This window comes from Mustelus asterias, unplaced genomic scaffold (assembly GCF_964213995.1).
Source record: "Mustelus asterias unplaced genomic scaffold, sMusAst1.hap1.1 HAP1_SCAFFOLD_744, whole genome shotgun sequence".
In the NCBI taxonomy this organism is placed as follows: Eukaryota; Metazoa; Chordata; class Chondrichthyes; order Carcharhiniformes; family Triakidae; genus Mustelus; species Mustelus asterias.
Window position 1 is genome coordinate 1,703 of NW_027590693.1, and position 71,896 is coordinate 73,598.

Genomic DNA, 71,896 nt, shown 5'->3' on the forward strand with positions numbered 1-71,896 from the left:
CTCACTTTCATCCCCCACTCTCTCCCCCTCACTCCGTCCCCTCTATCTCTCCGCTTCACCCTTCTCCTCCCCCTGCGTCCCCCGCACTCCCCTCTCATTCTCTTATCCCTCATGCGCTATCTTCCCCTCACTCTCCCTCCCCCATTCTCTCCCTCACTTTTCACCTATTCTCCCCCTCATTCGATCTCCCATCGCGCTCTCCCCTCACACCATCTGCCCTCAACCTCACTCCCCCTCACTCGCTCTTCACCGACCCTCTCCCTCACTCTTTCTGCTCACTCACTCTCTCATTGAGTGTATTTAAGACAGAGATAGACATGTTCTTGATTGGTAAGGGGATCAAATGTTATGGGGGAACGGTGGGAGAATGGTGTTGGAAACTTATCAGCCGTGATTAAATGGTGGAGGAGACTCGATGATCAGAATAGCTGAATTCTGCTCCTGTATCTTATGGTCTTTTCAGTTTCACGCTCACTGTTAGCATTTACACTATTTACACTATTATTATTACACAATTATTAACACCAGTCCCCCGCTCTTTATTAGCTTGTGTATGTATTAGTTTCAGCATTCCAATGATTCACAATTAGCATTTAACTAATTAACCAATAAGCATTTAATTGTAAATAACTACAGTTATACATATTATAAAATCAGGAATATCCATTACAATTACAGAGCAGCAGCACTAACCCTTTCTGTTCCAAGACTCAATAACACAGATCATGTCACAAACTGAGCAGTATTCAGTTAAAACTAGCCCAGACCAGACAACACAAAGTTAATTTAAATTGAAATAATAGGTGATGCGAGGAGATTGTTCTGAAGAAATGATATTAATTTGAAAGTGATTAATTCATAGTCTTTGAAGAATTTCCCCGATCCAATGTGATGCTTTTAATGGTGTAGAATATCTACCCACTTTTCAGCACCGGCATCTGCAACTGTAGATGGATGAAAAGCAACAATCCGACAAACACCAGGTAATATCTGTCATGGCAAAATAAACAGTTTGATAAATAATGGTAATATCTGACATCATGCATCTGTCCTGAGATCTTTGGGATAATCCAAAATAAATCATACATTCAGAAATTAAATAAAGCTGAGGTGAGTGTGCAGGAACAGAGTGAAATTGTGAATTCTACCTTTCTATGCTCTCGCTCTGTATCTGCTCAGTGAGATATAAGGAACAAGGAAAGAGGAAACTGCATTTCCGAGGCTCTGATCCTGTGCAATGCTGCGCCAGTGTTCCTGTGTTGCTTTCGTTCGAGGGATGTCTGTTTCAGAGGAAATGTTATCACTTGTTGTCCAACTTAAATGTTATTTGGTTACAGAGCGCTGCGATTTCATTAACCGCTGCAATGCATGGGTTTGTTGCTTGATAGTGGTTTGTGATGTGCGTTTCTGTGGGTTTATGGCTGCGTGTTGCGAGTATTTAAGAGAGATTCTGTGTTTCTCTCTGTGTCAGTACGTGGATAAGAGTGTACAATTGTCTGTGTTTGTGAGTGCGTGGGTGTCAGTTTGTGTCTGTGTGTCTGGAAATAGGTGCAGGTGTGTTATCTTGGAAACAGGAATTACAGAGTGCAGCAGAGTTTACCCACTCCCATTCTGAATGGGATTAGTGTCTGATAACTGCACCAAATGTACACATTACAGTCTGAGATCATCCCCAACTACAATCTCCAGACAATATCTCCCATAGGGAATGAGGGAACAGAGTTCATGTACAGTGTCTGGTGATAAAAGGGTTAATTCACCAGCCGGGGATCCTGCTGCAAACTCCAATCCCTGTCAATATTGTTCAATATTCACGCTGCAGGAACCGGTTCCCAGATACAGACATGGGACTTACTGAACTTGTCTGAGGCTCACAGAGAGCAGCGCCTGCAGTAGCTGTGAGCCGCCAGCAGATGGTGGCATTGTGTCACTTTAATCACCAGATAGTGAAAGAGGTTTTGAGGAGAGGCTGGTGGAGCCTTTAATTCATTCACAGAGACAGAGAGGAAACTCTGACAAGATTGACCAATCTGCCCCCTGCTGGGTACTGTCAGAATCACACACACACTGTTCTCTCTCTGGAGAATGATCTCTGCTGCTCCATTTTGAAAGGAGGTTGAAGACTCTGTTGCTGAGAACACTGACAACACATTGCTGCTTAAACAATGGTTTGCAGCAATCTTTCCTTCAATGTGGAGACTAAAACTACAACAGTTTTCCAGCTGGGAAACCAGGTAAGCAGGGAAATCAGTGCCAGGCTGGAAGGGCTGATGGAATAGGGAGGGAGAGGGGCGGGAATGAAGGGTTTGGAAGGAGCTGTCGAAGATCTTCACAATTCAGGATTTCACTGTAACCGGTGGAGCAGCAATGTTTATAGATTGAAATGTTCACACTGTCACTTCCAGTCCCGGTCTGGATTCCCGCAGCGACTCCAGCTGTCTCTTTCCATTTCGACTGAACTGATTTTGCTGCAGCCTGAAACAGATTAAAGATGAAACAGGAAATAAACAGATTGAACAACAGAGTAAATAACAGGAGACTGGAGTTAATGGGACAAACCTTCTGGTCTCTGGATCGCCAGAGACCAGACACACATCCGAAGATGAGCATCGGGACCCTGTGGATGTCCTGACGCACTGATCTACCTGGGAATTGTCCCAGAGGTATTAACTACTATTGGGGAACTCCCCTGCTGCAGTTCGAGTCAGATACTTGGGACAGATCCACAAAGTTTACCTGGATAGTTACTCAGGTAATGTTAGACAGCTCACCACCTGGGCTAATACCTGAATAGCACACCCGAGTCCCCCAATCACTTCCCACTGATCCCCATACTCCACCTCCCACAATCTGACTAGACCCACTCATAGAGTCACAGAGGTTTACAGCATGGAAACAGGCCATTTGGCCCAACTTGTCCATGCCACCCTTTTTTTAAAAAAACCCGAAACTACAGTTCCACCCATATAGACTCAGTGGCTGAACCCTCGGATATATCCCCTCTCAGTACGGCCGTGATGCTTTCCCTAATCAAAAGTGCAACTCCCCCTCCTCTCTTACCTCCTGTTCTATCTTTCCGATAGCATCTGTACCTTGGAACATTGAGCTGCCAGTCCTGTCCCTCCCTTAGCCATGTTTCAGTAATTGCTATAATATCCCAGTCCCATGTACCCATCAATGCCCTGAGTTCATCTGCCTTGCCCGTCAGGCCTCTTGCATTGAAATAAATGCAGTTTAATCTGGACTTCCCTTGCTCTCTGTCTTGCTTCTGTCTGATGTGTCTGGTACTAGGATTACTGACACTGCCTTTACTAATTAATGTGCTCTCTTTAACTTCCGTGCTGTCCTCAAACTTCTCTTCTGTCTCCCTACTGCTTTGGATCCCACCCCCCTGCCAACCTCGTTTAAACGCTCCCGAGCTGCTCGAGCAAATCTCCCCGCCAGGATGTTAGTCCCCCTCCAGTTCAAATGTAACCCATCCCTCTTGAACAGATCAGCCCTTCCCCAGAAAAGATCCCAATGATCCAAAAATCTATATCCCTGCCCCCTGCAACAGCTCTCAAGCCAGGCATTCATCTGCCTAATCCTCCTATTCCTACTCTCACTAGCACGTGGTACCGATAGTAGCCCTGAAATTACTACCTTCGAGGTCCTACACGTTAGCCTTCTGCCTAACTCTCTGTATTCACATTTCAGGACCTCATCCCTTTTCCTACCTATGTCGTTGGTACCAATATGTACAACGACCTCTGGCTGCTCACCCTCCCCCTTAAGAATGTCCTGCAATCGCTCAGAGACGTCCTTGACCCTGGCACCAGGGAGGCAACACACCATCCTGGAGTCTCGATTGCAGCCACAGAAACGCCTGTCTGTGCCTCTAACTAGCGAGTCCCCTATTACTACTGCTCGCTTGCTCTTTGCCCGACCCTGTCCCACAGCAGAACCAGCTGTGGTGTCACAGGCCTGGCTACTGCTGGTATCTCCCCCTGACAGGCTATCACTCCCGTAAATCATCTCTCCCTCCCCTCCAGCCCGACTACCTCCCACTAGCCCTTGAACAAATCTGACTAAACCTCCCAACTTGGCCTCATCCGTCCCAACTTCTCCTGACCTGACATAGAAACATGGAAGATAGGAGCAGGAGGAGGCCATTTGGCCCTTTAAGCCGACTCCAACGTCCATCACAATCATGGCTGATCGTCCAACTCAAAAGCCTAATCCTGCTTTCTCCTCATAACCTTTGATCCTGTTCGCCCCAAGTGCTATATGCAGCCGCCTCTTGAATACATTCTTGACTATATCTCTGACTTAAACGGATTACTCAAGAACCAACCCCAACCCACTACTCTCTAAAGCTATTAACCAATCCCAACCCCCGACCACGCAACCAAATCTAACTAGACACCCAACAACATTACCAACTCCCAGCCACCATCCAAACTGCTGATTAACCCTCCAACCCAACACAATACAACTCGACCACCCTCCCGACACCCAGAACTAATCCTTGAACCTCTTCTCAGCTCCCTGACTAACCACTCATCCAGCGACACATCAACCCATTCACTCCCCCAATCAACTAACACTTATGGAGCTCCCCGGGGTCACTGTGCTGTAAATAAGGTGTGCTCGCTCTACCACGACTCCACTCTGCTCTGATGGAGATCGCCTGGGTCACTGTGCTGTAAATAGGGTGTGTGTTCTCTCTTCCTCAACTCTGCTCTGCTCTGGTGGAGCTCCCCGGGGTTACTGTGCTGTAAATAGGGTGTGTGTTCTCTCTTCCCCGACTCTTGTCTGCTGTGATGGAGCTCCCCGGGGTCACTGTGCTGTAAATAGGGTGTGTGCTGTCTCTTCCCCGACTCTTGTCTGCTCTGATGGAGCTCCCCGGGGTCACTGCTGTAAATAGGGTGTGTGTTCTCTCTTCCCCGACTCTACTCTGCTCTGGTGGAGCTCCCCGGGGTCACTGTGCTGTAAATAGGGTGTGCGCTCTCTCTTCCCCGACTCTTGTCTGCTCTGATGGAGCTCCCAGGGTCGCAGTGCTGAAGATCCTGGGAGAAATATGCAGCAGTTTCAGGTTGGGAGAATTTTTAAACATACCGGCAATCTGCTTACCATTGCTGCTGCTTGGAAGATTCAGGCACATTTATATTTTAAATCCATTTATATTTTAATTGTTACACTAAAAATTAACACAAACACTCACGAGATCACCTCCAGACTCCTGCAGGTCAGTATGAGGCGGCGGAGAGCAGGGACAGATTGATCTGTGAAGGAGTTTGATCCCAGGGACAGAATCCTCAGTGTCTGTTTTGTACAGAGAGCGGAGGCGAGATCCTCAGCACAAGAATCTGTCAGAGCGTTCTCATACAGACTGGAGACCAGAGAGAGGAATAACAGGAATCAGGCTCAATCCCCAGTGTTTTAAATAATACTGTTAATAACAATAATAATGTATTGTATCAGACATTCCAAACACACAACCTGCATTTCTGTAGAATGAGGAAATACTCAATGCTGAAAATGAAATATAAATAAACTGGAAATGCTCAGCAGGTTCGCTAAATACATGTGAAGAGAGAAACGGGGGTAAAGTTTGAGCTTCCATTGGAACTGGGAACGGGCAGTGAATTGACAGGTTTGAAGTGACAGCGGTGGGTGGCTGGGGAAGAAACAAAGAAAGGACAAACTGGAATTACAGGAGTGATTAAATGATAAAAGTGATGATGGGACAGGACCATAATCACAGGATCCCCGTGTCCTTACTCGGAGTGGCTCGGGAGGGACATGGGATGGTCAGTGGTTTGGGAATGCAGTTTGTGGTGAGGTTGAAGATAATGGCTGTGATTTTACCAGAAGCTCTGAGGTCCCAGCACGGGGATTGGAAATGGGTGGTGTGTCCGTGTGGGCAGGATAGGCAGAGTTATGAAGGTGATATTGTCAGAGGTGGACAATTAACGGCTGGCAGGCAGGGGGAGCTGCCCACTGAGGCAGCCCGGGCACGGGGCAGTCCCGGTTCAGGCAATGCTGGCACCATCTCCAAAGGCAGCAGGACTTTCAAACACAGCAGCTCTGGAGGGAGCAGCGAGGGAGCTCTGCTTATTCAATGAGGGGTTGAAATGTCAGAAAGCAGAGCAAGGGTTGCCCCCCAATCACTAATTCCTCCCTGGAGGGGCTCCTCCCGGCTGCTCAGGCTCAGAGGGAGGTCCTGTTCCCTCAGGATGGGAGGAGATTATCCCATCGGTACAAGCCAGTCTGCATGGAGATTGCTGGGAGGTGAGCAGGTTTCAGACACGTGGTTACAGAGTGGAAAAGGATCAATGTCCTGATGTGTTCTGCCACGGTGAGTGCAGCACAGCCTGATATGTGAATAAGGATGAGAGGGAAATTGTGGAAAGAACATCTCCACCCAGACACTGGCAATGCAAAGGACTTGCAGAATCTCACTGGCTGTCCTGTCTGGAGACAATACACATCTCTGTAACCTGTGCTTAATGCTGCCTTCTCTCACATTATCTGTCTCTTTAAGACCTGGTTGGCTGTCGGGATTCGCATTCTAATCAGTATTCTGGAACTTGATTTTGTGTCTCTGTGTCCTGTTTGAGAGCAGATTTCCACTCCATCTGACGAAGGAGCAGCGCTCCGAAAGCTAATGGTATTTGCTACCAAATAAACCTGTTGGACTTTAACCTGGTGTTGTTAAAACTCTTACAATGCAAAGGCAGCAGCATTGACTGTCAGAGACATGTCCGTTAGGCTGCCACCAGCATAGGCTCGAGCAGGGCTGACCAACATATTCACTGGGCAAACACACGTCAATGTTTTTCTCACTCAAGCGGCCGATGAGTAAATTTCAGAATGATAAAGTTTGGCACAGCAGAAATTTCAATTAAAAACTAAACTGAGATATGAAAAGAAACAACTTGCTGAGCACAATAATGAGTAATAAATAAAGATGATTATTAGAGTTTAATCTTCATCAATCACAAATTGTTTCTCTCCCACATTTGCTGCAGATTGGCTCAAAATCCTATCAGCAGCAAACATGGGAAAGAAACGGGATGTGATTGGAGGAGCAGCTCCATGCAGATTCTTCCATTCAAACTGAACTGTGTGACTGAGATTCTGGAAACTCGCTCCGGGGGCCGCATTGAGGGGCTTCGAGGTCACATTCGCCCCTTGGTCCACACGTTGGACAACCCTGGGCTACTGCATGTGTTTGATGGGTGAGTAACAGTTTATGTGTTTGGAAAGAGAGCAAACATCATCAGGGAATGAGTGAAGAAGAGTGGAGACATCCAGGTCTTGCCATCCTTACGCCAATGGAAGATGAAGTGCTGGATCAGGAAGGCCTGGGGGCAGAGTGGGTAATTACTGCTGGTGAGATGGGTTGAGTGGGTGGCCTAATGAATGGGCACAGGAGAGCGTCTGGTGAGGACAAAACATAGAGCTTGTTTATCCATCACTGGTCAGAGAGAGCAGTCTGAAGGACGTATTGGGATAAGAGCAGAAGGTCATTCAGCCCCTCGAGCATACTCCATCACGGCTGATCTAATTATAGTCTCAACTCTTTTCCCCGTAACCCTTGATTCGCTTCTCAATCCAAAATCATTTTGAATTCAGCCTTGAATATATTCAATGACTCTGCCGCCACTAGTCTCCAGGGAAGAGAATTCCACTGACCAGCCACCATCTAAAAAATAAACTTCTCCTCATCTCAGTCTTAAGGGACTGACAATTACATTTTAAAATCTGTCCCCTTGTTCTGGTCTCTCTTACAAGAAGAAACAGCCTCTCAGCAACCACCCTGTCTCATCCCCTCAATGCGATCACCTTTTAACCTTCTGAACTTTCATAGATATTGCTCCAATCTGCTCAAATTTCCCTCGTAAAATAAACCTCTCCATCCCAGGAATCAGCCGAGTGAACTTTCTCTGAACTGGTTCCAATACAATTCTATCCTTTTTTAAGTAAAGAGCTCAACACTGTACACATTGCTCCAGTTGTGGAGCCTCCCTGAGCCTCTCCACATCCCCTTGAAACATCTTTGCATCCTCCTCACAATTCAGATTTTCACCTCGTTTTCCATTATTCGCAAATTTGGAAATATTATATTTGATCCCCACATCCATATCATTCATGTAGATTCTGAATAGCTGAGACCCAAACACTGATCCCTGCCGTACTCCACTAGTTAGAGGCTGTCAACCCAAAAGTAACCCATTTATTCCAACTCCTTGTTTCTGTCCATTAATCAGTTCTCAATCCATGCTGGTATATTCCTCCCAATCCCACGTGCTCCAATTTTATTTAATAACCTCTTGTGTGTGAATCATGCAACTATAGAATCCCTAGTGTAGGAATCGTCATTCGGCCCATCGAGACACACTGACAGAGTAACTTACCAAGGTCCGCTCCCCATAAACTCACTAATTTACTCGGGCTAATCCACCTAACCTACATATCTTGGGACATTAAGGGCAATTTTACCATGGCCAATCCATCTACCATGCATATCTTTGGAGTGTGGGAGGAAACCGGAGCACCCAGAGGAAACACAGGCAGACACGGGGAGAATGTGGAAACTGCACACAGTCACCCAAGGCTGGAATTGAACCCGGGCCCCTGGCTGTGATGCAACAATGTTAACCACTGTGTCACCGTGCCAGCCTTTCATAAATCCATGTTGGCCCTGTCTAATCCTGCCATTAATTTCAAAGTGTTCTGTTATCACTTCCTTTATTATAGATTATTATAGGATTTCCATACCATCAATGTCAGACTAATAGATCTGCAGTTGCCCGGGTTCCCGTAACCCCACATATTTACGCCACTAATCCCCCTAACCTACACATCTTGGACACTAACGGGCAATTTAGCATGGCCAATCCACCCAACCTACACAGTTTATTTGGACTATGGGAGGAAACAGGAGCAGCCGGAGGAAACCCACACAGACACGGGGAGAACGTGAAAACTCCACAGACAGTCGCTCAAGGCTGGAATGAATCCGGGTCCCTGACGCTGTGAGGCAGCAGTGCCAACCCCGGTGCCACATCTTCACTTAATCTAATACACTCCTTGAATTAGCAACGGCTGGAACACTTCTGCTGCTGTTTTTCAAATGAAAGGAATCTATTTTTGTTGGAAACGCCACATATTTGCACATCACCATGTCTAAAACAGCTTGTTGTGTGTTTGTCACTGGAATGTGCTTCTCCAGGAAATTGCTTGAATAGATTCTGTGAACTAATCTTCTATTCAACTTTTGACAATTTGATTCTTGCAAAAGACCTAATTCAGAAGCGAATTATACAGTAAATGGAAGAACATCAGAACATTGACCTACAGAGGGATCTGTGTGTACAAGTGCACAGATCCCTGAAAGTGCCAACACAGGTGGATGAGGTGGTCAAGAAGGCAGACAGCACGCTTGTCTTCATCGACCGCAGCATCGAGTATAAAAGTTACAAAGAACAAAACAGCACAGGAACAGGCCCTTCGGCCCTCCAAGCCCGTGCCGCTCCCTGGTCCAAACTAGACCATTCTTTTGTATCCCTCCATTCCCACTTCGCTCATGTGGCTATCTAGACAAGTCTTAAACGTTCCCAGTGTGTCCGCCTCCACCACCTTGCCTGGCAGCGCATTCCAGGCCCCCACCGCCCTCTGTGTAAAATATGTCCTTCTGATATCTGTGTTAAACCTCCCCCACCTCACCTTGAACCTATGACCCCTCGTGAATGTCACCACCGACCTGGGAAAAAGCTTCCCACCGTTCACCCTATCTATGCCTTTCATAATTTTATACACCTCTATTGGGTCATCCCTCATCCTCCATCTTTCCAGTGAGGACAACCCCAGTTTACCCAATCTCTCCTCATAACTAAGCCCCTCCATACCAGGCAGCATCCTGGTAAACCTCCTCTGCACTCTCTCTAAAGCCTCCACGTCCTTCTGGTAGTGTGGCGACCAGAACTGGGCGCAGTATTCCAAATGCGGCCGAACCAACGTTCTATACAACTGCAACATCAGACCCCAACTTTTATACTCTATGCCCCGTCCTATAAAGGCAAGCATGCCATATGCCTTCTTCACTACCTTCTCCACCTGAGACGTCACCTTCAAGGAGCTGTGGACTTGCACACCCAGGTCCCTCTGCGTATCTACACCCTTTATGGTTCTGCCATTTATCGTATAGCTCCCTCCTACGTTAGTTCTACCAAAATGCATCACTTCGCATTCATCAGGATTGAACTCCATCTGCCATTTCTTTGCCCAAATTTCCAGCCTATCTATATCCTTCTGTAGCCTCTGACAATGTTCCTCACTATCTGCAAGTCCAGCCATTTTCGTGTCGTCCGCAAACTTACTGATCAACCTCTCCATCCCAGGAATCAGCCGAGTGAACTTTCTCTGAACTGGTTCTAATACAATTCTATCCTTTTTTAAGTAAAGAGCTCAACATTATACACATTACTCCAGTTGTGATCTAATGAAGGTCGTGTAAAGCTTCAGCAAAACCTTCTTACTCTTACCTTCCATTCCTATTGCAGTAAGAATGTTAAGAAACAGGAGCAGGAGTCATCCATTCTGTCCTTCAAATCCACTCCATCATTCAATGTGACCATGGCTGATCCTCTGCTTCAACACCATTTCCAGAATTATCCCTGCATTCCTTGATTCACCAGCATTCTAATGGAAAACAAATACCCCTCATCTCAGCCTAAATAACTGCCCCTTATTCTCAGACTGTGTCCCAGGTTTCAGACCCTCCAGCAAGGGGAAACATCCTTTCTGCATGGCTCTTTGTTCTTCTTTGTACATGAATGTTAAAATCACCCGTGATTATTGCAGAATGTTTTTACAAGACCCCATTAATATTCCTGTGTCGGAGATTCTGAATATTGTTCGGGGCCTATAAAAGATTCCTACAAGTCATCTTTTAACTTTGTTAATTCTTATCTCTACCCAAACTGATTCTGCATCTTGATCATTGGAACTAAGTTCAGCTCTCGCTGCTGTACTGACATCTGTTACTAACAGTGAGACTCCACCACCATGTCCTGTCCTCCATTTACTGTCATCCACTCACTCTCCCCCTTTTCACTAATCAATGGATGTTGTGCCCGGGGAGAGCTGTGCACATCTGAGGAGGAGGAGAGGACCTCAGAGGGTGAACCATAACATTATTCCCCCACTCCCTCAACATAAGGATCTGTGGGACTGACATCACATTGCTCAGGGATCAGAGAGAGAAGCAACAGGAGTCAGAGGAAAAGCAGTTTTCCTTATTCATAACTGACGCCAATAGTAATGGGCAGTGTTTTTTATACAAATACCAGTGGTGAAATTATATTGTTGAATATTCAGTTATTATAAACACAATCTCACACAGTCTGCTACTTACTCCAGTTTCTGTATTTTACATTCCGGATTCCTCAGAGCCACAGACAGCAGTTTCACTCCTGAATCTCCCAGTTTATTGGAACGCAGATTCAGATCTATCAGTGAGCGGTTTGTACTGAGAGCAGAGGCCAGGTCCTTGGCACAAGAATCTGTGAGATCATGACCATAGAGACTGGAGATCAGAGAGAGAAAAATAACAGGAATCAGGGTAAATCCACACTGTTTTTAAGAATAAGGTCATTAACAATAATAATGTACAGCGCGGGACATTCAAGAAACACAACTTCAGTTGATACAGGAGGCAAAATTCTATTGATGCTGTAAATCTGAAATATGAATAAAATATGTTGGAAAATCTCAGCAGGACAGGCAACATCTGTGAAGAGAGAAACATATTTAGTTTCGGTTCAATTCGCGAAACTTAGCAATGAATTAAATTGTTTTAAGTGACAGGGAGCTGGGGATGGGCGGGTGACAAGGAAAGAACAAAATGGAAGTGCCGCAGTGATTAAACGACAAAAAGGATGATGGTGAAAGGGAAAAGCACAGGATTCCCATGTCCTTACCCTCAGCTTGACTCCTGGACTTGCACAATTTCACAAGCTGTACTGTCTGGAGACAATACACATCTCTTTAACCTGTGTTGAATGCTCCCTCCACCCACATTGTCTGTGCATTTAAGACCTGGCTGGCTGTAGAGATTTGCATTCTAATCAGTATTCTGTAATTTGATTTCTGTGTCTGTGCCCTGTTTGAGAACAGAGACCACTCCATCTGACGAAGGAGCATTGCTCCGAAAGCTTATGGTATTTGCTACCAAATAAACCTGTTGGACTTTAACCTGGTGTTGTGAGACTTCTTACTGTGCTTACCCTGAGTCACAGGGAGGGACATGGGATGGTCAGTGGCTCAGGAATGGAGTGTGTGGTGGGGTTGAAGATGATGAGAGAGAAACCTTTTTCACACTGCCAGTGGTTCGGGTCTGGAATTCACAGCCGGGAAGTGTGGTGGAGGTCAGCTGCATCGAAGCAGTCAAAAAGGAATTAGATGATTATTTGAATATAAAGAATGAGCGAGGATACGAGAAAAACGCTGGAGAATGACTCAAATTCCTAATGCTAATTTGGTGAGCTGGTACAGACACGATGGGCCAAATGGCCTCATTGTGCACCGTAAGAATTCTGCTAAAATAATGGTTGGAAATGTATCGATATTTCAACTGGAAGTTGGTGATGTTGCCGTGTGGACAGTGTTAGTAGCCATAGTCCTCAATAAAATGTTAATACTGATAGGCAAAGGGATCTGGGTGTACAGGTCCACAGATCACTGAAAGTGGCAATGCAGGTGGAGAAGGTAGTCAAGAAAGCATTCGGCATGCTTGCCTTCATCGGCCAGGGCATTGAGTTTATAAATTGGCAAGTCATGTTGCAGCTTTATAGAATCTTCGTTCGGCCGCACTTAGAATATAGTGTTCGATTCTGGTCGCCGCTCTACCAGAAGGGTGTGGAGGCTTTGGAGAGGGGACAGAAAAGATTGACCAGGATGTTGCCTGGTCTGGAGGGCATTAGCTATGAGGAGAGGTTGGAGAAACTTGGTTTGTTCTCACTGGAGCGACGGAGGTTGAGGGGCGACCTGATAGAAGTCTACAAGATTATGAGAGGCACGGACAGAGTGGATAATCAGAAGCTTTTTCCCAGGGTGGAAGAGTCAATTACTAGGGGGCACAGGTTTAAGGTGCGAGGGGCAAGGTTTAAAGGAGATGTACGAGGCAGATTTTTTACACAGAGTAGTGGGCGCCTGGAACTCGTTGCTGGGGGAGGTAGTAGAAGCAGATATGGTGGTGACGTTTAAGGGGCGTCTTGACAAGTACATGAATAGGATGGGAATAGAGGGATATGGTCCCCGGAAGGGTAGGGGGTATTAGTTAAGTCAGGCAGCATGGTGGGTGCAGTCTTGGAGGGCCGAAGGGCCTGTTCCTGTGCTGTAATTTTCTTTGTTCTTTGTGTTTCTCTCCAATAGAGAGAGAGACAATTTGTTACATGTAGCTTCAGGGATACAATTTAATAAACGTGCGGCAATGGGAGGAGATGGGATTCCATGAACCCCACAGCCGGTAAGAGGACCAAACCCTCAGATTTAGCATCATTCTACATCACACTCTAAACACCAAACCAAATGAACTAACCAACTCCACATATAACCAAACAGGCACATTAATATCTGACAGGTTCGGGAAATCCGTGCACTCAGGCAGCACAGGCAGAATCACAGTATTGTGACTGAGCAGGACGAGGCCATTCGGCCCATTGTGTCTGCACTGACTCTCCGAATGAGCAACTCACTAAGTGTCGTCCCCCCACCTTCCCCCAAAACACTGTGCATTCCAGAGCTTAACCACTGGCTGCAGGGGAAGGCCCCATTCTGGCAGAGCTGGCACCAGATTAAAAGGCAGCCAGCGGCACTTTTAAAGGCTCTGAAGGGAGCAGTGAGGGAGCCCTGGTTAATGAACAAAGGGCTGAAATGGCAGAAGGCAGATTAAACCCAATTCACTGACACTACCCTGGAAATTCTCAAGGATATATCGGTTTGGAGGGAGGTTCTGTTCCCTCAGGAGTGGAGGAGGAGACCTGTCACATCAACCCAAGCAAGTCTGGATAGAAACTGCCGAGGGCCTGAGCAGGCAGCACGTGGCTGCAGTGAGGCAAAAGGATCAATAACCTGATATGTTCTGACAAGGTGAGCGTTAAACTTACAGGCTGATATGTGAATAAGGATGAAAGAGGAATGGTGGAAAGAACATCTCCACCCAGACACTGGCAATGTCCAGAGAGCAGCATCAATCTTCAGGAACATGTCAGCCTCTCTGTGAAGGGTTCCGGTCAGTCAGAGATGACTGCTGCACTGCCGACACTGAGTGACCATCCTGGTGGTCCCATGATAAGAAGTTTAACAACACCAGGTTAAAGTCCAACAGGTTTATTTGGTAGCAAAAGCCACACAAGCTTTCGAGGCTCTGAGCCCCTTCTTCAGGTGAGGAAGGGGCTCAGAGCCTCGAAAGCTTGTGTGGCTTTTGCTACCAAATAAACCTGTTGGACTTTAACCTGGTGTTGTTAAACTTCTTACTGTGTTTACCCCAGTCCAACGCCGGCATCACCACATCATGGTCCCATGGTGGTCAGTCTGGCAGCACCATAGGCTTGTGTGTGTCTTTGATGGGTGAGTAACAATGGAAATTTATGTGCTTGTAGAAGAGGGCACAGAGCGTCAGAGAAGGAGCCAAGAGTGACAGTGTCTGGATTGTGTCATCCTTATGCCAATGGAAGATGCAGTGCTGGAGCTGGGAGACCTGGAGGCTGGGTGGGCAATCGCTGATGGTGAGATGGGTTGTGGACCCAGAGAGAGTGAGTGAGTGAATGGATGGGCACAGGAGAGGCTCTGCTGCTGAGTCCATAACTTGGAGCTTGTGTGTTCATCATTGGTCACATGGAGCTCTGGGTTAGGAACAGTCAGAAGTTTAACAACACCAGGTTAAAGTCCAACAGGTTTATTTGGTAGCAAATGCCACTCGCTTTCGGAGCGCTGCCCCTTCGTCAGGTGGAGTGTAGAAATGCTCACAAACAGGGCATACAGAGACACAAACTCAATTTACAGAATAATGACTGGAATGTAGTCTCTACAGATAATCAAGTCTCAAAGGTACAAACAGTGTGAGTGGAGGGAGCATTAAGCACAGGTTAAAGAGATGTGTATTGTCTCCAGACAGGACAGCCAGTGAGAATCTGCAAGTCCAGACAAGCTGTGGACCATTCGGCCCATCAATCCTTCACTAACAACAATCCCGCCCAGGCCCTATAACAGTAACCCTACATATTAACTCTGCAAATCCCCCTGACATGAAGTGTCAATTTACCATCGCCGCTCAAACTAGCGTGCACATCTTTGGCATGTGGGAGGAAACTGGAGTAACTGAAGGAAACCTGCGCAGACACGGAGAGTACATGCAAACTCCACACAATCTGTCACCCAAGGCCGGAATTGACACGGGTCTCTGGCGCTCTGAGTCAGCAGTGCTAACAGCTCTACCACCCTGCCGACCATGATCAGCCGTGGTTCGTCCCAATTGCAGTGAGTATAGGACGAATAATTTCTATATTTTTTCATAAGATAAGCCTGGCATGCCATGAAAGACTCAAGCCAACATTTTCTCAAATGTTTATAAAATACGTTCATAAGGTGACCAAAACTATATACGTTACTTCAGCTGTGCTGTGACCACAAACCTATCAGATTTGTGACTGGCGACCTTTGCTCCCAGGCGAATTGTCCCTCATTGCCTTTTCTGTTGATTTGTCAAAGCTGTCGGCTCTTATAATATGAAGTCATGTGATTGGATCAGGTTGGGGATTCTGAGAGTCAGCACACCCGAAGGTAGAAATTCAATACAGTTTGCAGTTGCCAATGACTGGACCTCAGAGGGTGAACCATAACATTATTCCCCCACTCCCTCAACATAAGGATCTGTGGGACTGACATCCCATTGCTCAGGGATCAGAGAGAGAAGCAACAGGAGTCAGAGGAAAAGCAGTTTTCCTTATTCATAACTGACGCCAATAGTAATGGGCAGTGTTTTTTATACAAATACCAGTGGTGAAATTATATTGTTGAATATTCAGTTATTATAAACACAATCTCACACAGTCTGCTACTTACTGCAGTTTCTGTATTTTACAGTCCGGATTCCTCAGAGTCACAGACAGCAGTTTCACTCCGGAATCATAGAGTCCAAGAGCAAGGAGGCTGTGCTGAACCTGCAAAAGACATCAGTTAGATCTCAGTTCAGTGCGTCATACTTTAGGAAGGCTTAGAACACATTGGAGAGAGCGCTGAACATGTTTAAAAGATTGGCTACAGGGATGTGAAACTTCAGACACGAGGGTCGATAGGAGAGGTTGTTCACCTTGGAAGGAAGAAAGCTGAGAGGACATTTGATAGAAATGTTCAAAATAGTGATGGTGCTGGAGAGAACAGGGAGCAAATCAAAATGTTGCTGCTCGGACAAGGATCAACAACAAGATTTAAAGTGATTTGCAAAAGATGCAAATACAGTGTGAATAAAGCTATTTTTTTTAAACACAGCGAGTGATTCAGGTTTTATGAGGCTGCAATCAGAACCATGGAACAGAAACAGCGTGGGCTGCTGTAAGCTAAGGGAGGTTTCTTTTCATAACTGCACACTGTGAGGTTTAATACAAGACTGAACCTCCACTGCGACCCTGACTGATGTTACCAGTTATCACATGACTTATAAAAGGACACTGTCCCGATAAAACACACACCAACTATAATACATAACAGAGGCAGCGTGCAGGAAAATAATCCTGACAATAATTAGCCACAAACTGTAAGCTGTACCGAACACAAGAGAAACAAATTTCCTTCCAGCATCATACATAATCAGATGGTTTCTGTTGGGAGAGTGAAATATCCTTTTTTAAAATTTTATAACGAGGCCTTTACACCTCTAATTATTTAAAATTTATCCCAATAATGCTTTTATTCACTCAAGGAACGTGATCATCGCTGGTTTTGCCAACATTTATTGCCGGTGCCTATTTGCCCACGAGAATCTGCCTTCTTGAACCGCTGTAGTTTTATCAGAGAATTCAAAATTTATTACAGGTTCAGAAGGAGGCCAATCGGCCCATCATATCTGCAGCTGTTCTCAAATGAGCTTTATGACTTTGTGCCATTCTCCCGCGCTTTCTCTGTGACCATTGGACATTGTTTCCCTCTTGACTTCCTCAACTGAACATGTCTCTGTTTTATTTGGAACAAAGGAAATGGCTTCTCAACAATGAAAATATCCGCTCTGAGACCAAACAGTTACCTCAATTCCTGACATTTGTGCAGAACGGGTCCCAGCCGCTGGAGCCCTTCACACTGAATGTTGCATTCCTCTAGATCGAGGTGTTTTATTGTATCACAGAGTCCAATGACATGAGACAGGACCGCACAGTCAATCGGGGTCAGTCGCAATCCGCGAAATGAAAGTTTTTCCATAGATCCCACTGTGTTCCGAGCCAGTGTTTTATTCTGAGACTCAAACAGGTAGTGGAATGTGTTCAGGAGCTTCCTCTTCCCAGTTTCAGTCTGTGAGTCTCCAATCTGCCCTTCAACCTTCTCCTTCACCCAGTCAATCACTCGGCAGGTTGTTTGATGAAGAAACGGACCCAGAAACTCCACCAGGGGTCGAGCTGACTGTGGGGAGGACAGACCAGCAACAAAACGGAGAAATATCTCAAATCGCCCATCTTTCTCGCTGTGGGCTTCACAGAGGAGTTTCCCGATCTCCCCGGGATCTGGAGTCAGGAATTGTGTGAGTGCAGCTACAAACTCTTGGATGGTGAGGTGTGGGAATGTGTAAACCACACTCTGGGCAGATTCATCTTTCTCCAAAAGTTCCACCAGGAATCCAGACAGGAACTGGGAAGGTTCCAGCTTGTACTTGGTCAAATCTCCATCTCTAAACACAATCTTCTTCTTGGAGATTCCTGTGAAGGCCATCTCACCAAGCTTCAGTAACACATCACGGAGGTTTTCAATCTCTCGGCCATGGTTTTTCAGAATGTTGTAAATATAGTAGGAATATAGTTGGGTGATGGTCTTGGGAACTTGCTGCTGTTTCCTGTCTCTTTGTGTAAAGAAGGGACCCAGTGACAGACCGAGGATCCAGCAGTAGGAAGGGTTGTAACACATGGTGTACAGGATCTCGTTCTCCTCCACGTGTTTGAAAACGGCTGCTGCCACCGTCTGATCTTCAAAAAACTTGTTGAAATATCCCTTCCGTTCATCACCAACAAATCCCAGGATTTCAGCCCAGACGCTGATGTCAGCCTTTTCCAATAAATGTAATGCAGTGGGGCGGCTGGTCACTAACACTGAACATCCTGGGAGCAGCTTGTGCTGTATTAAACTGTACACAATGTCAGACACTTCACACTGGAATTCGGGATCTGTGCACATGTACTGAGGTTCTGTATTTCTCCGATTGTCGGCAAAATCAATACTGTCCTTGAATTCATCCAAACCATCGAATATAAACAGCAATGCCTCTGGGTTCTTCCAGAGCTCTCCCAGAATATTCCCAAAGTAAGGATACTGATCCAATATCAGATTCCTCAGATTTATTCTACTGTTAATAGTGTTCAAATCCCGGAATTTAAAATTGAAAACAAATTGAAAGTGTGGGTATATTTTCCCAGTGGCCCAGTCATAAACAATCTTTTGTACCATTGTTGTTTTTCCAATTCCCGGCACTCCGCTCACTGCTGCTGAATTCCCAGATTTGAATTTTCTCTGGGAAAAGCTGCTCTGGAACAATTGATCAGTTCGGATTTTTTCCAGTTCTTTCCGGAGATCTTTCTCTCTCCACTCTTCATGGTCTCGGCCTCTTGCCAGCAGTTCATGTTCGACAAGTGTCCGATCTCGAACAGCGGAAATAATCGTGAGCTCAGCGTATCGACCAACCAGCTGGAAAATCTTAACCTTCTCCTTTATGAGGATAGTGTTCACTCTCAGTGTTTCAGTTTGTACCCGGAGTGTCTCCTTGTGTTTCTGTTGGAGATCTTCAATAAGAATGGAGAGAAAGTTAGTTCTATTGGCATTTTACAAACATCCCGGTAAAATTGACCAATCCATTAAATATTGCAGGCATTAGTTCAGTTCCAACATAGATTTTTGTACAACTGGCTTTGACAACTAATGGCCCATGGGCCAAATTCAGCCACTGAACTGTTTGTATTCAGCCTAATAAATATGGCTGGACAGCTCAGCTCTGCAGAAGTCAAATCTGATCCAAACACCGGTCTCCCTTTCTGCCTCTGCAGATCTGCAGAGTTTCTCCACAATTTTCTCTTTTAAAGTCATTTGTCCTGCAACAGAATTAGACCACAAATAAAGAAAATATGGGGAGAAAGGAGGCTGTGATTGGACAAGCAGCAAAGTGTTGAAAACTCCACTTTTCTATTTCAATTTGAATCTTACAGAGCTCGTATCACGACAGCGAATAGCAGAGTTCAGGTCAGGGCAGAGAAAGGGCGAGAATCCTGAGGAACAATTATTGCACGTGAGTGGGGTGTTTGTGTGTGCAAATATATGTGTGAGTGAGTGCACAGAGAGAGAGAGAGAGATGGAGAAAGACAGAAGCAGAGTGTGTGCGAGAGAGTGTGTGTGAGATTATGTGAGAGTGACAGAGAAGGAGAACAACTGACAGAGAGCGTGTGGGAGGGAACATGAGAGTGAAAAATTCCCTGAGACTGTGGGTGTTAAACAGAATGCGATAATAACGGAGGAAAGGTTGAGGGATAAAGGTTGTGAGACTGTGTTAGGGAGAATGACAGAGGAAGCGATGAAGAGGGAGATAGTGTGCGTGAGGAAAGGCGAGAGGATAATATTGTGAGACTGAGTAGGTGAGAGTGAGAATGTCGATATAAGATAAAGAGAGAAAATGTGAGAGCAAAACAGAGTTATCGATGTGTGTTTGAGAAACACACAGCGTGCATGGAAGAGAGTGCGTGTGAGAGGAAGAATGAGGGTGTTGTGGGTGTACATAAGAAAGAGATTGTGAGAGTATGTGAGAAATATGTGAGAGGAAGACCATGCGAGAGATTATGTGACAGAGAATCTGTGTGTGACTGAGTGACGATGAGTCTGAGAATGTGTGTATGAGTGCGTGTGTGTGAGTCTCTGTGAGGGATAGAGTGAGAGAGTGTGTGCGCGAGTGACAGTGAGTATGAGAATGCGTATGTGAGAACATGTGTACAACTGTGTATGTGGGACAGCGTGTATGTGTGTGAGAGAGAGTGTATTGTGACAGAAATTGTGCAAGAGAGTTTGTGCGAGAGGGTCCATTGGAGAGGTTTTTTTAAATCATTTACTGGATCCAGATGTCACTGGCTAGGGTAGCATATATTGCCCGTCGCCGATTGCCTTTGCGATTGTGGCGATGAGCTGCCTTCTTGAAGTCAAGGAACCGAACAGCACGTCTTTCGGGCTATGGGAGAGAAACGGAGCACCCGGAGGAAAACCATGCAGGCGCAGGGAGAACGTGCAGACTCCACATAGACAGTAACCCAAACCAGGAAAAGAACCCGTGTCCCTCGCCTGTGAGGCAGCATAGAGGGAGCAGCTGGAAAATGCAAGGTTAAAACAGAAGTTTAGCGAAGCAAAACTTGAAATTGTCATGTGGCCTTAGAAGTTGAACAATATAATGATATGCAAGTGTCACGGGTGAGTCACTTTCATACACACTGTGAGAAGGACGATAATGAGATAGAGAGCTGTGATAGAGAGGGATGCAGCTAACAAGAATTTGGGGAGATAGTGCAGAAATATAGTAAATTCGAGGCAACTGTGAAGTGAAACATAGAACACAATCAAAAACTGTCTAACGACACAACATGTCAGAAGGAGAGAGAGGCTGACATAGAGAGTGATAAATTGACGTCTCTATTCTCAGCTCAAATGGTATGATGTGCAGTTTTAAGAACCATGGGCTGGATGGAATCAGTGATAAATTGAATTATTGAATTTGCTACTGTCGCCTATGGTGGGTTGTTTTACACAGTTGGGAACATAGAGCTGGATGAAGACAGCGACAGGGACGGAGATATGGTGTGCATTTGGTGAAACCATCAGGTCCACTTGCAACATCTGGGCATTTGGTGAAACCATCAGGTCCACTTGCAACATCTGGGCATCAGTGCGAGCTGATTGGAGGGTTAGCAGCTGGAAAGAACCTTGCACCACATGGCATGTTATTTGCTGATATTATTTTCCAAGTGGCTGAGATTTATTTTTTATATGCACTTTGCTTTATTCAGTGATGTTCAGAACGTTTTAGCCAGTTCACATAACGGGTGGGGATATGAACACTTTGATGGGCGGGGTGGAGCAGTCTCAGCTGACCGTATCCATGGACACGGCTGTGCTTGTTTAGACGGGAGAGTTAACTCATGTGGCTTATCACCAATGGAGCTGTAGGCCTCAGAGTCGGAACATCTGCTCTGGAGAATTATAGTTATGAGACTCAAGTAGACATTTGATGGGTTGAATAGCGAGCCACTTTTGTTGGTTTAAGCACATTTGGTTTTCAGCACTTGGAAATGGATCAAATTTGCAGTTAAACTTTTTATGTATATAGTTTTTATCTCACAGTGATCCCAAGGGAACCATGTAAAAGCCATTGTATTGGCAGTACATTTTTCTTTCTTTTTCTCCTTCCCCCTCTCTCAATGCTTTCTTCTCTGATACCAGGCTACTTGCCGAGCTGGATACTCCGGTCAGATCAATTAAATACAGATTATTATGGATGTGTTCAAGGTAATTAGCTAGAATGTAAACCTGATATAAACCTCTTAAGGGAAAAAATGCTCTCTCAGCTGAAACATCAAAGCTGCAAAATTGCATTTTTAAAGGAAACACATTTGTCAGATAAAGAACATAGTAGCTGGGCAGATCTTGGGAAAACCAGGTCTTCTTTTCCTCTCACCCATCAGGGGGAATAAGGGGTTTAACAATCTTATTTCACAGACTGGTGAAGTTTTGTGTCCACTCACAACATACGGACAATGAAGGCAAATTCGTATTGCATGATGGAACAGGAGAAGGCACGGAACTTTCATTCATGTGCCCCAAATGAGAATAACCCACAATTCATGAAAATATTCTTCAACCTTATCTCAGCTAAAAGTACAGGATTGTTCTTATTGGGTGAGATTCAAATTGTGTTCTGTCCCAAATGGGAGACTGGCTCTCAGCATCATCAAACCCGTGCTCCAATATAAGCAAATCGCTGAGCAATCGTGTTACTGAATCTGGGCTGCTGGACATATGGAAGCTTCTGCACCCGAGTAACAGAGACTTTGTATTTTACTCCAAAACTCACTGCTGTCACTCTCGCATTGACTATTTATTTACAATTGAGTCAGAGTCTCATAGAATCATTGACAGTGACATTCTCACTATAACTCTCTCTGATCATAAGTCCATAGACTTGTGACCTGGGTCAAAAATCTACTGCAAAGTGATGGCGTTTGAATGCATCTTTCTTAAATGATGATGAGAAAATAATTACAACGTTGTCTATAACTTAATACTGTCTCTGACCCGATGAAACAGCGTAAAGGAACATTTAAGGGGCCGCATCATATCATTTACTTGTTCCAAAAAGGAAGAAGAATAAATTAAAGTGATCAAATGCAAAAAGGTAATTCATAATTTAGAACAGCAACACAATAAGCAGCACTCATTAGCTTTGATGGTCACCCTCACAAAGGCACGCCGAGTTCTCGATACTTGGCTTTCAGAACACGTTGAAGGGTGTTTATGAGTTGCAAAACAGAGACATTACGAGCATGTTAACAAGGCGAGCCTTGATAGTGGGGAAGGAAGCCACCAGGTCCATCGAGTGTGCACCGACTCTCCAACAGAACATCCCAGCCAAGCACTTCCCCGCAACTCCACATATTTACCCCCGCTAATCCCCTGAAATGGATTAGTTAACTGAGGATTTGAACTATTTAAAGAATAAACTTGAAAAAACAAACTTGACAACGGTTCAGTGAAGTTCAGGCATTCGAAGTATTTGTGGACTATGGTGGAAAATACACAGAACAAGAAAATGAGGTTCTGGTAATTTAGAGTTGCTGAAGTGAAAAAATATAAAGCACAACAGACGAAAGATGATTGGGAAAAACAGGAATGCAGTGTGAAGGTTGTGATGCGATCAGCCATGGACTTGTTCATAAGAACATATGAACATATGAAATAGGAGCAGGAGTAGGCCATCTAGCCCCTCGAGCCTACCCCGCCATTCAATAAGATCATGGCTGATCTGAAGTGGATCAGTTCCACTTACCCGCCTGATCCCTATAACCCCCAATTCCCTTACTGATCAGGAATCCATCTATCCGTGATTTAAACATATTCAACGAGGTAGCCTCCACCACTTCAGTGGGCAGAGAATTCCAGAGATTCACCACCCTCTGAGAGAAGAAGTTCCTCCTCAACTCTGTCCTGAACTGACTCCCCTTTATTTTGAGGCTGTGCCCTCTCGTTCTAGTTTCCTTTCTAAGTGGAAAGAATCTCTCCATCTCTACCCTATCCAGCCCCTTCATTATCTTACAGGTCTCTATAAGATCCCCCCTCAGCCTTCTAAATTCCAACGAATACAAACCCAATCTGCTCAGTCTCTCCTCACAATCAACACCCCTCATCTCTGGTATCAACCTGGTGAACCTTCTCTGCACTCCCTCCAAGGCCAATATACCCTTCCGCAAATAAGGGGCCAATACTGCACACAGTATTCCAGCTGCGGCCTCACCAATGCCCTGTACAGATGCAGCAAGACATCTCTGCTTTTATATTCTATTCCCCTTGCGATATAGGCCAACATCCCATTTGCCTTCTTGATCAATGGTGGAGCAGTTTAGAGGGACCGAGGGGTCAACATTTGCTCCTAATGTGTACGGTCGTATGAATTGCAAACTTGAACCTGTGCAGAACAGATGAGGATGGACGACAAATTCAAACAATATTTAACCCTGATTCCGAGACTTCGATTTTCTGATTCCCAAATTCTGACAACTAATTATTCAGACTCTTAGAAGTGAAATAATTAGTTTGAATTCTTCACTGTCATCACTTACCTTTTAGGTTACTGGGTATTTCCGATAAACCTTGTGGGATGTTCATGTAAACAAATGCATCAGGACCTGATTAAAGGAATTACAATCATGAAATCAGCTATGTGCAATATCAGAACAATCCGCAATGGTTAATTCACTGCGCGATTTTACTGTACCAAGTGTCGGTAATTCTCTCAGTATTTTCTCCAACTTTGGTAACCCACGGTGCATTTCCACAAAGGATTCCCACATCACCCTGAGAGCCCGAGGGCCTTTCTCTATCACCAGATTTAGGAGCAGTTTGGAACAGTCCGCGAGGTTCCCACTGTCTGCGATTTCCTTTACTTTCTGTAAAGAATAATAAGGAGCGTATTGGAAAACAGAGTGAAAGGTAAGCACTGGGAATGAGAAGGAAAGGATCTGTTCAGGGATTTCCCAGGTGTTTTGAGTACAGGAGGCAGTCCCTGGACTGGGTCCTGATCCCTTCTCAACACTGAATAAAGATCACATTTTGATTCCGTCCTTAATTTAAACGACATATAAATAAACCAATTTTTAATTTAAAATAATTTTCAAAGAGTGAGAAATCCCAGAGAACCAGCAATAATTTCAATGGGATTAATTCCATCTGAACTTCCGTGCCCAACATGACATCAGATTACTGTTAGACGATATGATCCACTTTTTTATGATGTTGTGGCAGTGTATCATGTAAATGGTAAACACCGCTGTCATGTGTGTCGATAGTGGAGGGTGTGAATGCTGATGTTGGTGAGATGGGGTGTCAATCAGGTGGCTGTTTTGTCCAGGATGCTGTCGAGCGTCTTGAAAGTTGTTGGAACTGCGCACATCCAGGCAAGTGGAGACGATTCCATCACACTCTGACTGTGCCTTTTAGACGATGAAGAGGTCTTGGGGAGTGAGGAAGTGAGTCACACTCCACAGAATCTGACCTGCTCTCGTCACCAGTATTTTGTGCCTGGTACAATTCAGTTTCAGGTCAGCTGCACCCCCCCAGCATCGTGATAGTGGGGGATTCAATGATTGTAATGAAATTCAATCGCCAAGGAGGGAGGGGTGGAATCTCTTTTGATGGCATTTGTAATTGCCTGGCATTTTTGTAGCGCGAACGTTACTTGGCATATCGCAGCCCAGGCCTGACTGGTGTCCAGGTTTTCTTGCATATGTGCACTAATTGCTTCAGCATCTGTGGAGTTGCAAATTGTGCTGAAAACAGTGCAATCGTCAGCAAACACCCCACATCTGAGATTAAGTTATAACTACGATCACTGATACGTCTTTCTCCTGCCAGAATATTGCCACGGCCCAAAGCATTTACAGTTTACATTTACTTTGGTTATTTCATGATATCATTTGGAGTGAACTGAATTAGCTAAGGACTGACATCTGTGATGACAGGGACCTCAATAGACAGTCACAATAGATCATCTACTGGCTCCTAAAACAGAAAAGGCTCGAAAATCTCAGCAGGTCCGACAGCATCTGTGGGGAGAGAATAGAGCCAAAGTTTCGTGCCCAGATAATCCTTCGTCAGAGCTCTGATGAAGGGTCATCCAGACTCGAAACGTTGGCTCTATTCTCTCCTCACAGGTGCTGTCAGACCTGCTGAGATTTTCCGGGGTTTTCTGTTTTTGTTTCACATTGCAGCATCCGCACTATTTTGCATTAATTCTTTCTTTCACCTCCTGCGTTCTTCTGGCTAATAATATTTGCCAATGTTTCAGCTTTATCTTTTGTACTGGATTGTTCAGACATACTGAAACATATTTAATTTAGGACGTGGATATTTGGGGCGCCTAATACTCCAGATGGTTAGTTAATAATTCACACCAGCCATGGACGAATCCGGCAGGGATGCAGAGCTTTGGATCCGATTCATTAGTTTTCGGGTCACTTCCCTCATGCTTGTTCTGCTGTTTGCTATAAAAGCATTCCCGTGTTGAACCTTCACCAGTTTGACACCTGTTGTTGAGGTACCCCCGGGCGCTATCAATGGCATCCCTTCCTGCACTGTTCATTCACTCGGACTGATACACTGGCAATAGCAGAGCAGATGATATGCTGGGCCGTGAAGGTCGAATACAATTCTGCTGCTCCTACTGATTGATCACACTGTCTAATGGCTGCGCAGTTTTGACTCAACTGACCTGTACAAAACCTATCACATTTAACTCGTTGGTAAATCCACACAACACCTGAAGGTAAGTCAGGACTTTGCCTCCTAATGGAAAGTTTGTTGGTCACTCCGACAGCTTTGACCATGTGCATCTGGACCAGACAGCCTGATCAGGAGGAGGTCAAGTAAGTTAAACCTTTTGTTGATTCACTCACCGCCTGCCGCAGACCCAGTGCAGCAGCTATGCCCTTTAGGACGTTGCTCGCTCGTTCAGTGGTGGCGCTACTGAGCATGACTTGTTGATGGATATTTCAGTCCCCACCCAGAGTATATTTCCTGCCCTTGCCATCCTCGGTGCTTCCTCCAAACACTGTGTCACATAGAGGAGCACTTGTTCATCAGATAGTGGGCATTGTAGGCTGAAACCAGCAGGCAATTTCATTGCCACGCTTCCAACCGGATTATGAGACTTCAGGGAGTTCAGACTCAATGTTGAGGAAATCCAGGGCAATCCGCTCCCCACTGGATGTCTTGTGGGTCTTTCCTGTCAGCGGGACAGGTCATACCCAACAATGATGATGGTTGTATTTGGGACATTGTCTGCAAGTATGATGTTAAGAGGTTCATTGTTTCAGGGAACTGGTTGACTAGTCAGTGGGATAGCTTTCCGAATCTTAGCACTGGCCCCACATGATGAAATTTGTAGGGTCGACAGGGTTGGGAATGTAATTGTAATTTCCGGGTGAATCATTCGGTTTCAATACTTTTAGACTTTGCAGCCATTTAATAAAACTGAGTTGCCTCTGAGACTCTTCAAGACGTAATCACACTGTTTTAGAGCTGGGGTCACACGTAGTCCAGACAAGGACAGCAGATCTCAGTCTACAAACGACATTATTGATTGGGATGGGTTTTTACATCAATGGATAATGTTTTCATGGTCAGCATTACCGAAACGAGATTTCAGTTCAAGATGTATTAGTTGATTTTCATTTCCAAAATCTTCCACACTGGTTATTTGAAAGCATGTGCCCACAGTATTAGCCCGGATCTATGCATTATTAGTCAACGCCGTTATCTACATTGAGGAAGGGGTGTGGTGGTAATTTGGCAACAAGTGCAGGTTAGAGGCTGTGAATTCTGCAAGGGTTACCTGTGCATATGTAGAAACATGGAAACCAGGAGCAGAAGAACATTTATCATCTGCCATTCATCGAGATCATAGCTGACCATCTATCTCAATGATGTGGAGATGCCGGCGTTGGACTGGGGTAAACACAGTAAAAAGTCTCACAACACCAGGTTAAAGTCCAACAGGTTTATTTGGTAGCAAATGGTTTTGGTAGCTAGTGGTTTTTGTTACCAAATAAACCTGTTGGACTTTAACCTGGTGTTGTGAGACGTCTTACTGCATCTATCTCAATGCCGTATTCTCACCTTCTATCCGTATCTTTTAAAAATGCATTTCTTTCTTGAATATATTCAGTGACTTGGCCTCCAGAACCTTCAAGGGCAGATAATTCCACAGGTCCACTACCCTTTAAGTGAAAAACAATTCTCCTCCTCTCCTAAATAGTCTCCCGTATCCAGAGACTGGGCCCCCTGGTTCTAGATTCCCCAACCATGGAAAACTTACCCCGTGTATGTAGTCTGTCCAGTGCTGTTAGACTTTTATACATTTCAATCAGATCTCCTCTCATCCTTCTGAACTGTAGTGAAACTGGCAAACTTGAACAAATCCCTCCTCTTCGGACAGTCTACTTTAAACTGGTATGTGAGGAATTCCACGCGTGTCGTTGAGCTGCACTTACCCAGGTGAGGGCAGAGAATTCCATCACACTTCTGACTTGTGCCTTGTGGATGGTGGAAAGTTTACAGGGAGCAAGAGATGACTTTCACGCTGTAGAATTCTGAGCAGCTGACCTGTTCTTGTCGTCACACTATTTATATATCTAGTCCAGTTCAGTTTCTGGTCAATGGTAACCCTCAGGTTGTTGACAGTGGGGGATACAGAAAACAGTGATGCCACCGATTGTCAAGGGGTGATGGTTGAATCCACTCTTGTTGGAGATAGTTATAGCTTGGTACGTGTGTGGTGTGAAATTTACATGCAACCTCGTCAGATCAAGCCTAGATTTTGTCCAGAACTTGCTGCATTTGGACAGGAATTGCTTCAGTATCTGAGGAGTCATGAATGTTCTGGAACATTGCACAGTCATCAGTGGACATCTCCGCTTCTGAACACTGAGCCCTGGTGGCCCGGGTTTGGCTTGATGGGCCATCTGGGATTTTGCTACTCACTAATTTGATATGTTTATGGTAGGAATGATTTCTCAGGTGCAGCGAACCCTTTACATCTGGCTCAAGACCCAACTCTTTACTGTGAGCCCAGAACATGAGAACTAGGGGCAGGAATAGGCCATCTGGCCCCTCAAGCCTGCTCTACCATTCAATAAGATCATGGCTGATTTTTTTGTGGACTCAGCTCCACTTACCCACCTGCTCACCATAACACTTAATTCCTTTACTGTTCAAAAATGTAGCTATCCTTGCTTTAAAAACATTTAATGAGGTAGCCTCAACTGCTTCACTCGGCAGGGAATTCCACAGATTCACAACACTTTGGTTGAAGAAGTTCCTCCTCAACTCGGTCCTAAATCTGCTCCCCCTTATTTTGAGGCCATGCCCCCAAGTTCTAATTTCACCTGCCAGTGGAAACAACTTCCCTGCTTCTATCTTATCTATTCCCTTCATAATCTTATATGTCTCTATAAGATCTCCCCTCATTCTTCTGAATTCCAATAAGTATCTTCACAGTCCACTCAGTCTCTCCTCAAAAGCCAACCCTCTCAACTCCGGAATCAACCGAGCAAATCTCCTCTGCACCCCCTCCAATGCCAGTATATCCTTTCTCAAGTAAGGAAACCAAAACTGTACACAGTACTCCAGGTGTGGCCTCACCAGCACCCTATACAGCTGCAACATAACCTCGCTGTTTTTAAACTCCATCCGTCTATCAATGAAGGAGAAAGTTCCATTTGCCTTCTTAATTCCCTGCTCCACCTACAAACACCTTGTGATTCTTGCACAAGGACACCCAGGTCTGTCTGCACAGCAGCATGCTGCAATTTTTTGCCATTTAAGTACTAGTCCATTTTGCTGTTACTCGTACCAAAATGGATGACCTCACATTTCCCAACATTGTACTCCATCTGCCAGACTCTCGCCCACTCAGACTATCTATATCCCTTTGTAGACTTTCAGCATCCTCTGCACACTTTGCTCTGCCACTCATCTGAGTGTCATCTGCTAATTTTGACACACTACACTTGGTCCCCAACTCATCTGTGTAAATCATAAACAATTGCGGTCCCAACACTGATCCCTGAGGCACATCACTAGTCACTGATCGCCAACCAAAACAACCATTTACCCCACTCTTTGCTTTCTGTTAGAACACCCAGGCACGCAGGAGCTCTGTACTGAATTCACACGGTACCGGGTTTCGGACAGGTGTCTATAAGACTTCAGAAGTAATAGCAATTAACAGCTAGGTTAAGTGAAAAGATGCAATGGTCACACATTTTTAGAAAAAAAACGACAGATCATCTGAATTGTAATTTGAAGCTATGTATGGTCGAGCATTAATGACAAAACCGAATCATGCTCTACCCAATTTCCACAGTCTTTAATTTTCAGTATCCCAGATTTTCACAATCTCTTAAACAAAGGCTCCAACCAATCATTCAGATTCTCAGAAGTGAAATAGTTTATAATCTCCATTTCCTCTCTTACCTTTCAGGTTAGTGGGTAATTCAGATAAACCATGTGCGATGTTGATATAATCAAACGAATCAGCACCTGTTTAAATAAATAAACTTCCATGAAACCAGCTCAGTGTAATATTACAGTGATATCGACAGTGTTTAAATGGGAAATTGAATTCACTGTGATTTTACCGTACCAAGCTCCTGTGTTTCTTTCAGTATTTTATCCAGCTTTGGGACTCCGTGACGCATTCTCACAAAGGATTCCCACATCACCCTTCGAGCCCGAGATCCTTTTTCCATCACCAGATTGAGGAGAAGTTTGGAACTGTCCGCCCGGTTTCCCTTATCCACGAGCTCAGTGACTTTCTATGAAGAATAGTGATGAAGAATAATGAGACGCAGAGTGAAAGATAAACACTGAGAATGAGATGGAAAGGATCTGCTCAGTGATGGGATTTCCCAGTTGTTTTCAGCTCAGAAATCAGTCACTGGGCCGGGTCCTGATCCATAATAAACATGGACTGAAAATGCTCCTGAAATCTCGTTCCAATCACTAACAATAAACAAATGTGAATCAACTGAACTGGAAATCAAAAACACATTTCAACTCGTGTGAGGAATCACTGAGAATCTGATATATTTACATGTGATTAGCTGTCTGTCCTTCAGTGTCCAACATGATGGGGTGGCACGGTAGCACAGTGGTTAGCACTGCTGCTTCACAGCTCCAAGGACCTGGGTTCGATTCCCGGGCGGCACGGTAGCACAGTGGTTAGCACTGCTGCTTCACGGCTCCAAGGACCCGGGTTCGATTCCCGGCTTGGGTCACTGTCTGTGTGGAGTTTGCACATTCTCCTCGTGTCTGCGTGGGTTTCCTCCGGGTGCTCCCGTTTCCTCCCACAGTCTAAAGATGTGCGGGTTAGGTTGATTGGCCATGCTAAAATTGCCCCTTAGTGTCCTGAGATGCGGAGGTTAGAGGGATTAGAAGGTAAATGTTTAGGGATATGGGGGTAGGGCCTGGGTGGGATTGTGGTCGGCGCAGACTCGATGGGCCAGATGGCCTCTTTCTGCACTGTGGGGTTTCTATGATTCTATGACATTCGATTACTGATTGACAACATGATGCACTTTTTCCACACACTTAAATCACGCTGTGATTTACCAGGAAATCCTGATGAGATGTGGCTATGTTTTTTTTTCTCCGAAAGGGTAGTGTGTCTTTGAAACGCTCTTCCTGAATCGGTGGTAGGAACAGAGAGGTGGATGGCGTCTTGGTCAGCAAGGAGTTATGGGTATCGTGGATAGGCAGTCTGCAGATTGGAGGCTCCAATCAAATCATGTTATTAAAGAGCGGGGCAGACTCGAGGGGCTGAACGGACTACTCCTAGCCACACAGTGGTTACCATTGCTGTCTCACAGGTTTGATCACGGCCTTGGGTGACTGGCTGTGCGGAGTTTGCACATTCTTCCCATGTCTGTGTGGGTTTCCTGCAGGTGCTCCTGTTTCCATTGTCTAAAGATGGGCCTGGGTAAGCTGCTCTTTTAAAGAGTTGGTGCAGAATGATGGGCCTCCTTATGGACTGTAGGGATTCCTGCTCTCCATGTGTAAGTAAAATAAACAATGAATCAGAACTCAGATGGCAGGGAAATAATGAGTCTGATCCTTAAGTTATTTAAATGGAAGCAATGTTAAAATGAAATTTAACTGACAAATTGCCATTGACTAATCCAAATACCGACTGCTAATTTAGGTCAGGAGAATGAGCCATTGACAATGGTGAAAAATCTAATGTAATCTTTACCACTCAGTAACTCAAATTCCAGAAACAAAACATTTTTCGTTTTCAAATTACTAGTATGAAATCTGGGTGAAGAGCTGGTGCAGACACGATGGGCCAAATGGCCTCCTCCTGCACCAACACTATTCTGTGAAATCATAGAAAACAGGGAAATGCTGGAATTAAACTCAGCAGGTTCGGCAGCATCTGTGCAGAGAGAGAGAGAAACAGAGTTAACATTTCAGCTCTGTGACCTTTCCTGTGAACTGGGGAAAGTTAGAAATGTAACAGGTTTGGAGAAAGGGGCGGGTGGGACAGGGACGAAAGGAAGGTCTGTGAGAGGGTGGAAGACAGGAGAGATTGAATGAGAGAAAAGTGAACCCCCCCCAGAGCCAAACTCCCTCAGAGGCTCCCACACTGCATTCCAACAAACTGAACTGGATTGGACTGAATGGGAAGTCATGGGAATGTAACCCTCACTGACTTCACGGATCAAGTACATTTCTGGATACATTTCTGGATGGAAATTAGCTGCATAGACTCCAGCCTGGTTGTTGGTGTGAAACAGGAGCTGATGTCTATCTGTGTGTGTGTGTGTGTGTGAGTCCCTGCCTGCAGCTCCCAGAGAGTTTAAAATCCTGCATCTGTCTCTCTGCAGAGCTGCTGGTTAAAGACACATTTACAGCATTTATCAGACAGAAACTTCACTCTCATTCTCTCCCTCCCCTCCCCCAGCCAGTGCTTCCAACCTTTAAAAAAAGGCTGAACGCTTTACTTTGCAGCTCTGATCAGTGGTGAGTGATTAACCATGAAGCACAGGGCGCACACACACACATTCACACACCCGGACACACAGCATTGTAAATCAGAAGTGGGATTTGTAAACGCTGCAACAAAGAACTTTGCAAGATATTGTTTCAGTTCAGGCAACTTAAGGAAAAGTGAACTTTGCAAGAATCAGCAAAGGGTGCAAACCTGTAGCGGATGGAGTCCTGGATGAACAAGTTGTACAATCCACATTCAGACCTGGCCTCTCTCTCTCTCTCTCCCTGGCAGTGCAGGGCTGCTGGTTCATTTAAATCCATCTTCTCTCAGCTCCCAGTGCTGGTGATGTGAAGCTGGGGGAGGGAGAGCCTTGGGATGAACCATTTGTCTGGTGCTCACTACCCCCCACACACTCAGAGACAGGTTGGTGTTGGACTGGCCCATACCTGGAGGTGGAGGAGCTGTGGTTGGATGGGGGATGATTGGGGAGGTGTGGACAGTTTGAGTGACTCAGTGAGGTTATAAAAAGGCTGAGGCTCCTTTGTCCAGTCTCTCTCTCCACGTGGGTTGGTAAGTATCAGGTAAGCTGTGTCTTTGTGAGTGAGTGAGTCAGTGTGTGCTTGCATGGAGTTCCAGCTCTGATATTTTAACCCCCCCTTTCCCAGCACAAAGCCCCTGTTCCTGGATCTCTCTCCCCACCATGGGAGAGGGGATGGAAGGAGTTGGAGAGATCACCTTGGGAAAACATGTGCGATGGTGAGTATGAACCTCTTCACTTTCTGTCTACACCTTTCCCGCCTCAGCTCTGCTTTTCTCTCTGTTTGCAGCCTCCTCTCAATCTCCCTCTCAACCTTTCTCTCTCTCTGTCTTTATCTCTCTGTCTTTATCTCTCTGTCTTTATCTCTCTCTCAATCTCTCTCTCTCTCAATCTATCTCTCAATCTCTCTCTCTCTCAATCTTTCTCTCAATCTCTCTCCATCTCTCAATCTCTCTCCATCTCTCAATCTCTCTATCTCTCAATCTTTCTCTCAATCTCTCTCCATCTCTCAATCTCTCTCCATATCTCAATCTCTCTCAATCTTTCTCTCAATCTCTCTCTCTCTCTCTCAATCTCTCTCTCTCAATCTCTATCTCTATCTCTCAATCTCTCTATCTCTCAATCTTTCTCTCAATCTCTCTCTCAATCTCTCTCTCTCTCTCTCTTCATCTCCCCGCTCTGTTTTCCCCCCCGCTCTGTTTTCCCCCCCGCTCTGTTTTCCCCCCCGCTCTGTTTTCCCCCCCCGCTCTGTTTTCCCCCCCCCGCTCTGTTTTCCCCCCCCCGCTCTGTTTTCCCCCCCCGCTCTGTTTTCCCCCCCCGCTCTGTTTTCACCCCCCCCGCTCTGTTTTCACCCCCCCCGCTCTGTTTTCACCCCCCCCGCTCTGTTTCCCCCCCCCCGCTCTGTTTCCCCCCCCCCCGCTCTGTTTCCCCCCCCCCCGCTCTGTTTCCCCCCCCCCCGCTCTGTTTCCCCCCCCCCCGCTCTGTTTCCCCCCCCCCCGCTCTGTTTCCCCCCCCCCCGCTCTGTTTTCCCCCCCCCCGCTCTGTTTCCCCCCCCCCGCTCTGTTTTCCCCCCCCCCGCTCTGTTTTCCCCCCCCCCCGCTCTGTTTTCCCCCCCCCCCGCTCTGTTTTCCCCCCCCCCCGCTCTGTTTCCCCCCCCCCCGCTCTGTTTCCCCCCCCCCCCGCTCTGTTTCCCCCCCCCCCCGCTCTGTTTCCCCCCCCCCCGCTCTGTTTCCCCCCCCCCCGCTCTGTTTCCCCCCCCCCGCTCTGTTTCCCCCCCCGGCTCTGTTTCCCCCCCCCCCGGCTCTGTTTCCCCCCCCCCGGCTCTGTTTCCCCCCCCCCGCTCTGTTCCCCCCCCCCCCCGCTCTGTTTCCCCCCCCCCCCCGCTCTGTTTCCCCCCCCCCCGCTCTGTTTCCCCCCCCCCCGCTCTGTTTCCCCCCCCCCCGCTCTGTTTCCCCCCCCCCCGCTCTGTTTCCCCCCCCCCCGCTCTGTTTCCCCCCCCCCCCCGCTCTGTTTTCCCCCCCCCCCGCTCTGTTTTCCCCCCCCCCCGCTCTGTTTCCCCCCCCCCCGCTCTGTTTCCCCCCCCCCCCCCCCCGCTCTGTTTCCCCCCCCCCCGCTCTGTTCCCCCCCCCCCGCTCTGTTCCCCCCCCCCCGCTCTGTTTTCCCCCCCCCGCTCTGTTTCCCCCCCCCGCTCTGTTTCCCCCCCCCCGCTCTGTTCCCCCCCCCCCCCGCTCTGTTCCCCCCCCCCCCGCTCTGTTCCCCCCCCCCCGCTCTGTTCCCCCCCCCCCGCTCTGTTCCCCCCCCCCCGCTCTGTTCCCCCCCCCCCGCTCTGTTCCCCCCCCCCCGCTCTGTTTCTCCCCCCCCCCGCTCTGTTTCTCCCCCCCCCCGCTCTGTTTCCCCCCCCCCGCTCTGTTCCCCCCCCCCCGCTCTGTTTCCCCCCCCCCCGCTCTGTTTCCCCCCCCCCCGCTCTGTTTCCCCCCCCCCGCTCTGTTTCCCCCCCCCCGCTCTGTTTCCCCCCCCCCCGCTCTGTTTCCCCCCCCCCGCTCTGTTTCCCCCCCCCCCCGCTCTGTTTCCCCCCCCCGCTCTGTTTCCCCCCCCCCGCTCTGTTTCCCCCCCCCGCTCTGTTTCCCCCCCCCCGCTCTGTTTCCCCCCCCCCGCTCTGTTTCCCCCCCCCCGCTCTGTTTCCCCCCCCCCGCTCTGTTTTCCCCCCCCCGCTCTGTTTCCCCCCCCCCCGCTCTGTTTCCCCCCCCCCCCGCTCTGTTTCCCCCCCCCCCGCTCTGTTTCCCCCCCCCCCGCTCTGTTTCCCCCCCCGCTCTGTTTCCCCCCCCCCCGCTCTGTTTCCCCCCCGCTCTGTTTCCCCCCCCCCCGCTCTGTTTCCCCCCCCCCGCTCTGCTTCCCCCCCCCCCGCTCTGTTTCCCCCCACCCCCGCTCTGTTTTCCCCCCCCCCCGCTCTGTTTCCCCCCCCCCCCGCTCTGTTTCCCCCCCCCCCCGCTCTGTTTCCCCCCCCCCCCGCTCTGTTTCCCCCCCCCCCCGCTCTGTTTCCCCCCCCCCCCCGCTCTGTTTCCCCCCCCCCCCCCGCTCTGTTTCCCCCCACCCCCGCTCTGTTTCCCCCCACCCCCGCTCTGTTTCCCCCCACCCCCGCTCTGTTTCCCCCCACCCCCGCTCTGTTTCCCCCCACCCCCGCTCTGTTTCCCCCCACCCCCGCTCTGTTTCCCCCCACCCCCGCTCTGTTTCCCCCCACCCCCGCTCTGTTTCCCCCCACCCCCGCTCTGTTTCCCCCCACCCCCGCTCTGTTTCCCCCCACCCCCGCTCTGTTTCCCCCCACCCCCGCTCTGTTTCCCCCCACCCCCGCTCTGTTTCCCCCCACCCCCGCTCTGTTTCCCCCCACCCCCGCTCTGTTTCCCCCCACCCCCGCTCTGTTTCCCCCCACCCCCGCTCTGTTTCCCCCCACCCCCGCTCTGTTTCCCCCCACCCCCGCTCTGTTTCCCCCCACCCCCGCTCTGTTTCCCCCCACCCCCGCTCTGTTTCCCCCCACCCCCGCTCTGTTTCCCCCCACCCCCGCTCTGTTTCCCCCCACCCCCGCTCTGACCAATTCCTCTGAGACCCTCCAGTCCCACCAGGATTTCTCTCCCCCCCCCCCCCCCCCCCAATCTCAGCCCTATCCATAGGGGCCCCTCCCCAGCTCCTGAACTCCTGTCCCCACCCCCACCAACAGACCCAAACCCCACCCCCACCGACAGACCCAAACCCACCCCCACCGACAGACCCAAACCCCACCCCCACCGACAGACCCAAACCCCACCCCCAGACCCAAACCCCATGCTGAATCACCCTCCCCCTCCCCCTCTCCCTCTCCCTCCCCCTCTCTCCCCTCTCCCTCTCCCTCCCCCTCCCTCTCCCTCTCCCTCTCCCTCTCCCTCCCCCTCTCCCTCTCCCTCCCCCTCCCCGCAATGCCCTATAGATTCCCCTCTGAGCCTAATCCCCCCCCGACTCCTGAACCCACTCCCAATCCTAAACCTGCCCGACTCAATCTCTCACCCCCAAATTCCCCTCTCCCCCCCCCGCCTCCAGGTTCCCCTCTCCCCCCCCTCCCCTCCAGGTTCCCCTCTCCCCCCCCCCCCCCCCCTCCCCTCCCCTCCAGGTTCCCCTCTCCCCCCCCCCCCCCCTCCAGGTTCCCCTCTTCCCCCCCCCCCCCTCCAGGTTCCCCTCTCCTCCCCCCCCCCCCCCCTCCAGGTTCCCCTCTCCCCCCCCCCCCCTCCAGGTTCCCCTCTCCCCCCCCCCCCCCCCCTCCAGGTTCCCCTCTCCCCCCCCCCCCCCCCCCGCCTCCAGGTTCCCCACCCCCCAAAACCCTCTTTAAATCCCCACTGCCCAAACCCACTCTCAGTCCCTCCACTTCAACCCCTCTGAACCTCCCCTCTGCCCAATCTCTCTCTGCCCATCCCCCCGATCCTCTCTGCCCCTCCCCCCCCCGATCCTCTCTGCCCCTCCCCCCCGCTCTGTTTCCCCCCCCCCCCCGCTCTGTTTCCCCCCCCCCCCGCTCTGTTTCCCCCCCCCCCCCGCTCTGTTTCCCCCCCCCCCCCGCTCTGTTTCCCCCCCCCCCCCCGCTCTGTTTCCCCCCCCCCCCCCCCCCCGCTCTGTTTCCCCCCCCCCCCCGCTCTGTTTTCCCCCCCCCCCCGCTCTGTTTTCCCCCCCCCCCCCGCTCTGTTTTCCCCCCCCCCCCGCTCTGTTTTCCCCCCCCCCCGCTCTGTTTTCCCCCCCCCCCGCTCTGTTTTCCCCCCCCCCCCGCTCTGTTTTCCCCCCCCCCCGCTCTGTTTCCCCCCACCCCCGCTCTGTTTCCCCCCACCCCCGCTCTGTTTCCCCCCACCCCCGCTCTGTTTCCCCCCACCCCCGCTCTGTTTCCCCCCACCCCCGCTCTGTTTCCCCCCACCCCCGCTCTGTTTCCCCCCACCCCCGCTCTGTTTCCCCCCACCCCCGCTCTGTTTCCCCCCACCCCCGCTCTGTTTCCCCCCACCCCCGCTCTGTTTCCCCCCACCCCCGCTCTGTTTCCCCCCACCCCCGCTCTGTTTCCCCCCACCCCCGCTCTGTTTCCCCCCACCCCCGCTCTGTTTCCCCCCACCCCCGCTCTGTTTCCCCCCACCCCCGCTCTGTTTCCCCCCACCCCCGCTCTGTTTCCCCCCACCCCCGCTCTGTTTCCCCCCACCCCCGCTCTGTTTCCCCCCACCCCCGCTCTGTTTCCCCCCACCCCCGCTCTGTTTCCCCCCACCCCCGCTCTGTTTCCCCCCACCCCCGCTCTGTTTCCCCCCACCCCCGCTCTGTTTCCCCCCACCCCCGCTCTGTTTCCCCCCACCCCCGCTCTGTTTCCCCCCACCCCCGCTCTGCCCACCCCCGCTCTGTTTCCCCCCACCCCCGCTCTGACCAATTCCTCTGAGACCCTCCAGTCCCACCAGGATTTCTCTCCCCCCCCCCCCCCCCCCCAATCTCAGCCCTATCCATAGGGGCCCCTCCCCAGCTCCTGAACTCCTGTCCCCACCCCCACCGACAGACCCAAACCCCACCCCCACCGACAGACCCAAACCCCACCCCCACCGACAGACCCAAACCCCACCCCCACCGACAGACCCAAACCCCACCCCCAGACCCAAACCCCATGCTGAATCACCCTCCCCCTCCCCCTCCCCCTCCCCCTCTCCCTCCCCCTCCCCCTCTCCCTCTCCCTCTCCCTCTCCCTCCCCCTCTCCCTCTCCCTCCCCCTCCCCGCCAATGCCCTATAGATTCCCCTCTGAGCCTAATCCCCCCCCGACTCCTGAACCCACTCCCAATCCTAAACCTGCCGCACTCAATCTCTCACCCCCAAATTCCCCTCTCCCCCCCCCGCCTCCAGGTTCCCCTCTCTCCCCCCCCCCCCCCCCCTCCAGGTTCCCCTCTCCCCCCCCCCCCCCCCCTCCAGGTTCCCCTCTCCCCCCCCCGCCCCCCTCCAGGTTCCCCTCTCCCCCCCCCCCCCCCTCCAGGTTCCCCTCACCCCCCCCCCCCTCCAGGTTCCCCTCTCCCCCCCCCCCCCCCCTCCAGGTTCCCCTCTCCCCCCCCCCCCTCCAGGTTCCCCTCTCCCCCCCCCCCCCTCCAGGTTCCCCTCTCCCCCCCGCCCCCCTCCAGGTTCCCCTCTCCCCCCCCCTCCAGGTTCCCCTCTCCCCCCCCCCTCCAGGTTCCCCTCTCCCCCCCCCCTCCAGGTTCCCCTCTCCCCCCCCCCCCCCCCCTCCTCCAGGTTCTCCTCTCCCTCCCCCTCCCCGCCAATGCCCTATAGATTCCCCTCTGAGCCTAATCCCCCCCCGACTCCTGAACCCACTCCCAATCCTAAACCTGTCGCACTCAATCTCTCACCCCCAAATTCCCCTCTCCCCCCCCCGCCTCCAGGTTCCCCTCTCTCCCCCCCCCCCCCCCTCCAGGTTCCCCTCTCCCCCCCCCCCCTCCAGGTTCCCCTCTCCCCCCCCCCCCCCTCCAGGTTCCCCTCTCCCCCCCCCCCCCCCCCCTCCAGGTTCCCCTCTCCCCCCCCCCCCCCCCCCTCCAGGTTCCCCTCTCCCCCCCCCCCCCCCCTCCAGGTTCCCCTCTCCCCCCCCCCCCCCCCCCTCCTCCAGGTTCCCCTCTCCCCCCCCCCCCCCCCCCCCTCCAGGTTCCCCTCTCCCCCCCCCCCCCCCCCCCCCTCCAGGTTCCCCTCTCCCCCCCCCCCCTCCAGGTTCCCCTCTCCCCCCCCCCCCCTCCAGGTTCCCCTCTCCCCCCCCGCCTCCAGGTTCCCCACCCCCCAAAACCCTCTTTAAATCCCCACTGCCCAAACCCACTCTCAGTCCCTCCACTTCAACCCCTCTGAACCTCCCCTCTGCCCAATCTCTCTCTGCCCCTCCCCCCGATCCTCTCTGCCCCTCCCCCCCCGATCCTCTCTGCCCCTCCCCCCCCGATCCTCTCTGCCCCTCCCCCCCCGATCCTCTCTGCCCCTCCCCCCCCGATCCTCTCTGCCCCTCCCCCCCCGATCCTCTCTGCCCCTCCCCCCCCGATCCTCTCTGCCCCTCCCCCCCGACCCTCTCTGCCCCTCCCCCCGACCCTCTCTGCCCCTCCCCCCCGACCCTCTCTGCCCCTCCCCCCCGATCCTCTCTGCCCAATCTTCTCCAATCCCACTCTAATCACCCCCCCCACTCACTCTCTCTCAGGAACTCACCGCCAAAGCCCTCTGAGCCACTCCCAATCCTTCTCAACCCCCCGCCCTCAATCTCCACTAATTCCCCCCCCCAAAACTCCTCTTTCCCCCACCTGATGCCCTGTCCCTCGGCCCCATCTCCTTTCATCCGACTCTGTAAGCACCCCCTCCCCCCGCTCAATCTCTGACACCCACTGCCAATCTGACCCTCAGCCCCCTGAATCCTCCAAGTTCCTGCCCCAATTCCTCAGCCCCCCCCCCCAAAGGCTCCCTTTGCCCCCCCTGCCAAACTCAAGCCCCCCTGACGCCTGCACCCAATCCTTCCTCAGTCCTCCCCACCCCTGTATCCCTCTGAGTCACCCCCCCGCTCCGAATCGCTCGGCACCCCCCCAATTCTAACCCTGATGCAAGGCCACACCCTAAATCCCTCTCTGAATTTCCCCCCTCCCAAATCCCTATGAATCCACCCCGCCCTCAATCCCTTTTCCTCCACCCCAACTCGCCCCTCCCGCTAACCCCCTCTCTGACTCCCTACCCCATCCAGACCCTCCCCAGATTCTAAGCCCCTGAGATTCCTCTAGAATCTCCCCTGAATGTCTCCCGAGATCGCCCCCACCCTCGCCACATTCCTCTGTCCCCGAATCCTGCTCCCTCTCCAATCCCACCCCTTCAATCTGTCTGAGCACCAAACCATGTCTTTTAATCCCCGTAAGCCCCCCAATCCCTCCTGTATCCCTCAGAACCCCAGAAATCCCCCTCTAAACCCCCCCTTCCCGAATCCCCCTCAGTTCCCCCTGATTCCCTCCCTCTCAGTCCCGCTAAATCCCAAAGTCCCCATGAGACCCTTAAATCCCCCTGAATCCCTCTAATTCCCGACCACTCTCCCCCTTTAATCCCTCTCAATTTCCCCCCCCCCACTCCAGCCAATTCTGTCGTCCCTCCTCACAATCCCTCTAAATCTCCCGATCCTTCCCTCTGAGCCCCATACCCCGCTCCCCCACTGCCCGAACCATCTTCAAAGCCCCCCGGCTGAATATCCCTCTAAGTTCCCCTCTTTCCCCCCGCCCCCCCTCTCAACCTGGCAAATTCCCACTCCCTCCCTGTGAACTGCCTCTGGACTGACAGACCCCCCCCTTCTAATTAGTACCCCTCCTCCGCCCGTCCACCACCCCCCCTGTAAACAGCTCCTGGTGGAGTTGGATGTGGAAACTCTGCCCATTTTAAACATTAACGTTCAAACGACTAATTCCCCTGACACTGAGCAGCCTGTGTTATAACATCCCCCACCCCCATCCTGTACAACAGACCCCCTGTCTGATTCCCCCCCCCTCAATTGCCCCCTTTCTCTTATAACCCCGGACTCTGGTCAGCCTGTGTTATAATATTCCCCCCTCTTGTACAACAGCCTCCCCCACCAGCCCCTTCCCTCTCTGTCTAATAGCCCCTGGCTCTGAACAAGCCCCTGTATTACACACTCCCCCCTTTCAGCAGTGCTGAATCCCTCTGAATTGCCCCCGATTCCCTCCCTCTGCGTTCCTGGGCCTTCGCTGCTTGTGAACAGCAAACCCGTGATCTGGCCCGTCCCCCACGAGAGAGCAGAGAGAGAGAGAGATAAGAGGCAGAGAGAAGCAGAGAGATATAGAGATGGAGATAGAGAGAATGCTGCAGTAATTCAGACAGAATGATTCACAGAGAGGGGGAAGCAGAGATCAGAGAGATGGAGATGGGGAGGATGCGACTGTAATTCAGACTGATTCACAGAGAAGGAAGCAGAGATCAGAGAGAGGGGGAAGCAGATAGAGAGAGGGAAGGAGATAGAGAGAGGGAAGCGATAGAGAGAGAGATAAGACAGATAAAAGCAGAGTTAAAGTTAAAATTTTATTTGTTAATCACAAGTAGGCTTACATTAACACTGCAATGAAGTTATTGTGAAAAGATACAGAGATGGGGAGAGAGAGAGAATGCTGCTGTACTTCAGACAGAATGAGTCACAGAGAGGGAGCAGAGATAGACAGAGGGGGGGAGCAGAGATAGAGAGAGAGACGGAGAGGAGGCTGCTGTGATTGATAAAATGATCCACAAAGAGAGAGAGGGAGAGATGTCCAGAGAGGCTGAGATACAAAGTGAGATGTCGAGATAATTAGAAAGTGGGGCTTTGGCAGGACAGAGTGACAAAGTTTCAGAGAGAGAGTGAAAGATGGAGAGAAAAGGGGGAAAGATTGAGAGGCTGAGGTATAAAGGATGGGGAGAGACCGGGATTGGAAAGATGTGGAGAAACAGTTCTGAGGATGGGGGAGTTGCACAGACAGAGCTTCAGGGAGAGGGATTGAAATCTGTGGGATTACATTGGAGCAGGGATCACTGGGAATACCCCCTCCCCCTGACACACAGACCACTAACCCTCAGTGTAAAAGCCCCACCAGTCTATCTGTGAATAAAAATGAACGACAAAGACACGGGGACTTTTATTAATATTTTTCTCTCTGGTTATAGCTCTTGTCCGAGGATTCCTCACGGCAAAACTATTCGCTCTCTGCATCGCCAAAGTTTCCAAAGGAATTCTCCTTGGAAGAGAGAAAGAGAAAATAAAGTGAAATTTGATTAAACACAAAACAAAAGCTGATTAAAAACAATAAAAGGCACAGCAAGATCCCAGGACTTGCTGAAATTCACAATCTCACTGGGGGGAGGGTGGGGGAAACATTCATTTTCACCTCCTCATTATTAAACCCTGACAAAATGGGAACACGTTTCAAATGCAATGAACTTCCAACTGCTTCCTGACTGTCCCGATATTGAATTTATTAAACACATCAAAGCATTCTGGGGGCTTTACTCCAGAGACAGGCCAGTGAATAAACACAGGAGGCCCCAATGAAGTTCCCACTTCTATCAGTCACCTCTCCCCTCCCCGCCCCCCCTCTGTTTCTCCCTCTCCGTCTCCTACACACTTCCCCCAGATCTATATCTGTCCAATACCCTGTCTCTGGATAACCTGTCCTGATCTCTGCTCTGTTTCTCTATCTCAGGGTGAATCTGGATTGAAATGCTCTCTCTAAGTTTCTGTCTGACCGTTTAAAATAAAACTCACAATCAAAAGGGAAATGAGAGGGGGGCGGGGGGGCAGGAAAATCCACAATCCCACCCTGAAGCGGCTGCTGCACATTTTATTGAACCATTGAATTCAGCCACTTAAACCCTGTTGGGGAATTAAGCAAACGCAAAAGTGCTCCTGAGATTTAGGCCGTGAAGTGCGGCCTAGTCACAGAGGCTGCATTATTCCTCAGGTAGAAAGAACAAACCCCCCTCTCTCCCACCCCCCAGTTAAAGAGAACAATCTTCTCCATCCACACCCACAAATCCCAGCGCCCTGCCTGAAAACACAAGCAGGACTCTGGGATTGAGAACAAGCCTTTCCCCCAGGCTCAGGAATGTGAATTTCAGCTCCCTCTCCCTCCCGAGTGCTTCACAGTGAGAGGGAGAGAGACTGGGAATGCTGCAATCAGGATCCCACAGGGAGTCCCACACTGCAGGAGGACACCCCCCACCCCCAGAGCCTCTGTCTCTATCCCCCTACCCCCCTCCACTGAGCCCCTGACAGTCCCCACCCCTTCTCTCTCTACCCCACCCTCCTTCCCCTCCATCTTTTCATGTTTAAAGTGTGGGGCGCTGTCACAGTGCGGGGAATATGGGGCGGGGAGGAGGGGGACAGAGCATGAGGGCACAGCAAGATCCCACACACACACACACAGGCTGAGAAGGGCCAGATACAAATTTTAAACACCAAATGTGAATTGTTGTTCATTTAATTTCAGGGAGGGAAAGACAGAGAGAGAGAGACAGGGAGGGAAAGAGACATGGAGGGTAACAGAGGGAGATCAAAGGCAGAGGGGCAGGGAGAGGAGACACATTGGAGGGTGGGTCCTCTGCTCTGCACTCACAGCCCAGCTCCCCAGTCTCTGGGGAAAAGACCCTCACTCTCACCCTCCCAGAGGGGTGTTTTAAGTGAGGATTGGGCTAAAGTGAGTGAGCAATGAGGGAACCACACGTCTCCCTCGCTGCCCCTCTCCAGCTCTCCCCCACCCCAAATAAAAATAATGGCAAATACCTCCAGGATTGGGGCTGTTTGTACATTCGATATGAACAGGGAACCTTCCACTTCGAGCACAGTCACACCTCTCTCTCCCATTCCCTCTGTCTCTCGCTGTTTCTTTCTCTCTGCCTGTTTCTCTGCCTCTATCTCTGAACCTGTCCAGCTCCCTCTGTGTCTCTTTTGCTTTCCCCCCAGATCTATATATATATCCAATACCCCATCTCTGCCCCGGTCTCTCCTACTCTGGATAATCTGTCCTGATCTCTGCTCTGTTTCCCCGTCTGGGGATGAATGGGGATTAAAATGCTCTCTCTGATAAGTTTCTGTCTGACCGTTTAAAATAATGACGTGTTGTGGGCCACGTTTGCTATTTCTCAGTGATTTCCATGGGGAAATGGGGAGGGAAGCTCCTCCTGCAAAGCCACATCTCTCTCTCACTGCAATGTGGCAGCAGCCAGATTCCAATATCTTTATATTGGGAAAAAATCTTTTCAAACACAACAGCACAGATTCAGCCTCAGTCACACAGCCGCTGTTTCCAAATCCCACCTTCTGGGAGGGTGTGAGTGAGGGTCTTTTCCCCAGAGACTGGGGAGCTGGGCTGTGAGTGCAGAGCAGAGGACCCCCCCCCTAACCCACCCCCCCTCCAGTGTGTCTCCTCTCCCTGCCCCTCTGCCTTTGATCTCCCTCTGTTACCCTCCCTTTCTCTCTCTCCCTGATAACTCACAATCAAAGGAGAAAGATGGGAGAGAGAGAGATACAGCAGGAAAACCCACAATCACATCCCCAATCCGATGGATTAAAGCGGCTGCTGCAGGTTTTATTCGGCTGCCTTTCTCTCTCTCTCTCTGTCTCTGTCTTTCTCTCCTTCCCTCCCTCCCTGTCTTTCTCTGTCTCTGTCTGTCTCTCTCTTTCCCTCCCTCTCTCTCTGTCTTTCCCTCCCTGAAATTAAATGAACAACAATTCACATTGGTGTTTTCCTTCACATTTGATTGAAAGGTGAAATATAGACAGGAATGTCTGGGGAGAGAGAGAGGGGAGGGGTGCTGGGATTGGTAAGAACGCTGGAGAGACAGAGACAGGGAAATTCTACACCCCCCCCCATCCAAATAGAAATTCCTGGGAAAAGAGAGAGGAGAATCTGGAGTCACACAGCACAGACACAGGCCCTTCGGCCCACCAGGTCTATGCTGGCCATCAAATCCCAATCTATCCTCCCCCCATTCCCCAGCGCTTGCTGCACAGCCTACGATGCCTCGGTGATTGAAGTGCTTGAATTTACCCGACCCCGTTTCCACTTTCTTTCCTTCGAACCCACTTTGCGGTCCCTGAGCCAGATTTTGTTCAATAAAGTGCGGTCGCTGTTGCAGTGCCGGCAAAGGCCACAGGCCCAGTGTGTGCACAGCAAGATCCCACAACAGCAGCAGCAGCAATGTGAACCTGAATCAGATGGGACACAGTCCTCCCCAACACACCCCCAACACTCTCGCCTGCTGTGAGCCCCCTTCCCCACTCACTACCCTGTGTGTGTGTCTATGTGTGTGCGCCTGTGTGTGTCTGTGTGTGTGTGTATCTCATCCCAAATTTTCAGAAAGGGTTGAACTCCCTCTTAAAACGAAGCCAAACCCTTTTGAAAACAAAGTGTCTGTGGTGCTCTGGAAGATCCCAGAAGGTGCAGTTCGCTGTGTTGAGTGTGTTTTAATTTGGGAAATGTTTATACAGAGGGAGAGTGAGGCAGAGAGGGGCTGAGGCAGTGAAATCCACCCACCCCCCTCGCCCCGGGACCCTCGGAATTGAATCATAATGTGTAGGGCCACACGGGGGCTCAGTGGTTGGCGCTGCTGCCTCACAGCTCCAGGGACCCGGGTTCAATTCCCGGCTCGGGTCACTGTGATCTTGTGTCTCTTTCCCCACCCCCTCACTGCACCCCCCACAAACCTCACCTCTTGCTGTCTTTTCCTGTTTTCCCCCTCACTCTCCCCCTCCCTCCCTGTGGGTCTGTCTCTCTCTCTCACACTCCCTCCATCTTTCTCTGTCTTTCTCTCTCACTCCCCCCATCTTTCTGTCTCTCTCTCACTCCCTGTCTGCCTTTCTCTCTCTCTCCCACTCCCTCCATCTTTCTCTCTCTCACTCCCCCCACCTTTCTCTGTCTTTCTCTCTCTCTCCGTCTGTCTTTCTCTCTCTCCCTCCCTCCCTCCATCATTCTCTGCCTTTCTCTCTCCACCTGTCTTTCTCTCTCTCTCTTCCACACCCTCCATCTTTCTCCCTCGCTGTCTTTGTCTGTCTGTCTCTCTCTCTCTTTCCACCCCTCCCTGTCTTTCTCTCTCTCTCCCTGTCTGTCTCTCTCCCTCCATCTTTCTCTCTCTCCTCCCCTCACACTGTTTCTCTCTCTCTTTCTCCCTGCCTGTCTCCTCTCTCTCTCTCTTTTTCTCCCTCCCTCCCTGTCTTTCTCTTCCTCTCTCAGAGACTGGGAATGCTGCAATCAGGATCCCACAGGGAGTCCCACACTGCAGGAGGACACCCCCCCCCACCCCCAGAGCCTCTGTCTCTATCCCCCTACCCCCCTCCACTGAGCCCCAGACACTCCCCACCCCTTCTCTGTTCCTCTCTCTCTACCCCACCCTCCTTCCCCTCCATCTTTTTATGTTTAAAATGTGGGGTGCTGTCACGGTGCGGGGAATATGGGGCGGGGAGGAGGGGGACAGAGAGCATGAGGGCACAGCAAGATCCCCCACACAGCCTGTACAGGGCCAGATACAAAGTGATTTTTAAATGAGAATTGTGGTAAAGTGAGTGGGAAATGAGGGAACCACACGTCTCCCTCTCTCTCCCTCCACACGACAGACCCCCAGATCCTGTGTCTCTTCCCCCACCCCCTCACTGCACCCCCCACAAACCTCACCTCTTGCTGCCCTTGCCTGCTTTCCCTCACTCTCCCCTCTCTGTCTCTTTCTCCCTTTCTCTCTCTCTCCCTTTCTCTCTCTCTCCCTTTCTCTCTCTGCCTCTTTCTCTCTCCCCCTCTCTGTCGCTTTCTCTCTCTCCCCCTCTCTGTCTCTTTCTCTCTCTCTCCCTTTCTCTCTCTCCCCCTCTCTGCCTCTTTCTCTCTCTCCCTCTCTGTCTCTTTCTCTCTGTCTCTCTCTAATATTGTTATGAAGCTGCATATATAAGGTTAAAGATGTGGTGTTTGACAAATGTAAATATTGAAAAGAAATGCTGAGAAAACCAAAACGAACCATCCAGCGTTGTGTCTTTAGGAAGCCTGTGTCTTTGTGCTGGGGATTTTAAACTGCAGAAAGCAGGGCTGCAGAAGACAACTTTACAACATTTGTGTCCAAAGCAGCAGCCAGAGTCCCAGCAGAGCAAAACAGGCTTTGAATTGGGTCAATGATTTTAAAACAAGCTCTCAAACACACACAACCAATTGCATTCAAATTGGGGCGTTGGTGACAGCCTCAAGCCACTCAAATTGCAGGAATACTGTGAGGAGATTCTGGGTATTTAAACCCGGGACAGGGGGAAATAACGGGGAGGGAGCGACCTTGCTGCCTCTTTAGATTGAAGGAGGGAGAGTCTGATACTGAATCCTGCAGTAATATATACAGCTTCATCACATCACCATCTAAATAGAAGCAGAAACCAACTCAGAAAGTATTCCAGACCCAAGCAGCAGAAGGAAGTTCACACTTCCAACAGACGTCTGGTGTTATATTATTCGAGGGTGACTCTATTCTGTAATGATTTATTTCATTATTCCTGAGTGAGTCTTGTTATTGGAACAGCATTCTATTGGGGAGTTTATTCAGTTTGTTCATTGTTTTAATAAGGTTGTCACCCAGTCTAAATTAAAGACCTGTTAGTTGTTCCTGATACAGAGAGTGTCAGATCCTGCTTTAATTTACCAATTCCTCCCACAGTCCAAAGCTGTGCGGGTTGGGTGGATTGGCCGTGTTAAATTGACCCCAGTGTCAGGGGGATTAGCAGGTTAAAAGTGTGGGGTTATGGGAATAGGGCCTGGTTGGGATTGTGGTCGGTACAGACTAGATGGGCCAAATGGGCTCCTTCTGCACTGTAGGGATTGAATGTCTAAAACCAGTAGCTTCCTCCTGTCTCTCACACACTTACTGAAGATTACGAGGTGAGGTGTATCCATTTGGGGGGTTACAAAATAGCGCAGAGGGAAACATCACCTCAGAGTGGTAACAATATTTACAATCCCACAATCACACACCCACCCTCCCTTAGTCAATGAATGAATGATTCAAATTACAATGAAGGTAATTCTGCACAGCAAGATCCCACTGCCAGTCCCACGATGGAGGAGGGCAGCCCCAGACTCTGTGTCTCTTTCCCCCTGCCCCTCCTGAGACCCTCTCACACCCCCCCCCCACACCCTCTCTGTTCAGCTCTCCCTCCATTTCTCTATCTCTCTCTCTGCCTCCTCCGCCTCCCCAACCCTTCTCCTTCTCCTCAATCTTTCCTGTTTAAAGTTTTGCTCACGGTCGCAGTGCGAGGAATAGGGAGCCAGACCCACCTGTGTGCACAGCAAGATCCCACACACACAACCTGGTGAGGGCCAGATTAAATAAATGTGGGTGAGGACTGCAGGAGAGTGTGTGGGAAATGGGATCCACTCCTCTCTCTCTCTCCCCAAATTAAATTAACAACAATTCACATTAGTGTTTTCTTAAACATTTTATTGAAAGATGAAATATAGACAGGAATGTCTGGGGAGAGAGAGAGGGGAGGGGTGCTGGGATTGGTAAGAACGCTGGAGAGACAGAGACAGGGAAATTCTACACCCCCTCCCATCCAAATAGAAATTCCTGGGAAAAGAGAGGGAGAAAAGAATCTGGAGTCACACAGCACAGAAACAGGCCCTTCGGCCCACCAGCTCCATGCTGGCCATCAAATCCCAATCTATCCTACTCCCATTCCCCAGCACTTGCTCCAGAGCCTACGATGCCTCGGTGATTAAAGTGCTTGAATTTACCCGACCCCTTTTCAAGCTTTTTCCTTGAACCCACTTTGCGGTCCCTGAGCCAGATTTAGTTTAATAAAGTGTGGTCGCTGTTGCAGTGCAGGCAAAGGCCACAGGCCCAGTGTGTGCACAGCAAGATCCCACAGCAGCAGCAGCAGCAATGTGAACCTGAATCAGATGGGACACAGTCCTACCCAACACGCCCCCAACACTCTCGCCTGCTGTGAGCCCCCTTCCCCACTCACTACCCTGTGTGTGTGTGTGTGTGTCTGCATCATCCCAAATCTCCAGAAAGGCTGGAACTCCCTCTTAAAAGTAACCCTTTTTAAAACTAAAATCCCTGTGGTGCACAGCAAGATCCCACAAAGCGCAGTCAGCTGTGTTGAGCGTTTTTTAAATTTGGGAATTGTTTATACAGAGTGAGGGAGCCAGAGAGGGGCTGAGACAGTGAAATCCCTCTCTCAGGACCCTCAGAATTAAACTGGAGACCCTGTCCCTCACTGAAACCCCCCTCCCTCTAACAGCCTGTGTCTCTCCCCCTGCATCTAACCCACAACTCCAGCTGTTTCCATCCCTCCCTCTTCCTCTCTCTCCCTGCTTCTCTGTCTCCATCTGTTTCTGCTCGAGAAGAGACAGGGAGAGAGAGAACAGGGAGAGAGAGAGACGGGGAGAGACAGAGATAAAGCGAGAGAGACAGATATTTGATAATTAATTGTGTATGGTCGCATTATTGAGTGTGGTTTAATCTGGTGATTTTTTTATACAGAGAGGCAGAGAGAGAGGTGAAGACAGTGACATTCTCTCCCTGGCACCCTCGCAAGTTCAAAGACACAAAAGCTGCAGACACTCACACACACAAACTGGGTTTGGTAAGTTTCCCAATCTCTGCAGCTTCCCATCTGGCCCAGGGTTTGAATTGAAATTTAAAAGCAGCTTGGAGACACTGCAGGATTTTTGAGTTGAGTTTCTCCCCCCCTCACCCTGTAAATATAAAATAGAAATTCCTGGATTACAATATTCCCTTGGACAGAGCAGAGGGAATGTGTGAGTGGTGTGTGTGTGTGTCTGAGACCTCGGCTGGATTTGGAAATATCTGCCTGCTGAAGAGGGTCAGTGAAGCCATCCTGGCTGAATATCTCATCGCTAAAGAGTCACAGAGAGAGATATCTGATCAATAAATGTGTTACTGAACCCACTCTGGATGCTCCCTCTATCTCTGTCTCTCTCAGTAACTTCATTGCAGTGTTAATGTGAGCCTTACTTGTGACACGAATAAATAAACTTTAAATCTTTCAACTTTAAAACCTCTGTCTCTTTCTGTCTCTCTCAGTAACTGCAGCGTTAATGTGATCCTTACTTGTGACACGAATAAACAAACTTTAAAACTTTAAACATCCTCTCTGTCTCTTTATCTCTCTGTCTCTTTATCTATGTCTCTGTGTGTCTCTCTCTCAGTAACTTCATTGCAGTGTTAATGTAAGCCTTACTTGTGACACTAATAATCAAACTTTAAAACTTTCAGCTTTAAAAACTGTCTGTGTGTCTCTGTCTCAATTCAGACACTAGTTCAGTGCCAGGTTGAGAGGGGGTCAGTATTGAGCAGAATGGGAGGCAGTTTGATACAAAGTTTGCAGAAACTGCAGTAAACATGTTGGGGTTGTGGAAAGGTCAGTGTGTAACAAGCTGAGGGAAGGTGTTTCCAGTTCACATGTGGCTACTTTTTGGCAATGGGAGTTACCTTTGCATCTACAGGGAGCTCTGAAGCCTCATGGCTTTCTGCCTGCCTCTGTTTGAACAGTTTAATATGTTTCAGCACTGAGACCTCTGGCCCTTGTTGGGAATATCAGTCTCCCAGAATACCAGTATACCTGACTGCCCCCCTCCCCCCCACCCAAAACCCCCAGCCCCCAACCCTGTGTGTGTGTTGTCCCAAGTCTGGAGACTTCCCCACAGTCCCCTGAAAGGTTTAAACTGCCTCTGAGAAAACACCCTTTTTAAAACAAAATCCCCAGCAAGATCTCACAAGCTGCAGTCAGCTGTGTTGAGTGTTTTGTAATTTGGGAAAAGTTTATACAGAGAGAGAGAGTGAGGCAGAGAGGGGCTGAGACAGTGAAATCAAACCCCCCGGGACACCCAGAATGAAAATCACACAGCACAAAATCCCAGGATTGCCCCTTTCCAGGTTTTACTGAGAGATTGTCCAACTAAATATTAATTCCTGGGAAAAAGAGGGAGAGAGAGAGAATAAAGAGAGGCAGATAGAGGAAGGAAATGGAGAGAAAAGCAGAGAGAAATAGAATGGGGGAAAAGCTGTGGAGAGGATGAAATGAAAATCTGAACATCTGTAAACTGAATTGTAAAGGCCTCTGTGAATTTTATTCAACAATTAGGTTCATTGCTCGGTCTCCGACCCCTGTTATTTTAGATTTAAAACAAACTTAGAGACAGTTTCATGCATAATTTACTCTTTGCCACCCACCAAAGGGTTAACCTGTTTGTGACTAATTGCAAAGCCGGGATATTTTAACCCCAGGGTTTCAAACTCCAGCCCCCCCCAAACACCCCACAATCGAACCAGAACTGGTTCATCCGAGGAAGCGAGATTAAAATTAAACCTGGATCAGGGTAAGAAAGAGACAACTCACGTGTGGCCTATAGAACAGGCCTCAGTCCATCCATCCTCCTCTGGAGAAAAGCCCCTTGTCCAAGGATTCCGAGTCCCATTGCAGTCTTCAAAATTCAAATCCCTGGGGAGAAGAGAGAGAGAAAATAATTAATTAAAATACAAGAAATTGTTTAAATTAAATAGCACAAGAGGCCAGGATTCCCCTTCTGAGATTTTACTGAGAGATTGCCTAACTAGATATGAATTATTGGGGAAAAGAGAGAGAAAATTAATTAAATACAAGAAACCATTTAAATTAAATCTCACCGAAACGCAGGATCCCCCCTCTCAGTTACACAATCTCTCAGAAACATCAGAATGGCATGAACAGAGAGAGAGAAATCTACAAACAGAATTTCCTAAAACTGAATCAAATATCCATAAGCCCCCAGTCCATCCCTGTCTCCCTCTCAGACTCCAGGAGCTGCTCATCTCCCTCTTTCAGTTTGGGAAGGGGCTGCTGATTCCTTCGGGACACTTTTTAAAATCACCCTCCCAGGATTGATTTCTACAACTCCCTCCATCTCCCTTTCACTATCTCCCTCTCTTTTCTCCCTCTGCTCCTGTCTCTCTCACTCAGTGTAAAGATGGATATCCCTGTCTAGATCCTTGTCCCTGTCCCCTCTCTTTCTCACTCGTTGTCTCTGTCCGTAGCTGTTTCTTTCCCTCTCATGTACTCTGCATTGAAATGAGCGATGCCATATTCCTGTCTCCCTGTTTATAATAACACAGTTTTTGTTGATTAAAGGTTTAAAGAGACACAAAGGAAGATGGAGCCAGAGAGAGAGACATTCTGGAGAGTGATGGACAGATACGGAAGAATGTTCGAGAGAGAGAGAGAGACATTCTGGAGAGTGATAGACAGATATGGAAGAATGTTCGAGAGAGAGAGATTCTGGTGAGTGATGGACAGATATGGAAGAATGCTCGAGAGAGAGAGAGAGAGATTCTGGAGAGTGATGGACAGATATGGAAGAATGCTCGAGACAGAGAGAGAGATGAATGGAAAGAAACAGGAAGGGAGAGAAAGCTGAAGATAGGGGAAAAATACTGGGAGGGAGAGACAGAGAGAAAAGCAGAGAGAAATAGAATGGGGAAGAAAGCTGTAGAGGGGAAGATGAATGTAAAGGCTGAACTTCAGAAAATTGAATTGTAATGTCCTCTGTGAAACGTATTTAACATTCGGGTAAGTCAGTCTCTCCCATCCCTGTTACTTTGGATTTGCATCAAACTTTTAAACAGTTTCATATTACAGATATTTAATTTACTCTTTGCCACCCACCAAACGAATTGCAAAGCCGGGATATTTTAACCCCAGGGTTTTAAACTCCAGCCTCCCCACTTCCCACAATCGAACCAGAACTGGTTCATCCGAGGAAGCGAGATTAAAATTAAACCTGGATCAGGGTAATGAGAGATAACAACTCACTTGCAGCCTATAGAACAGGCCTCAGTCCATCCATCCTCCTCTGGAGAAAAGCCACTTGTCCAAGGATTCCAAGTCATGTTGCAGTCTTAAATTCAAATCCCTGGGGAGAAGAGAAATTAATTAATTAAAGTACAAGAAAATGTTTAAATTAAAGAGCACAAGAGCCCCAGGATTCCCTCTTCTGAGATCTCACTGAGACATTGTCTAACTAAATATTAATTCCTTGGGAGAGATAGAATATAATTAATTTAAATATAAGAAAATGTTTAAATTAAATAGCACAAGAGCCCAGGATTCCCCCTTCTTAGATTTTACTGAGAGATTGTCCAACAAAATATTATTTCCTGGGAAAAAGAGGGAGAGAGAGGGAATAAAAAAGAGAGACAGATAGAGGAAGGAAAGGGATGGAGAGAGAGAAAGCAGAGAGAAATAGACAGAATGGGGGAAAAGCTGCAGAGAGGACTAAATGAAATTCTAAACTTCTGAAAACTGAATTGTAAAGGCCTCTGTGAATTTTATTCAACAATTAGGAACAGCGCTCTGACTCCCATCCCTGTTATCTTGGATTTAAAAAAAAAAGAGACAGTTTCATATTACAGACATTTAATTTACTCTTTGCCACCCACCTAAGGGTTAATATGTTTGTAACTAATTGCAAAGCGGGGATATTTTAACCCCAGGGTTTCAAACTCCAGCCCCCCTCACACCCCACAAGCGAACCAGAACTGGTTCATCCGAGGAAGCGAGATTAAAATTAAACCTGGATCGGGGTAATAAAGAGACGACAACTCACATGCGGCCTATAGAACAGGCCTCAGTCCATCCATCCTCCTCTGGAGAAAAGCCCCTTGTCCAAGGATTCTGAGTCCCATTGCAGTCTCTCATGTATTCTGAATTGAAATGAGCAATGCCATATTCCTGTCTCCCTGTTTACAGTAACGGAGAGTTTTTATTGATTAAAGATTTAAAGAGACACAAAGAAAGATGGAGCCAGAGAGAGAGAGACATTCTGGAGAGTGATAGACAGATATGGAAGAATGTTCGAGTGAGAGAGAGAGAGAGATGAGTGGAAAGAGACAGGAAGGGAGAGAAAGCTGAAGATGGGAAAAAGTACTGGAGGGAGAGACAGAGAGAAAAGCAGAGAGAAATAGACAGAATGGGGAAGAAAGCTGTCGAGGGGAAGATAAATGTAAAGGCTGAACTTCAGAAAATTGAATTGTAATGTCCTCTGTGAAACTTATTTAACATTCGGGTAAATCACTCTCTCCCATCCCTGTTATTTTGGATTTGCATCAAACTTTTAGACAGCTTCATATTACAGATATTTAATTTACTCTTTGCCACCCACCAAAGGGTTAACGTGTTTGTGACTAATTGCAAAGCCGAGTTATTTTAACCCCAGGGTTTCAAACTCCAGCCTCCCCACTTCCCACAATCTAACTAGAACTGCTTCATCCGAGGAAGCAAGATTAAAATTAAACCTGGATTGGGGTAATAAAGAGATAACAACTCACTTGCAGCCTATAGAACAGGCCTCAGTCCATCCTTCCTCCTCTGGAGAAAAGCCCCTTGTCCAAGGATTCTGAGTCCCGTTGCAGTCTTCAAAATTCAAATTCCTGGGGAGAAGAGAAAATAATTAATTAAAATACAAGAAAATGTTTAAATTAAATAGCACAAGAGCCCAGGATTCCCCCTTTTAAGATTTCACTGAGAGATTGTTTAACTAAATATGAATTCCTTGGGAAGAGATAGAATATAATTAATTTAAATACAAGAAAACGTTGAAATTAAATAGCACAAGAGCCCAGGATTCCCCTTTCTCAGTTACACAATCTCTCAGTAAAATCTAAATATTAATTCTTGGGTAAAAGAGAGAGAAATATATTAAAATACCAGAAAATGTTTAAATTAAACAGCACAAGAGCCCAAGATTCCCCCTTCTCAGATTTTACTGAGAGATTGTCCAACAAAATATGACTTCCTGGGAAAAAGGAGAGAGAGAGGGAATAAAAAAGAGAGACAGATAGAGGAAGGAAAGGGAGAGAGAGAAAGCAGAGAGAAATAGACAGAATGGGGGAAAAGCTGCAGAGAGGACACAATGAAAGTCTGAACATCTGAAAACTGAATTGTAAAGGCCTCTGTGAATTTTATTCAACAATTAGGAACAGCGCTCTGTCTCCCATCCCCTGTTATCTTGGATTTAAAACTAACTTTTAGACAGCTTCATATTACAGATATTTAATTTACTCTTTGCCACCCAGCAAAGGGTTAACCTGTTTGTGACTAATTGCAAAGCCGGGATATTTTAACCCCAGGGTTTTAAACTCCACCCCACCCCACAATCGAACCAGAACTGATTCATCCAAGAAAGCGAGATTAAAATTAAACCTGGATCAGGATAATAAAGAGACAACAACTCACTTGCAGCCTATAGAACAGGCCTCAGTCCATCCATCCTCCTCTGGAGAAAAGCCCCTTGTCCAAGGATTCTGAGTCCCGTTGCAGTCTTCAAAATTCAAATTCCTGGGGAACAGAGAAAATAATTAATTAAAATACAAGAATTCTTTAAATTAAATAGCACAAGAGGCCAGGATTCCCCCTTCTCAGTTACACAATCTCTCAGTAAAATCTAAATATTAATTCTTGGGGAAAGAGAGAGAAAATAATTAAAATACAAGAAAATATTTAAATTAAATAGCACAGCAAAAAACCCAGGATCTCCTCTCAGTGACAATCTCTCAGTAACACCCAAACACAACAAGTCAGTTGTAAAGCAGAGACTAAAGAGATAGGGTGGCACGGTAGCACAGTGGTTAGCACTGCTGCTTCACAGCTCCAGGGACCTGGGTTCGATTCCCGGCTTGAGTCACTGTCTGTGTGGAGTTTGCACATTCTCCTCGTGTCTGCATGGGTTTCCTCCGGGTACTCCGGTTTCCTCCCACAGTCCAAAGATGTGCGGGTTAGGTTGATTGGCTGTGCTAAACATTGCCCTGAGTGTCCTGAGATGTCTAGGTTAGAGGGATTAGTGGGTAAATATGTAGGGATATGGGGGTAGGGCCTGGGTGGGATTGTGGTCGGTGCAGACTCGATGGGCCGAATGGCCTCTTTCTGTACTGTAGGGTTTCTATTATTCTATGAGACAGTTCCCTCCCTGTGTGTTTCTCTCTCTCTCTCTATTCCACTCTCATTCAGATCTCGCTCCCTCTGATATGAAACATTAAATCTGGATCAGGTTAATAAACAGACACAACTCACTCAGGGTGAAGCCTGAGCAACAGGCCTCAGTCAGCCCTCCCTCTGGAAGAAGCTCCTCTCCCTCGTCCTGGTCACAAACATTCCCGTCCTTTGGATCCTCGACACATCCCCAGTTTTCAAAATTCCTCAGGAGAAAAAGAGATAAAAATTGGTTAAAAAGAGAGAGAAAAAGAGACACGGCCATTTTAACAATAAGACACACAACACATCACAGCGAGGAGTCCAGCATTTCCATTCAAGTCCATTCAGCATCATGTCCACACAAGCAAAGCACAGGTAAAAACGCAGATTGAGACACACACACACACACTGAATCAGAGTGGGAATGTTTTCAGTGCAGGGGGATTATTGGTGTGGGGACTGAAGGCTCTCAGATTCACATTTATCCTGAGTGTGCTGGATGCAAACCCCACCCTGAGTCTCTGATATGTTTACAATGTCTGTCTCTCTATTGAGATGCTAATTCACCCCCCCTCCCCCTCTCACCCCAGAGGAGTTTGTGGCAATGTCAGACTGACTCTTGATATGTTAATGCAGGGAGGCAATGGATTCTGCAAGCTCCTGCCTTTAGTTTCTTTAGTTTAGTTTCAAACTTTATTTCTTTTCCCCTGTAGGTCGTGTTCGTCCATTTCAAAAACCCCCTGACCCCCCCACACCAGCCCTGAAAATCCTTGCAGCCGCTCCCCACAACCCAGCGAGTGGAGGGGGAATGGGGATGTGTGAGTGAGTGGATTGGAGATTGTGTCAGTGTGTGTCTGTCTATCCCCCCCTCTCTGCTCACACTTCCTGCCCAGCCTGCTGAAGACAGGGAAAGAATGGGAGTTGAACAAAGCCTCCTCTCTGCCTCCATTTTCAAAGGATTTGCCCCTTTCTCACACCAGTTTTGTCCATTGAGCTGTCCCTATCAATTGGAAAAAAGTTTTATTTATCTCGCTGTGAGATATGAAGTCACTAATTACTAAATACAGGCAAAAACATCCCATTATGAGACAGGGAGCTTCAATGGGATTTTAAACTGAAATCCTCGGATGTCAATTCCTTAGGTTAAAAGTTTCTAATTCATTAATTTGGATTAAATTAAAACCGGCCAGTATATTCTCACCAGCTGCTTTCTGTTAACTCTCCCCCTTATCACCGGTGGTTCGCACTGCTGCCTCACAGCGCCAGGGACCCGGGTTCGATTCCCGGCTTGGGTCACTGTCTGTGCGGAGTCTGCACGTTCTCCCCGTGTCTGCGTGGGTTTCCTCCGGGTGCTCCGGTTTCCTCCCACAGTCTGAAAGACGTGCTGGTTAGGGTGCATTGGCCGTGCTAAATTCTCCCTCAGTGTAACCCGAACAGGCACTGGAGTGTGGCAACTAGGGGATTCTCACAGTAACTTCATTGCAGTGTTAATGTAAGCCTACTTGTGACACTCGTAAATAAACTGAAACTTAACACTCCTGCACTCTCCCGCCAGCACTCACTCCCTCTTGTCCACTTACTCAGTCTCACACACATTACACACATACTCACTTTTACACACTCCCTCTTGCACACTTGCTCACACACACACTCACTCTCATAAACACTCACTTTAACACACTCATCAACACACACATGAATACTCCCTCACACACTCTCACACACACATTCACTCACTCGCACGCACTCACACACTCTCTGTCTCTCACACACACTCTGTCTCTCACACACACTCTCTGTCTCTCACACACACTCTCTGTCTCTCACACACACTCTCTGTCTCTCTCACACACTCTCTGTCTCTCTCACACACTCTCTGTCTCGCTCACACACACTCTGTCTCGCTCACACACACTCTCTGTCTCTCTCACACACTCTCTGTCTCTCTCTCACACTCTCTGTCTCGCTCACACACACTTTCGGTCTCTCTCACACACTCTCGGTCTCTCTCACACACTCTGTCTCTCTCTCACACTCTCTGTCTCTCTCACACACTCTCTGTCTCTCTCACACACTCTCTGTCTCTCTCACACACTCTCTGTCTCGCTCACACACTCTCTATCTCTCTCACACACTCTCTGTCTCTCACACACACTCTCTGTCTCTCACACACACTCTGTCTCTCACACACACTCTGTCTCTCACACACACTCTCTGTCTCTCACACACACTCTCTGTCTCTCACACACACTCTCTGTCTCGCTCACACACTCTCTGTCTCGCTCACACACTCTCTGTCTCTCTCACACACTCTCTGTCTCGCTCACACACACTCTCTGTCTCGCTCACACACACTCTGTCTCTCACACACACACTCTGTCTCGCTCACACACTCTCTGTCTCTCTCACACTCTCTATCTCGCTCACACACTCTCTGTCTCGCTCACACACACTCTCTGTCTCGCTCACACACTCTCTGTCTCTCACACACACTCTCTGTCTCGCTCACACACACTCTCTGTCTCGCTCACACACTCTCTGTCTCTCACACACACTTTCTGTCTCTCACACACACTCTCTGTCTCTCACACACACTCTCTGTCTCGCTCACACACTCTCTCTCTCTCACACACTCTCTGTCTCGCTCACACACTCTCTCTCTCACACACACTCTCTGTCTCGCACACACTGTCTCTCACACACACTCTATGTCTCTCACACACACTCTCTGTCTCTCTCACACACTCTCTGTCTCGCTCACACACACTCTCTGTCTCGCTCACACACACTCTGTCTCTCACACACACACTCTGTCTCGCTCACACACTCTCTGTCTCTCTCACACTCTCTATCTCGCTCACACACTCTCTGTCTCGCTCACACACACTCTCTGTCTCGCTCACACACTCTCTGTCTCTCACACACACTCTCTGTCTCGCTCACACACACTCTCTGTCTCGCTCACACACTCTCTGTCTCTCACACACACTTTCTGTCTCTCACACACACTCTCTGTCTCGCTCACACACTCTCTCTCTCTCACACACTCTCTGTCTCGCTCACACACTCTCTCTCTCACACACACTCTCTGTCTCGCACACACTGTCTCTCACACACACTCTATGTCTCTCACACACACTCTCTGTCTCTCACACACACTCTCTGTCTCTCACACACACTCTCTGTCTCTCACACACACTCTCTGTCTCTCACACACACACTCTGTCTCGCTCACACACACTCTGTCTCTCTCACACACACTCTCTGTCTCTCTCACACACACTCTCTGTCTCTCACACACACTCTCTGTCTCTCACACACACTCTCTGTCTCGCTCACACACACTCTCTGTCTCGCTCACACACACTCTCTGTCTCGCTCACACACTCTCTGTCTCGCTCACACACTCTCTGTCTCTCTCACACACTCTCTGTCTCGCTTACACACATGATGGGGACAGTGTAGAGGGAGCTTTATTCTGTACCTAACCCCATGCTGTACCTGTCCTGGGTGTGTTTGATGGGGACAGTGTGGAGGGAGCTTTACTCTGTATCTAACCCTGTGCTGTATCCCTCCTGGAAGTGTTTTATGGGGACAGTGTAGAGGGAGCTTTATTCTGTACCTAACCCCATGCTGTACCTGTCCTGGGAGTGTTTTATGGGGACAGTGTAGAGGGGGATTTACTCTGTATTGAATCCCGTGCTGTACCTGTCCTGGGAGTGTTTGATGGGGGACAGTATAGAGGGAGCTTTACTCTGTATCTAACCCCGTGCTGTACCTGTCCTGGGAGTGTTTGATGGGGACAGTGTAGAGGGAGCTTCACTCTGTATCTAAACACGTGCTGTACCTGTCCTGGGTGTGTTTGATGGGGGACAGTGCAGAGGGACCTTTACTCTGTATCGAACCCCGTGCTGTATTTGTCCTGGGAGTGTTTGATGGGGACAGTGTCGAGGGAGCTATACTCTGTATCTAACCGTGTGCTGTACATGTCCTGGGAGTATTTGATGGGGACAGTGTAGAGGGAGCTTTATCTGTATCTTACCCTGTGCTGTATATGTCCTGGGAGTGTTTGATGAGGACAGTGAAGTGGGGGCTTTACTCTATATCTAACCACTTGCTGTATCTGTCCTGGGAGTGTTTGATGGGGACATTGCCGAGGGAACTTTACTCTGTATCTAATCCCGTGCTGTACCTGTCCTGGGAGTGTTTGATGGGGACAGTGCCGAGGGAACTTTACTCTGTATCTAACCCCGTGCTGTACCTGTCCTGGGAGTGTTTGATGGGGACAGTGCCGAGGGAACTTTACTCTGTATCTAACCCCGTGCTGTACCTGTCCTGGGAGTGTTTGATCGGGACAGTGCCGAGGGAACTTTACTCTGTATCTAATCCCGTGCTGTACCTGTGCTGGGCGAGATTGATGGGGACAGTGTAGAGGGAGCTTTACTCTGTATCTAAACCCGTGTTGTATCTGTCCTGGGGGTGTTTGTTGGGGATAGTGCAGAGGGAGATTTACTCTGTATCTAACCCCGTGCTGTATCTGTCCTTAGTTTGTTTGATGGGGACAGTGTGGAGGGAGCTTCACTCTGTATCTAACCCCGTGCTGTACCTGTCCTGGGAGTGTTTGATGGGGACAGTGAAGAGGGAGCTTTACTCTGTATCTAACCCCGTGCTGTACCTGTCCTTGGTTTGTCTGATGGGAATATTGTAGAGGGAGCTTTACTCCATATCTAACCCCCTGCTGTATCTGTTGTTGGGGTGTTTGATGGGGATAGTGCAGAGGGAGCTTTACTCTGTATCTAACCCCGTGCTGTACCTGTCCTGGGAGTGTTTGATGGGGATAGTGCAGAGGGAGCTTTACTCTGTATCTAACCCCGTGCTGTACCTGTCCTGGGAGTGTTTGATGGGGACAGTGTAGAGGGAGCTTTACTCTGTATCTAACCCCGTGCTGTACCTGTCCTGGGAGTGTTTGATGGGGACAGTGCAGAGGGAGCTTTACTCTGTATCTAACCCCGTGCTGTACCTGTCCTGGGAGTGTTTGATGGGGGACAGTGTAGAGGGAGCTTTACTCTGTATCTAACCCCGTGCTGTACCTGTCCTGGGAGTGTTTGATGGGGGACAGTGTAGAGGGAGGATTACTCTGTATCTAACCCCGTGCTGTATCTGTCCTTGTTTTGTTTGATGGGGACAGTGTAGAGAGAGCTTTACTCTGTATCTAACCCCATGCTGTACCTGTCCTGGGAGTGTTTGATGGGGGACAGTGTAGAGGGAGCTTTACTCTGTATCTAACCCCGTGCTGTACCTGTCCTGGGAGTGTTTGATGGGGACAGTGTAGAGGGAGCTTTACTCTGTATCTAACCCCGTGCTGTACCTGTCCTGAGAGTGTTTGATGAGGGACAGTGTAGAGGGAGCTTTACTCTGTATCTAACCCCGTGCTGTACCTGTCCTGGGAGTGTTTGATGGGGACAGTGTAGAGGGAGCTTTACTCTGTATCTAACCCCGTGCTGTATCTGTCCTGGGAGTGTTTGATGGGGACTGTGTAGAGAGAGCTTTACTCTGTATCGAACTCTGTGCTGTACCTGTACCTTTCCTGGGAGTGTTTGATGGGAACAGTGTCGAGGGAACTTTACTTTGCATCTAATCCCGTGATTCAGTTGCTGATAGACTGTAGAGGAAGATCAGGTCACACACACGCTCTCCTTACACACTCTCAGACACACACACACACACACACACGCTCTCTCTGTCTCTCACACACACATACACTATCTCTTACGCACTCTCTCACTCACACACATGCTCTTTCTCTCTGTCACACACACTTTCTCTCTCTCACACATTCTCTCTCACACACATTCTCACACACACTTTCACGCTCACACACTCTCACCCATGCACTCTCTCTCACTGTCACACTCTCACACACATGCACTCAGTCTCTCACACACACATACACTCACTCTCTCACACACATACACTCACTCTCTCACACATACACTCGCTCTCACACATACACTCTCTCTCAAGCATATACTCTCTCTCACACACACACACACTCTCTCTCACACACACTCTCTCTCACACACACTCTCTCTCGCACACATTCTCTCTCTCACACACACTCTCTCTCTCTCTCTCACATACACACTCTCTCTCACACATACACACTCTCTCTCACACATACACACTCTCTCTCACACATACACTCTCTCTCACGCACACACTCTCTCACGCACACTCTCTCTCTCACGCACACACTCTCACTCTCACGCACACACTCTCTCTCTCACGCACACACTCTCTCTCTCACACACACACTCTCTCTCTCACACACACACTCACGCACACGCTATCTCTCTCGCACACACTCTCTCTCTCGCACACACTCTCTCTCTCTCACACACTCTCTCTCGCACACACACTCTCTCTCTCGCACACACACTCTCTCTCGCACACACTCTCTCTCTCGCACACACTCTCTCTCTCGCACACACTCTCTCTCTCGCACACACTCTCTCTCTCGCACACATTCTCTCTCTCACACACTCTCTCTCTCTCTCTCACACACACACTCTCTCTCACACATACACTCTCTCAAACATACACTCTCTCTCACGCACACACTCTCTCTCACGCACACTCTCTCTCTCACGCAGACACTCTCTCTCTCACACACACACTCTCTCTCTCACACACACACACTCTCTCACGCACACGCTATCTTTCTCGCACACACTCTCTCGCACACACTCTCTCTCTCGCACACACTCTCTCTCGCACACACACTCTCTCTCGCACACACACTCTCTCGCACACACACTCTCTCTCGCACACACACTCTCTCTCGCACACACACTCTCTCTCGCACACACTCTCTCTCTCGCACACACTCTCTCTCTTGCACACACTCTCTCTCTCGCACACACTCTCTCTCTCGCACACACTCTCTCTCTTGCACACACACTCTCTCTCGCACACACTCTCTCTCACACACACACACAATTTCTCACACACTCTCTCACACACAATCTCTCTCACACACACACACTCTCTCTCTCTCACACACATATTCTCTCACACACACACACAATGATGGGGCAAAATGTAGAGAAAGATTTGAGCTGTATCGAACCCCGTGCTGTACCTGTCCTGGGTGTGTTTGATGTGCACAATGTGGAGGCAGCTTTTCCTTTAATCTAGCACCATGCTGTATCTGTCATTGGATTATTTGACAGTGACAGTGTATAGGGAGCTTCACTCTGTACCTAACCCCGTGCTGTATCTGTCCTGGGAGTGTTTGATGGGGACAGTGTCGAGGGAGCTTTACTCTGTATTGAACCCCGTGCTGTATTTGTCCTGGGAGTGTTTAATGGGGACAGTGTCGAGGGAGCTATACTCTGTACCTAACCCTGTGCTGTACCTGTCCTGGGAGTGTTTGATGGGGACAGGACTTGGGGGACATTGGATTTTAGACAATGTTTAGGGTTTTAGACTTTTCGGAGTGAAATTCAGGAACACTTTGCCACACCAGGTGTGATATTAGTTTGGAACTACCTTCTATAATTCACAGTTGATGCTCAGTCGCTTATTAATGTTCAAACCTGAAGTTGATAGATGGTATTTTACACACAGGAGAAGCAATTTAAAATCAATGGGTCAATGTTAAAATACTTGCAGGAACAGAGAGACCTGGGCTTTCAGTTCATTTTTACATCTTAAAGATTCAACCTGGGGCTCAGAATCTGTCAGTTGAATCTACTTTTCCTGTCCCGAAAACGTGTCAACAATTGTGTTGGGGAATGTGACAAAAGGTGACATTCCTGCATCCTGCACAGTGGGGTTGGGAGGTTGTTTGAAAGGAGATTCAGAAAGTGTCAATTAGATTGTGTCTCTTTGCAGAAGGTGAGTATTTCACAGGAGATGCCTTGAGATAAAGGAAAGTTTCACCAATGTCTGTGTAACTTTCAAAGTCTCCAGACGCATGAAGGGGGCAGAGATTTTGTAATATTCAGAGCAGGAGATGCCAGACAATCACAGAATTGAAGATGTGAGGCCATCTCTTGTTTCTGAATGTCAATCTGTAGCTTTTAAACTTTAGTCCTAGGCTAATCATTCCAAGTTTGCAATCCCACACTTTGCTGTTGTGAATTGTGAGTTGTAAATTTTCTGAAATTGATTCTGTAATAAAAATCCCTGCAGGATGCAATGATTCCCATTCTGTCTGCTGCTGCAAAGCCCCAGTTTGTGTCTCAGTTTCACTATTTATCAGCCATTTAAGATCCAAGAGTCCTAGAATTCCTACACTGCAGAATGAGGCCATTCAGCCCAACAAGCCTGCCCCGACAATAATCCCACCCAGGCCCGAATCCCCCTGACACTAAGGGGCAATTTAGAAAACGTGCAAACTCCACACAGACAGTCACTCGAGGCGGGGAATCGAACCCAGATCCCTGGCGCTGTGAGTCAGCAGTGCTAACCACTGTGCCACCGTGTCGCCCGGTGATGAGACAGAACGTTTGCCAAAGTGCACAGAAATAGGCAGCATTGTCAGCATTTTAGCTGGAAGCTTCAAATGACAAAGGGATCTTAATAGTAGAGTCACAGAATCCCTGCAGTGCAGAAGGAGACCATTCAGCCCATCGAGTCTGTACTGACTCTCTGACACAGTATCTTACCAAGGCCCTTGACCCAGCCCTATCCCCGTAACCCCACACATTTACCTTAATCCACCGAACCTACACAGCTTTGGACAGGAAACGGCAATTTACTGTGTCCAATCCACAAATTTGGAAAATACTGGGATGGATTGAGAAATCGTTTCCGGGCAGAAAACAGAGCTTAGGTACAAATGGGCCCTTTGGCCCAACTTTTCCCTGCCACCCAGGTTTTACCATTAAGCTGGTACCAATTGCCTGCGTTTGGCCCAAATCCCTCAATACCAACCTTACCAGAATAACTGTCTAAATGCTTTTTAAAATATAAAATTGTGTCCGCTTCTACTACGACCTCTGGCAGCTTGTTCCAATCCCTCACCACCCTCTGTGTGAAAAGAATTGCCCTCTGGACCCTCTCCCCTCTCACCTTAAACCTGTGTCTTCTAGTTTTAGACTCCCCTCCCTTTTGGAAAAGATGTTGACGAGCTTATCAAAGAACAAAGAGAATTACAGCACAGGAACAGGCCCTTCGGCCCTCCAAGCCTGCACCAACCATGCTGCCCGACTGAACTAAAACCCCCTACCCTTCCGGGGACCATATCCCTCTATTCCCATCCTATTCATGTATTTGTCCAGACGTTCCGTAAAACGCACTATCGTATCCGCTTCCACTCCCTCCCCCGGCAGCGAGTTCCAGGCGCCCACCACCCTCTGTGTAAAAAAACTTGCCTTGTACATCTCCTTTAAACCTTGCCCCTCACACCTTAAACCTATGCCCCCTAGATTTTGAATCTTCCACCCTGGTAAAAAGCTTCTGACTATCCACTCTGTCCATGCCCCTCATAATCTTGTAGAATTCTATCAGGTCATCCCTCAACCTCCGTCGTTCCAGTGAGAACAAACCAAGTTTCTCCAATCTCTCCTCAGAGCTAATGCCCTCCATCCTAGGAAACATCCTGGTCAATCTTTTCTGAACCCTCTCCAAATTCTCCACATCTTTCTGGTAGTGTGTCGATCAGAATTGAACACTATATTCCAAGTGCGGCCTAACTAAGGTTCTATAAAGCTGCTATATCCATGCCCTCATTATTTTAGAGACCTCTATAAGAACACCACTAAGCCAACTCAAGGGAAAAAAAGTCCCAGAGTATCCAGCCTCTCATTATAACGCAAACCATCAGGACCCCATAGCATCCCAGTAATTCTTTTCTGCACACTTTCCAGCTTAATAATCTCCTTTCTATCAGGGTGACCAGAACAATACACAGTTTTCCAAGTATGGTCTTACCAATGTCCTGTACAACTTCAACAAGACGTCCCAACTCCTGTGTTCAATGTTCTGACCAATGAAACCAAGCATGTGGAATGCCTTCTTCACCACTCTATCCACCTGTGACTCCACTTTCAAGGAGCTATCAATCTGTACCCCGAGATCCCTTTGTTCTGTAACTCTCACCAACACCCTACCATTAACTGAGTAAGTCCTGTGTTGGTTCGATCCACCAAAATGTATCACCTCGCATTTATCTAAATTAAACTCCATCTGCCATTCAACAACCCACTGGCCCAATTGATCAAGATCCCATTGCAGCCCTAGATAACCTTCTTCACTGTCCACTGTGCCACAAATCATGGTGTCAACTGCAAACTTACAAACCATGCCTCCTAAATTCTGATCCAAATCATTAATATAAATGACAAATAACAGTGGACCCAGCACCGATCCCTGAGGCACCCCGCTGGTCACAGGCCTCCAGTTTGACCAAAAAAACAACCCTCTACAACCACCCTCTGTCTTCTGTCATCAAGCCTATTTGTATCCATTTGGCAACCCCACCCTGGATCCCGTGAGATTTAACCAAATCCTGTCTGCTTTTGTTTTTAAAGTTGTACATTTTTAAACACTGAAACCTCTTGCCCTTCTTGGGAATATCAGTGTGGTTTGAGAAAGAAACACTCCTCCATTTTCAAATCTTTACCTTGTTTATGTAGCGTCTCGGACTCCCCTGTCACTCACTTTCCATCTGAATTAATCTCTATTCCTCACTGTCCAACTGTTACTCTCTGCATTGCCCCCTCTCCCTTTCTCTCTGTTACTCTGTATCGCTCCATCTCTCTCTCTCTTCCTCTCCCTCTCCATCCCTCTCATCCACCATGTTGTTTATCGTTAAGGGGTCTAATCACGGAGAATTCAAACACTCTTTCTGTTTCTGTCTTGGCAGAATTAGCAACATGAGTGGATATTTCAAGACTGGATTCACACAATGCAGACAGAACGCTGGTGAGCTCAGTACACGTGGTACCTGAATGTTACAATAAGATAGAATCTATATTCAGACAACTGTCTCCCCACAGTGTCCAAACTTCACCGTGTTAATTTGATTTGATTGATTTGTATTGGGATGCAGTGAAAAGTATTGTTTCTTGTGCGCTATACAGACAAAACATTCCGTACATAGAGTACACAGGGGAGAAGGAGAGGAAAGGGTGCAGAATATAGTGTTGCAGTTACCGATAGGGTGTAGAGAAAGATCAGCTCACAGACACACTCTCTCTTACACACTCTCAGACACACACATAATCACACACACACTCTCTCTCTCTTTCACACACAGACAGACACACTCTCTCACACTCTCAGACACACACATACTATCACACACACACACACACACACACACACATGCTCTCTCTATCTCTCACACACACAGACACTATCTCCTACGCACTCTCACACACCCACATACTCACGCTCTTTCTCTCTCACACACACTCTTTCACGTTCACACACTCTCACCCATGCACTCTCTCACACTGACACACACGCACACACATGCACTCAGTCTCTCTCTCACACACACACACACACACACACACTCTCTCACACACACTCTCACACACACTCTTTCTCGTACATTCTCTCTCTCTCACACTCACCCTCTCTCAGACACACTCTGTCTCCATCACACATTGTCTCTCTTTCTCACACTCTCCCTCTCACACACACACACAAACTCATATTCTCTCTCACACACACACATTCTCTCTCTCACACACAATGATGGGACACAGTGTAGAGGGAGATTTACGCTGTATCTAACCCTATGCTGTCCCTGTCCTGGGTGTGTTTGATGTTCACAATGTGTAGGCAGCTTTTCCCTGTATCTATCGCCATGCTGTATCTGTCATTGGAATATTTGATAGTCATGATGTGGAGATTTGATAGTGACAGTGTAGAGGGAGCTTTACTCTGTATCTAACCCCGTGCTGTACCTGTCCTGGGAGTGTTTGATGGGGACAGTGTAGAGGGAGCTTTACTCTGTATCTAACCCCGTGCTGTACCTGTCCTGGGAGTGTTTGATGGGGACAGTGTAGAGGGAGCTTTACTCTGTATCTAACCCCGTGCTGTACCTGCCCTGGGAGTGTTTGATGGGGACAGTGTAGAGGGAGCTTTACTCTGTATCTAACCCCGTGCTGTACCTGTCCTGGGAGTGTTTGATGGGGACAGTGTCGAGGGAGCTTTACTCTGTATCTAACCCCGTGCTGTATCTGTCCTGGGAGTGTTTGATGGGGGACAGTGTAGAGGGAGCTTTACTCTGTATCTAACCCCGTGCTGTACCTGTCCTGGGAGTGTTTGATGGGGACATTGCAGAGGGAGCTTTACTCTGTTTCTAACCCCGTGCTGTACCTGTCCTGGGAGTGTTTGATGGGGACAGTGTAGAGTGAGCTTTACTCTGTATCTAAACCCGTGCTGTACCTGTCCTGTGTGTGTTTCATGGGGACAGTGTCGAGGGAGCTTTATCTGTATCTAACCCCATGCTGTATCTGTCCTGGGAGTGTTTGATGGGGACAGTGAAGAGGGAGCTTTACTCTGTATCTAACCCCGTGCTGTACCTGTCCTGGGAGTGTTTGATGGGGACAGTGTAGAGGGAGCTTTACTCTGTATCTAACCCCGTGCTGTACCTGTCCTGGGAGTGTTTGATGGGGGACAGTGTAGAGGGAGCTTTACTCTGTATCTAACCCCGTGCTGTACCTGTCCTGGGTGTGTTTGATGGGGGACAGTGTAGAGGGAGCTTTACTCTGTATCTAACCCCGTGCTGTACCTGTCCTGGGAGTGTTTGATGGGGACAGTGTAGAGTGAGCTTTACTCTGTATCTAAACCCGTGCTGTACCTGTCCTGTGTGTGTTTCATGGGGACAGTGAAGAGGGAGCTTTACTCTGTATCTAACCCCGTGCTGTACCTGTCCTGGGAGTGTTTGATGGGGACAGTGTAGAGGGAGCTTTACTCTGTATCTAACCCCGTGCTGTACCTGTCCTGGGAGTGTTTGATGGGGGACAGTGTAGAGGGAGCTTTATCTGTATCTAACCCCGTGCTGTATCTGTCCTGGGAGTGTTTGATGTGGACAGTGTAGAGGGAGCTTAACTCTGTATCTAACCCCGTGCTGTACCTGTCCTGGGAGTGTTTGATGGCGACAGTGTAGAGGGAGCTTTACTCTGTATCTAACCCTGTGCTGTACCTGTCCTGGGAGTGTTTGATGGGGACAGTGTAGAGGGAGCTTTACTCTGTATCTAACCCCATGCTGTACCTGTCCTGGGAGTGTTTGATGGGGACAGTGTAGGGGGAGCTTTACTCTGTATCTAACCCCGTGCTGTACCTGTCCTGGGAGTGTTTGATGGGGACAGTGTAGAGGGAGCTTTATCTGTATCTAACCCCGTGCTGTACCTGTCCTGGGTGTGTTTCATGGGGACAGTGGAGAGGCAGCTTTACTCTGTATCTAACCCCGTGCTGTACCTGTCCTGGGAGTGTTTGATGGGGACAGTGTAGAGGGAGCTTCACCCTCTATCTAACCCCGTGCTGTACATGTCCTGGGCGTGTTTGATGGGAACAGTGTAGAGGGAGCTTTACTCTGTATCTAACCCCATGCTGTACCTGTCCTGGGAGTGTTTGATGGGGGACAGTGTAGAGGGAGCTTTATTCTGTATCTAACCCCATGCTGTATCTGTCCTGGGTGTGTTTGGTGGGGACAGTGTAGAGGGAGCTTTACTCTGTATCTAACCCCGTGCTGTACCTGTCCTGGGAGTGTTTGATGGGGACAGTGTAGAGGGAGCTTTACTCTGTATCTAACCCCGTGCTGTACCTGTCCTGGGAGTGTTTGATGTGGACAGTGTAGAGGGAGCTTTAGTCTGTATCTAACCCTGTGCTGTATTTGTCCTGGGCGTGTTTGATGGGGACAGTGTAGAGGGAGCTTTACTCTGTATCTAACCCCGTGTTATACCTGTCCTGGGAGTGTTTGATGGGGACAGTGACAAGGGAGCTTTACTCTGCATCTAACCCCGTGCTGTACCTGTCCTGGGAGTGTTTGATGTGGGACAGTGCAGAGGGAGCTTTACTCTGTATCTCACCCCGTGCTGTACCTGTCCTGGGAGTGTTTGCTGGGAACAGTGCAGAGGGAACTTTACTCTGTATCTAACCCCGTGCTGTACCTGTCCTGTGTGTGTTTCATGGGAACAGTGTAGAGGCAGCTTTACTCTGTATCTAACCCCGTGCTGTACCTGTCCTGGGAGTGTTTGATGGGAATAGTGCAGAGGGAATTTTACTCTGCATCTAACCCCGTGCTGCATCTGTCCTGGGAGTGTTTGATGTGGACAGTGTAGAGGGAGCTTTAGTCTGTATCTAACCCTGTGCTGTATTTGTCCTGGGAGTGTTTGATGGGCACAGTGTAGAGGGAGCTTTACTCTGTATCTAACCCCGTGCTGCATCCGTCCTAGGACTGTTTGATTGGGACTGTGTTGAGGGAGCTTTACTCTGTATCTAACCTCGTGCTGTACCTGTCCTGGGACTGTTTGATGGGGGACAGTATAGTGGGAGCTTTACCCTGTTTCTAACCCCGTGCTGCATCTGTCCTGGGAGTGTTTGATGTGGACAGTGTAGAGGGAGCTTTACTATGTATCTAACCCCATGCTGTACCTATCCTGGATGTGTTTCATGGGGACAGTGTAGAGGGAGCTTTACTCTGTATCTAACCCCGTGCTGTACCTGTCCTGGGAGTGTTTGATGGGGACAGTGTAGCGGGAACATGACTGTGTATCTAACCCTGTGCTGTTCCTGTCCTGGGAGTGTTTGATGTGGACAGTGTAGAGGGAGCTTTACTCTGTATCTAACCCTGTGCTGTATTTGTCCTGTGAGTGTTTGATGGGGACAGTGTAGAGGGAGCTTTTCTCTGTATCTAACCCCGTGCTGCATCCGTCTGAGGACTGTTTGATTGGGACTGTGTTGAGGGAGCTTTACTCTGCATCTAACCCCGTGCTGTACCTGTCCTGGGACTGTTTGATGGGGGACAGTATAGTGGGAGCTTTACTCTGCATCTAACCCTGTGCTGAACCTGTCCTGGGAGTGTTTGATGGGGGACATTGCATAGGGAGCTTTACTCTGTATCTAACCCCGTGCTGTATCTGTCCTGGGTGTGTTTCATGGGGACAGTGTAGAGGGAGCTTTACTCTGTATCTAACCCCGTGCTGTATCTGTCCTGGGCGTGTTTGATGGTGACAGTGTAGAGGGAGCTTTATTCTGTATCTAACCCCGTGCTGTACCTGTCCTGGGCGTGTTTGATGGGGACAGTGTAGAGGGAGCTTTAATCTGTATCTTACCCCATGCTGTGTCTGTCCTGGGTGTGTTTGGTGGGGACAGTGTAGAGGGAGCCTTACTCTGTATCTAACCCCATGCTGTACCTGTCCTGGGAGTGTTTGATGGGGACAGTGTAGAGGGAGCTTTACTCTGTATCTAACCCCGTGCTGTATCTGTCTTGGGCGTGTTTGATGGGGACAGTGTAGAGGGAGTTTTACTCTGTATCTAACCCCGTGTTATACCTGTCCTGGGACTGTTTGATGGGGGACAGTATAGTGGGAGCTTTACCCTGTTTCTAACCCCGTGCTGCATCTGTCCTGGGAGTGTTTGATGTGGACAGTGCAGAGGGAGCTTTACTCTGTATCTAACCCCGTGCTGTACCTGTCCTGGGAGTGTTTGATGGGGACAGTGTAGCGGGAACATGACTGTGTGTCTAACCCTGTGCTGTTCCTGTCCTGGGAGTGTTTGATGGGGACAGTGTAGAGGGAGGTTTACTCTGTATCTAACCCCGTGCTGTACCTGTCCTGGGAGTATTTGATGGGG

At 48.8% G+C, this 71,896-nt stretch overlaps 1 protein-coding gene and 1 long non-coding RNA gene across 2 annotated transcripts; both read right to left on the reverse strand.

Annotated features, from left to right (window-relative positions):
* Nucleotides 1-601: 601 nt before the first annotated feature.
* Nucleotides 602-16,175, reverse strand: LOC144487337 (uncharacterized). Its single transcript, XR_013496395.1, has 4 exons — nucleotides 16,114-16,175; nucleotides 11,405-11,575; nucleotides 5,204-5,371; nucleotides 602-2,475 (listed from the first exon to the last, which is right to left on the reverse strand). It is a non-coding gene; the product is annotated as an uncharacterized LOC144487337 (long non-coding RNA).
* A 1,111-nt stretch (nucleotides 16,176-17,286) lies between these two features.
* On the reverse strand, nucleotides 17,287-31,171 carry LOC144487339 (NACHT, LRR and PYD domains-containing protein 3-like). Its single transcript, XM_078205415.1, has 4 exons — nucleotides 31,159-31,171; nucleotides 30,191-30,362; nucleotides 30,022-30,087; nucleotides 17,287-19,028 (listed from the first exon to the last, which is right to left on the reverse strand). The coding sequence occupies exons 2-4, from the start codon at nucleotides 30,294-30,296 to the stop codon at nucleotides 17,287-17,289; spliced, it is 1,914 nt and encodes a 637-aa protein (XP_078061541.1). The 5' UTR covers nucleotides 30,297-30,362; nucleotides 31,159-31,171.
* Nucleotides 31,172-71,896: the final 40,725 nt, after the last annotated feature.

Bases quoted from the DNA above. Each gene is read 5' to 3' on its own strand.
- LOC144487339 (XM_078205415.1), bottom strand. From the start codon at position 30,296: ATGGAAAAAGGATCTCGGGCTCGAAGGGTGATGTGGGAATCCTTTGTG. The intron at 30,088-30,190 runs GTACGGTAAAAT...TTATTTAAACAG, and splicing joins GAAAGAAACACAGGAGCTTG to GTGCTGATTCGTTTGATTAT. The intron at 19,029-30,021 runs GTAAGAGAGGAA...TTCTTATTGAAG, and splicing joins ATTACCCACTAACCTGAAAG to ATCTCCAACAGAAACACAAG.